Below are 72,089 nucleotides of genomic sequence, written 5' to 3' on the forward strand. Positions count from 1 at the left end.
TAGGAGAGAAGGCATGTTATGCTTGGCTTTGTGAATCTGGCTGATTTCACTTAACACCATGTTCTCCAGTCCCATCCATTTTCCTGCAAATGACATGACTTCATTCTTTTTCACGGCTGGGTAATACTCCATCACATTAGATGCAGGTGTGAAGATGTCACCATGCAGCCCATTACCTTGTACAATTAAAATGCACTGATACTTATAATTAAAAATGGGGCCAGGCACAGTGGTGCACACCTGCAATCCCAGTGGCTTGGGAGGCTAGGCAGGAGGATCTTGAGTTCAAAGCCAGCCTCAGCAATGGTGAGGTGCTGAGCAACTCAGGGAGACCCTGTCTCTAAATAAAATACAATTTAGGGCTGGGGATGGGGCTCAGTGGTAGAGTGCCCCTGAGTTCAATCCTCAGTACCAAAAATAAAGCGGGAGGGGGGGGGGGGGAGAATTGTGATGTTAGGAGACAGTTATCAACACTTCCCCGTCCCTCCCAAATACTGCTCATGTTTCACATGTCCTTGCCCCTCTGCCTGCTCCTCCATCCAGGAGTCAGGGGACACTCCCATCCACACATCTGTTTCTCTGTGGTGCTATATGGCACTTGGGGAGTGGGCGTGAGGCTAGAAGGACACTCCTCAACCCAGACTTAAGAATTTTAGCTGAGCCCAGAGGTGCACACATGTAGTCTCAGGGACTCAGGAGGCTGAGTGAGGAGGATTGCAAATTGGAGGTTGGCCTCAGTAACTCAGCAAGGCCCTAAACAACTCTCAGTAAGCCCCTGTCTCAAAAAATAAATAAAACAAAATAAAAGGGCTGGGGATGTAATTCAGTGGTAAAGCATGCCTGGCTTCAATCCCAAATACCAAAAATAAAATAGAAAAGAATTTCATCAGGGTAGATAGGGCAGGGCTTCCCCCACGTAGTACAGACTCCTCAAAGCCTTTCACCCCTGCATTCTGGACCCGAGACCACCATGGTGGCAATGTCCTCCAGCCTGAGTCCTGGCTTTTGAAGCATATCTGCCCTGACTGAGCAGGACCTTGGTGAGGTGAAGACTCAGCACAAGTCAGCATCGTCCAGGAGATTAGAGTGAAATGGACAGTTTGGGTACAGAAATGGGCTGCAGTGTCTCCCATGCAAGAGAATCCCCCCCCCCATCCTTATGCCTGGGAAACAGGAGCCAATCAGATGTGGGAGCAGCACTCAGGAAGCACCACCCCCAGGAAGGCATGTTAGTCATGGGCACTGCTCACTTAGTACCAGGCAGACAATAAAACACAACAGAAGAGCAGGTAAGAAAACAGGCTCAGAGGCCCAGGAAAGATGGGGGTGGGGGAGGAACTTGGAGCAAAATAGCATCCAGAAAAACGGAGCAGGAGGAAGCTGCCCTGGGGATGGGGACATGAAGAGGGAACAAAATCAGGAGCACTCCTGGCAGTGTGAGGCTGGTTTTCAGCCATTGTTATGTTTCACTTTCCAATTAGAAACAGATTTAGCGTTTCTCAGACTAGAAAAATATTTCATGCTCATTGATAAAAAACATTTTTGCATATTCCCTGTGGGGCTGTCGTGTAATTCACTCAGTCTCCTCTGTGGAACATTTAGATCATTTTGAAGTTTTCACTATTACAAATGACCTGTGAATGAATATTTATATTTGCACTCTCTCATTTTTTCCTCATGATAAATTCCTAGAGGGGGAATTGTTTGATCAGAATATGTACATGTCAAGATTTTCAATATATGCTACCATTTTTTTTCTACTTGGGCCTTGCTGAGTTGCTGAGGCCAGCCTCCAACTTGCAATCCTCGTAACTCAGCCTCCTGTGTTCCTGAGATTACAGGTGTGCACCAGTATCTCTGCAGCTGTGTCTTGCCCTCCCATCAATCACTCTGCTATGAACCCTGCCTTTACTCTGGGCGCACCCCCCACATCCCAGCCATTTATAAGCTTGCTTAATTGGAGGGTGACAGGAGGGTTGGGGATCTCTGGAATCTTGGAAGAGGCTTCAGGTGCTGTTTAGCAAATAGCATGTGGACAACATCTAGTTCCAAGGCTCCGAATGCCCTGGCGAAACTGGGCTCATTACGGAGGAAAAATGAAGCACAGAGAAGGAGAGACAATTGCCTGAAGTCACACAGCGGATCACCTGACCTCAAAGCCTTCCGACCCAGCACCCTTGTTGGACGTCTCTGACTTCCTCGAGACAGACCCCGGGTTCTAAATCTCAGCACAACGCACATCTCCTGCAGAGGAGATGCTGTTATGACATCGTATCCCCCAGCTTTTAGAAATCCAGATGGTTCCAATTGTAGGGGGGTCCAGAGGCCAAAAATCTGTCATCCTCCTAATTCCAGTCTCTCTTTGTGGTGGTGATGTAATCTGTTTGCAGAGAAAGGCCCCTGTCCAGCCTATCACCAGAGCAGTCACCCTGGATGGTGGTGCAGTGGGGGGAGGGGGGGGGCTCATGAGGAGTCCATTGTGAGCCGTGAGGAGAAACTTGCCTTTGTCTGTGTCTCTAGCTCAGAAAGGCCTGATGTGCACGAGGACAGAGGAACAGGCCTCTGTGCCCACCTCCCCCCTCGCCTTCCCAGCAGAGGACACACCCTGATGCCCCTCGGGTCTTGCTGACTCTGTTTACCCCTCCTCTGGGCTTCAAGATGAGCTCAGCATTGTGGGTGCAGATCTCAGCTCTGAGATTGTCCGACTCCACGACCCTGGAAAGACCCCTTCCCCCATCTGAAGGTTTATTTCCAGATCTCTCAAACCACATTCATCATAGGTCCAGCTGAAGCCAGATTTAAAGTTGGGTAGTCAGTGTAGTTAGGTAAATCGGGTCTAATATGGAGTAAGATCTAAAATGGAGGCCATGCTGAATGAGTTCCGGGAACCGCAGGACAACTCATGGAATGTTAATGAAGTCCCGAGAAAAGCCCTAGGCCCAAAGTGCATCCCAAAGAAATGTTAATGGAGCCCAGGAAACAGCCCCCAACAGATTTGGAGATAGCCCATCCCAGAGAAGTGATAATGAAGTCCTCCCTGCCCAGATTACTTGTTTGGCCCACCTGTGTCCCACCCCTCGGGCCTTCCCACCTACATTCCATCACTGAAAGAACTATAAAAAGGGGAGACAACTGCATTTCCACGGATTCCACCTCTTGGGTCCCCTTCTTCCTCCGGGAGAAGTCTTTTCTGCTGTCCTTTAATAAACTTCTAATTTTCCACTCTGCCCTTGCCTCGGCGTGCTCTCTGGTGTTATTCTTCAACATCGGGGAAGCAAGGACTCTTCACCGGTCAAAGCGGTAACACAGCCACATAAGGTTGTTGCAAGAATCAAACAAATAATCCTCACGGACTGCAGAGAAACCAAAGCCAAACGAAAGACCGTGGGGATTTACTTTAACAGAGCACCACCCCAGGTCTAGAATTGGATGCAGAATAAATCATATCATGTTTAAATTTGCAACTCACCGCTCAGGTCCCCACGTTCGGGTCTCAACACCTTCCTCCTAAGGGCCCCCTTGCAGCCTCACCCCACGCCGGCCGGCCCTCTCTGAGTGGTCCGTTGATGTCAGGAGGAGGGTTTCCACAGGGAGCTGTGTCCATTCCAGGCAGCGCAGGACGGAGTCTGTCTGCTCAGGGCTAAGCCCAGTAGCTGTGTCTCGGGTCCAGACTCTGCAGAGACCCCGCACCTGGTATCGGGAAAGGAGCCCCCCACTCTCAGCACAAAAGTGAGCCCCCAACCAATGCTTGCCCCTGCCTTCTGCATTCATAACCCACCTCCCAAGAACCTGAAATAAGTTCCCTGAGGTCAGAAAACAGGATTGTTTTGTTGATCACTGTGTGCCCGCCACGCAGAATAAGGGCCCAGAACATGGTACCATTGTATGTTGGATGGATGGATAGACGGATGTCTAGGTGGACAGGTAGATGGGTAAGTGGATCGATGGATGGATGGATGGATGGATAGATGGATGTCTAGGTGGTCAGGTAGATGGGTAGATTGATGGATAGATGGATGGATGGATGGATGTGTATATGGTTAAGTAGAGGGACAGATGGATGGATGGATATATGGGTAAGTGGATGGATAGATGGATGGATAGATGGATGGATAGGTGGTCAGGTAGATGGGTAGACTGATGGATAAATGGACAGATGGATAGATGGATGGATGGATGGATGTGTATATGGTTAAGTAGAGGGATATATGGATGGATGGATAGATGGATGGATGGACATCTAGATGGGTAAGTGGATGGATGGATGAATAGATAGATGGATGGATGGATGGATGTCTAGGTGGGTAAGTGGATGGATGGATGGATGAATAGGTAGAATGATGGATAGATGGATGGATGGATGGATGTCTATATAGGTAAGTAGAGGGATAGATGGATGGATGTCTAGATGGGTAAGTGGATGGATGGATGAATAGATGGATGGATGGATGGATGGATGTCTAGGTGGGTAAGTGGATGGATGGATGGATGAATAGGTAGAATGATGGATAGATGGATGGATGGATGGATGTCTATATAGGTAAGTAGAGGGATAGATGGATGGATGGATGTCTAGATGGGTAAGTGGATGGATGTAAGAAAACCCTTTGGGTGATTTAGCATTATAGAATAGGTAGATATATTATATTTTTAAAATAGAAAAAGTGAATTGACCTTTTAAATATCAAATGCTAAAAACTCTGTGTGTGGATTGGCTGTCTTCACTGGGCATTTTGCGATGGTCCCAGTTGTGCAGGTGACTGTGTTTATGACAGACAGTCCCTGACTCTGTGGATGGGGTTTCCCTCAGTATCCCCGGGAAGGACCTGACAACAAACACTCCCTGGGTATCCACTTAGCATCAGTTGCTTTATCCTATCCCATCCTCTGTCAACTCCGCATTCAGAGATTTCCAACTCCATTCTCCAGGTGAGGGGACAGAGGGTTCCTTGTCCTGTCGGAGGCCACACAGGAAGAGCTGGCTTTGAATTCAGAATAATCCACTTTTGCTTTGCCCCAAACCCACATGGCCCCAGGGGTAGAGAGCCTTGGGGAGGCGAGCAGCTGGGCAGCCATCATCTCAGGACAGGGCCTCTGTGCTGTGTCCTGAGTCTCACAGAAGGAATGACACCCACTACTGTTCACCCCATCTCCCAGGCGAGGGGACGCATTAGGAGCTGGCTGGCACTTCTGAGGTTGTGACTTCATTCTGAGAGAAGCCATCTGAGGCCAGCTGGTCCCATGACTGTGTGACTCCTGCAAAGCAGGACAAGGCACGGAGCCCTCCAGGACCTGCTCAGCACCCCAAATCCCATTACACTCTGCTCAGAGTCGTGGCAGTCTGGCTCTGGTTAAAATGCAAATTGTATCTGGAAAGGATGCCGCAGAAAGCCATTATCAGCCTGGAAGAAAGCCAGGCCACATCTGTATCCAAATTCCATTCCTAATTCCCTCCAGTTCCTTTTTAATAACTTTAAAAACAAATTTTTTTTTTGCCAGCAACTCATGTTCATAGTAGGAATTTAGAAAATGCAGAGATGCAAAAGGAAAGAAATGAATCGAGACCAGAAGAAAGTCACCTGAAATCTCCCGGAGTCACCCATTTCTTCCTGTTCTAGCTCGTGATGAAACTCAATATCCCCCACCCTCCAAACGAATCCCTAGGGCACAGCTCCTTCCATCCCCAGGACCATGCAGCTGGGGAGCACGTAATGCACAAGTGGCCGATCAGAGTGTCACAGCCTTGGCCACCATGACTGGTCCACGGAAGGGTGCACCACCCATCCCAGCCCCTAAGAGGCCAGTCCAGAATGTTCACTAGAATCACTGGGAAAGAGGTATTTTGTCTTTCCTTGTCCTAAGCTGCAAAGAGGTGGGGCACCGTGACCTTGAAAAACCAGCCTCTACCTCAGAGCAAAGCCTGTCCAAGGAAGGGACATGACCTTTGTCCTTGGAAAGACTCACAGAGCACCCCTAAGCACATTCCCACCCTGCTAAGTAGTTTATCTGCAAATAACAGGAGAGATCTGCTGCGCCAGGTGTCCCTGACTCAGTCAGGCTAGGTGGGGACCCATACCAATCCCCTAGCAGCCACCAATCAGCATGAGACAGGGAAATACCTGGGATGCCAGATGACCCTCCCAGTAGTTTATGGTGGTTGATAACGTGTTGGGAAACCTTGTAGTTCAGCACATACACCCCTCTTGGCTTAAACCAATCAGTTCAATTGAATACCCCTTTTGTACTGACCAATCACCCTTACCCAACTTGTTCCCGCCAGTGAATGTGCTAATCATGTTTTAGAGTTGTTATTTGATTTTCCCACGGTGTGTGATGATTTGCTAAGAGATGCTATGATGTATGTGAAGTCCCTGCCTTCCCCAGAGAGTGCATAAAACTGCTGCAAACCCTGGGCTCGGGGCCTCTCAGCGTCACCAGTTGCTGTGTGTGCGCACGCGGAGGACCTAGCTAGCTCGCAATAAACACCTCTTTGCTGCTTACATTGATCTTGGGTCTCTGGTGGTCTTTGGGGGTCCCGAATTCGAGCACAACAACCTCTCTGTCCCCATTTGTGGAGAGGAGGTGTCGGAGAGTGAAGCCTGATCCACAGAGGAAAGCCGGCTTTCAAAGAAACAATGGACTTCTGACATGGTCTGAGCGCCTGGATCCAACTTTATCTGAAGCTAGTGCCCTCAGACTTTTCAGTGATTAAGTGGAACCACATACAATGGAGAGTATTTGACAATTTTTTTTAACCTAAAATGATAATTTTATATGGTTTATCTTAATACATGAGACAACAAATTTCCTTGCTTAAGTAAGTTTAAATTGAACTTCAGACTTGCAATTGAAAGAGTTCTGTCCCCCCACCCCATATATATATAATATATATATATATATATATATATATATATATCCTCCAAAGAAAATCAACATTTGGTATGTCTCTTTCCATGGGATTTTTTTTATGCGTGTATTTAGAATAGACTGGAAATCATAGCTCTTCTTGTGATATGCTCTTTTATATTAAAAAATCACTTTAATAGAAGACCTAACACACTTTACATTAAACATTAAAGCTTTATGAAAAATTAATTCATTATTTGCGTTGTTGGTTCATCCATGTCTGTATTTTAGGGACTGAAGCTTCTAGGAAAACAAAATGGTGATGCAGGTAAACACAGGGACCATGGTAGGTGCTCCGTGAACATCTGTAGCAACACGTGTGTCTCCGGGAAACAGAATCCAGGGCGAGAGACTGATTGAGAGAAAAGTAACTGTGCCGCCAGGAGACAGCTACTCAGTAAAAAATGAGATACACTATCTCTTTAAACTGGGGTGAGACACAGAGCAAATAAGAAAAAGCAGGCATCTGCAGTAAATGTAAAGGCCCAGCTAGCCTAAGCCAGGCAGGTTCAATAGCAGCTGGGCCACTGCTCAGGAAAGGGGCGCTCAGCTCCTTGGCCTTCTAAAAATGTTGGGCACAGGGGTGGGGTGGGGGATGGGGGTGGGGGGGTTGCACAGAAAATAAATCCAGGGCTGTGGCTGTCAATCAGTGGTATGGAGCTTGTCTAATGTGTGTGAGGCCTTGGTTTGATCATCAGCGCCACAAAAGAACAGGAGGAGGAGGAGGAGGAAGGGGAAGGGTGGGGTGGGGGAGGGGTGGGGGAGGTCCGATGGCAGGGTCAAGGCTTGAAACCCAAAGGAAGAGGTGGCTGCTGGGACTTTTTAATTCTGTCTATTCCGTGTCCATTGCTCGGACCACAGGTCCCTGACACCTCAGAGCCTCTTCAAGGTGGACCAGCCAAATGCAGGGGCGTCCATGAAGGGCCATCAATACCTCCTGCTGCGGCGCTGATCCTCGGCTTGTTATTGCAGTTATAGGACGCAGACCCCAGTTTGGGGGTGGGTCCCAACAAACTAGGTTCTGCCACCATTGTAAAATGTCAATCAAAGAGATGAGCAGCGGCTGGGGGCGCGGCTTGGTGGTGGAGCACTTCCTACCCTGGGTGATCTGTCTGCCAGGCTGCGGGGGGGGGGGCTGAGGTGTCTGCTCAGGTTTCGGCTCACTGCCCTCGGGGATCTGGAACAGGATGTTGCAAAACCTGGCGCCTTGAAAATGCTTTGGTGACTCTTATCCTGGTGCCTTGTCTTGGGGACCAGAAAGGTCAGGTACATTGGGGGCTAATTAGCTTGGCGCTGCCGGCCTTTGGGCGGGACTCCTGGAGGGATTCTCCACGGTCATGCAGGACCCCGCAGGCGTCTGGCCCAGAGCTTAAGGGGACAAAGGAGACCCAGAAAAAATGGAGGCAGAGGTGCCAGGCTCTGTTCTGCTCTTAGCTACCCAAGGGGCATCTGCAGGTCCCAAGGAAGTGCCCGTGCTTTTAACAAAAGCGGCTTCCAAGTCCTGTGTCACCGTCTCCATTTTTATCGGAGCACAGAGAGCTTGCTAGTGTCGGCTGTCAGTGTGACTGTCAGCCATGCCCCCGTGAGGAAAGGGCCACCTGGCTGCCAGGCGAGGGCTGGGGGCGCCCACCCCATCTCAAGGAGATCCTCTGACATTGCCTGGGCTGGGCGCTGACACGGTCCTCTGAGGTCCCTGCGTAGATGGATGAGGATGCTCCAGAGCTGCAGACCAGCATGTCACCCTGCAGCCCTAGCCAGGCCAGAGGGATCCTGAAGTCACAGCGCCCCCCAAAATGACAGGGTGGAATCCACAGCACAGTGCCACTGACAAGGGACAACCACACCACGCCAAGCATCTTCCAGGGACAAGAAGGCATAAGAGACCCCAGTGGGTATGACTGGCCACCTGGGGTGTGGAGGAGGGAGGCCAGGGTGGGAGGAGGCCCGAGCGAGGGCCTTGGGAGTGAACCGGGAACGCATTCGCAGGGAAGGCACTTGCAGACGACAGGATCGTCCCGGAACTGGAGTCCCGCGGGCCTCGCACCCCAGACCCAACAGAGAAACACAGCCACGTGGCTGGAGAGTAAGATAGAGAAGTCCAGCATTTTCCCAGGTACCAGGGATTGAACCCAGGGTGCTTAACCACGGAGCCACATCCCTCCCCCTTTTTATTTATTTATTTATTTAAGACACAAGGTCTCACTAAATTGCTGAGGCTGGCCTCGAACTCACGATCCTCCTGCCTCAGCCTCCTGAGTCCCTCAGATTACAGGCGTGCGCCACTGCACCCGGCAAGTCCAGCATTTTAAAAATACCTACTGTGTGTCAGGCTCTGTGTGAGGGGCTTTCTGTGTCTTCTCTTCAGTGGAATATTGGGAGAGAAGCAGAATGTGTCTTCTATACAAAGAAGGTGGCTGAGGAGGCGAGGCACCTTGCTCTGGTTGGTTCCTGGGGGGGGACATGGTCTTCACCCAGATGGTCCCAATCCAAAGCCATTTGCTATTAGAAGGTCCAGGGGCGTCCATGCTCTACAAGACCTCTTTTGGGGAAGGGCCTAGAAAGGCAATATTTGGATAATAGTAACAAAATTATGGCAATCGACTAGGATGGCCCTGTTCTTTAAAAAAAAAATGTGTGTCGTACGACTTTATATGGAAAGCAGGAGGGAAGGACCCGCGTGCAGAGTGAGCAGGGAGGTCCGGGGCAGCGGGGCCGGGTGGCCAGGTCAGCTCTGCCTGCCGGGCACAGGGTCAGGCTGGCCTTGAGAGGGCTCGTGCTCGTCCCTAGGAACGGGCCTCGGGATGGCGGAGGGGACAGGCTTTCCTTTGCATCTCTGTTACGATTTGCACGTTGGACGAGCACAGATTGCTTTTAGAATCAAAAAAGGATTAAAAAAAAAAAAAAAAGACTTTACATTTTGGAAAAATGTTCATTGCAGAAGAATCAGCACAGGGCTCGGGAGGCTAGCGGCGGCTGAGCGTCTCATCTCCATGGCAACCACAGTGCGCGGGTCCTGGGGGAGCCCGCCAGCGGCTCACTAGGGCCCACCCGGCACGTGACGCAGGGCGGAGCGCTGTAGGGGCTCCGGGCCGCAGTTCCCAGCCGATCGCAGGGGCCTGGCTGCACGACCTCGACCTAGCTGAACTGCGGCTTGCGCACCTGTGAAATGGGCACAGGGCTCCGTCGCCTCAGAGGGGACGAGGGAATGCCCACGGGAGGTTGGCCCGTGCTGGCACAGAGCAGGGGTCCATGCGCAGTGCCACTGCCACCCGTACCCGTGCGCGCGGCGCTGCGCCCTAGCTGGTGGAAATTCCAACGGCAGAGACGCCTGGAGGGGACAGTTCTGGGTCCTTTGGCAGTTTTCTTCTTTTCAGGAACCAGAGCTAGGACAGCTGTCCTCCTGCCCTTCCCCAGAGTTCCCTGGAACTGGGCCACCAGGGCCCTAAAGAAGCCTGGGTAACAAAGGCCAGTCAAAGGGTCCTCCAGCCCAGTCCTCAGGGGCGTGTTCTGGGTGCTGGAGGAGGACGGAGCAGGACCGCCCAGCCTGGCCCAGCCCCGGGACCAGAGGAGCCGAAATGGGATTCCAGAGGCAGAGAGAGCAGCCGCAGCCTGAGGCCAGGGGCCAGCAGACAAAAGTCCTGGGGAGAAGTGGACCCCACACACCTCTGAGCCCCGGCAACCCTCCAGGCTCTGCAGACGGCACACAGACCAGCCAGCTCCATCCAGAGTGTTTTTCTGTTGCCTAAATGGAATCAGAAATGAGGCACCAGGTCTCCCAACTATACGTCACCTTCTCTTCTTCTTTTGCCTTGAAAATGATACAGTATCTCTAGCATACAGGGAGGTCACTGTGTGCGAGGCCCGGGGCAAGGTCTTCTCAGGAGGAAGCTCTTGATTTCTCCCAGCACAGGTTTCAGTTAGGATTGAGATGAAGAACAGGGAACAGAAAAGTTTATTTTCCTCCAACGTTAAGGCAAGTTCAGAGAGCAGGTCCATGGCACCCGTCAATGACTGCAGCTCCTTCTTTCCTGAGGCTCTGCCGTCTGTGGCATGTGACTCCCACCTTGGGGTCCAATGGAGCTGCTTGAGCTCCTGCATCACAAGCACATTTCAGTCAGGAGGAAGAAGGGACAAAGAAAGGCTCACTCCTTTCTTATAGGGTCTGTGTTAGGTTTTCATCACTACAACAAAATACCCCAGGCAAGTGACTTTATAAAGAAAAGGGGTTTATTTAGCTCACAGTTCAGATGCTCAAATCAGAAGAGGGAAGGAGGCCATAAGGAGACGGTGTCACATCGTGGTGGAAGCGCAAGTTGGGGGACATCACATCATGACACAGGAAGCCAGAGGGAGCCCTGGATCCCGCACTGGGGGACCAAGCCACCAATACACAAACCTTCTGGGGAACACATTCAAACCCGATCTAAACCATGGCAGGGTCCTCCCAGGCATTGGCAGGTGACATTTCCTACATCCTCTCGGTGAGAAAGGAGTCACTTGGCTACCCCAGCCGCAGGGAGTGTTGGGAATCACTTTATTCCACTTGACCCTGGGTCCCAGGAGAAGTGGGAGAAGGACGTGGGAGAGTGGCCATCAGAGGAATAGGGAAGTGACCTCGGCCACCGGCCATCACTGTTCCTAATGACCCTGCTGTTCAGATGAGGAGACTGAGGGTCTGCGAGGGAAGGTGACCCACTGACGTTCACCCTGGTGAGAGTCTAAATGAGGGCAGCCACTATGGGGGTTCCTCAAAAACACAGAAATAGAACCACCACACGATCCAGCTATGGCATGAAAAGCCAGGCCTCCATAAGAAACCTGCACCCCCGTATCTACCAGAGCGCCCTTCCCAAAGGCCAGGCCATGACCAGCCTGGGGCCCATCAACAGAAGCACGGGCGGGGAAAATGTGGTGCCTATGCACAATGGAGTATTATTCAGCCATAAAGAAGAATGAAATCCTGTCATTTGCAGGAAAATGGGCAGAAGATCCTGGTGGTCAGAAAGACCGTGGTTGCATGTTTTCTGTCACAAGTGGAACCTGAGGAGGGGGTGGTGACATTAAAAGGGAGAGTATTGGAGAAGAGGAAGGGATGGGGCAGTAGAGGTGGGGAACAGGATGAAAGTTCTCAGTTGCCACACACCGATGCCACCGGGTGGCCACTGTTCTCTATATGTGCACTAAAAAATATTTTTTAAGGTCATCTAGATAGTATGTGGCAGAGCCAGGAGTCCAACCAGCATCTGTCCTGTGAACAGCCAGGTCCTTTGAAATCTCTATCAAAAGATACAGACAAGTGTCACAAACTAGAGGATCCCGTGGAGGCACACCTTGGAGATCACAGGCTTCCCACCCCGCCTTCTGACAACTGAATCCCCATCCCCAGGAATCCACTGTCTCTGTGGAGTCGAGATTGCGGCAGAGAATTCCACTTGGGATGTCCCTTCCTGCAAGTCACACCAGGCAGGGAGGAGGATTTCTGCAGCCCAGGAGGACACTGGAACTCCCTCCCTGTCCTCTCAGCCTCTCAGGGTGTGCACATCACCAGGTACCTCAGGGCCCTGCAGAGCAAGGAGGGAATGAAATCCTGCCCAGGGTCAGCGGGGAAGGTCAAGTCCAGCAATGGGGGAGAGCTGGCCCCACACCCTGGCAGCCCGGGGGCAGGGGTGGGGGGTGTGAGGGTGTGGGGGGTGTGGGTGGGGGTGCAGGTTTCTTCCCCCCAAGTAACCAGCAGCACAAAGCAACCTCCTTGGAGAGAAAGATAGAATCCACTCTGTATCTGTGGATTCTGCGTCCTCGAATTCAACCACCTGCAGATCAAAAACATTCAGAAAAAAACCACAACAGTAAAAATAATGTAAATTAAAAGCAATACAGTAGAACACTCTTTACATATCTGTGGCATTGAATCAGGTATTCTAAGGAATCGAGAGATTATTTAAAATATATGTAGATTGTATGCAAATATCGTGGTACTTTATGTAAGGGACTTGATTCTGGGAATCTGTAGGGGGCCCTGGAAGCCAGTGGGGGGTGACCGTACAAATGACAACAGTCATAGTTAAGACATGCTACACATAAGCATCTGACTTGGAGTGGAATATCTCCTCACAATGCACAGGATGTCTCCACCTTATCCTCATTTCAAAAAACAAAACAAAACTCAGAGATTCAAATGCTAAAGTAAAATGATACACTACTCTGGAAATCTGTTTGCAAGTTTCCAAAAAAGTGATTCATAGTCTTACAATATAACCCAGCAAATCTACTCTGAAGTATTTATGCAAGAAAAATAATAAGATGTGTACAGAGAGTCTCAAAAAGAGAAACAAACCACATGTTCAGAAACAGGAAAATAGAGGAAAAGTAACTATGTACCCACTCAATGGAATACTATACAGCAAGGAAAAACATGGATCCAGGTGACAGCATGGCTGAATTGCAGGGAAATTATTGCAGCTGAGGGTAAGAATCTGGATGCACAGGAGCACATTCTTCAGGACTCCATGTGTCTGAATTTAATGAGAAAAGCGGACTCCATGGCGACAGGAGGTGCTGAAGAGGAAGGCACAGGAACCCTCTGGTGTGGTTTCATATAAGTTGGTCTGGTGACCCTGCCCAGGGTGTTGCATCCAGCAAAATTAAGTGGGCAGTAGCCTTGAGGTTGGTGTGTTTTCCTGTTTGTACATTTTGCCTCAGGGGAGTACTGGGGGGCAGGGGAAGAATCCATCAAGAGGGGAAGGGACCCCCTGTCACTCAGCTGGCAAGTGACAGGCAGCCTGAACCCAGCAGAGAAAGGTGGCCTCTGCCTCTCCTGCCGGGATGGGGAAGCCTCAGGTGTTGGGGACACGGGCATGTCCGAGCTTTCTCCAGGGGCAGGACCTGGGGCTGCCGTGAAGATGGACACAGCCTTGTCCTGGTGAGACACCTGGGACGGGGGAAAACAGGTGTCCCTGAGCTGTAGGACGCCCCGTGGAGGAGACGGAGCCCAGCTCACCTGCAGGCGGGGCAGCATGATGCAGAGACAAGGGACAGGTGGGGCGAGGACCCGCAAAGGAGGAGAGAAAATGGGGTCCACCTGGGGAAGGGAGTGTTAGGGGTACAGTCCTCCTGGGGCTTGGGCTGGGCATGGGAAGAGTGAATGCCTCTGGTAAAAAGAGAAAGCAGCTACCACTTCTTTTCTTTACCTGTTAACTCACGATATTTTTATACCACCCTGTGCAGTACATTGCCCCATTTTGCAGATAATGAAATGGAGGCTCAGAGAGGGGGAGTCAGCTGTCCGAGGTCACACAGCTTTGGAGGCGGCAGATGCAAGGTTTGAATGGGGTCAGCTGAGTGTAGACCCCCTGCCCCCATGTTGCTGCTGAACAGCCAACAAGGTGTTCGTTTCCAGGTTCCGTCCTACAGACAACGGGAGTCAGTCGCTCCGTGAGCTGCAGTTCCTCGTCTATAAAATATGGACGTTCACAGTTTCTACTCTGGAGTTTCCTGCAGCAGCCTGAATTTAGATGAGGAACGTCAGCGACCGTCACAAAGCCTGGCTCGAGTTATAGTCACAGAGGGATATTTTGGCTATCACCTCTCTCTCTCTCTCTCTCTCTCTCTCTCTCTCTCTCTCTCTCTCTCTCTCTCTCTCCCTCTCCCTCTCTCTCTCTCTCTCTGCTAAGGGGCTTTCCTGAGTGTCGTGGTGTGGATATAAGGTGTCCCTCGAAAGCTCATGTGTGAGACTATGTTCATCGGTGACATGATCAGATTACGAGAGGTCTACCCTCCTGAGTGAATTAATCCACTGAAGTGGATTAACTGAGCCACTTAGGCAGCAGGGTGTGGCTGGAGGAAGACAGGGCACTGGATGGGTCAAAATATATACAGGGCAGTATATATTTCGTCCCTGCGGTGGCCTGGGGTCAGGTGCCCCGACTGTTGCGTACCCCAGGAAGGCGGGGAGTGGGGAGACTCACCGTCGGCCTGGGATAATGGCGAAGCTTCCCGACTGCAGGGTCAGTCCTCTTGGCGGCTCCCCCAAGCCCTGCACCCTCGGACCTGGGACCGCTTGTCACGCGTAGCTACGGAGCACTCAGAACAGCCCAACTAGAGGGCACCTGTGTGGTCAAGTGCACGCACCCCACTTTGAAGACGCCCCTTGAGAGAGTCCAGTAGCCATTTTCACGTCGACGACACGTCCCCAGGTGCCGCTGGGCTCCCAGTGTGGGACCAACCTCGGTGTCATCCCCCAGCCTGTCCAGGCAGGTCCTTCTGAGGCTGCTGTATTTGAACTTGAGTCCACAGAGCCCAGGAGGGAACCCCTGTCCCGGGAGCTTTAGTCAAGTGCCTGCAGGGGACAGGGCAGGGGCACGGGCTCCCTCGCTCTTCCCATGCCGCAGGCCCAGGGCGGGAGAGGCAGAGGGGCCTCCTGGGGACACAGACCCGCAGCCTCCACCCCGTCTCCTGCTGGCCGCTCCGTCTGTCCCATGGCCCCTGAGCCCCGCGGCTCCAGGTTCTGGCCCCTGGCCAGGGTACCGAAGCTGAGAGGGTTGTCCTCCCTCCCAAAGCCGGGACGTCCCGATTCAGTTTGCAGCGTGAGGAGCAGGACTCTGGGCTGTCGCTGTGACCCAGCCTTTGGAGGGCGAGCGGGAATCTGATGAATGCAGGCCAGTTGGTGTGGCTTTCGAGGGGACAGAGGTGGAGGAACAGAGAGAGCCCTGCTCCTTCTAAAGCAGGCAGCTGGGGGGACGGCGTGGACGAGGTCCTGGAGTTTGGGGCCAGGCGCACCTGACCCCTGGAAACCTCAGGGTCCATGGTGGGGGGTGGACGGGGGCAAGGGGCCTCCTGGGTCCTTGTGAAGCCAGAATGGTGTAAAGCAGGGCAAGCGCTGGGCCCCGGGCCTGGCACAGAGTACATGCTCAGTTAAATGAGGGGCATTCTCTGATTTCTGCTCCCTCCCTCCTCCACTGTGACCTTGAACATCCCCAGTTTTCCTGTTCTCAGCAGATGCCTGGAATTGCAGCCAGATCCCAGGGGGATGTCCTTGGAAGGCCGTGAGGAGAGCTGAAGGGACAGGACAGGGGAGGTTACAGAAGTGCTGATCCCGGTCCCATGTGACAGCAATCTTTGTAAATAAGTGACTGAGACCTCATCAGGCTCCTGGTGGTCGCCAACCTTGGGACTGGGAGTAGACAAAGCTTCCAGAAAGGAGAGGAGAAGCCGGGAGACGGTTGGAGCTGCTCAAAGGAGGTTTGAATCACCCCTGAGTGTCGCCAGCCCCCGAGTAGCTACCAAGGCACATTTTCAAAGCCACCTTGCCCCGGGTCCCATTTCAAACATGTTTTGCATTAAAAGCAACGTCAGTCAATCCTTCTTCTCCACCCCCTGCCCCAAAACTGCAGAACCCCTGAGCCCTCCAGCGGGGTTCAGGGCATTGAGTGTCTTCCCACGGTTTTAAGTGGGGTCCCAACAGGAAGCTGAGCTGGGCCTCGGAGTGACCAGGGGCTCCCTGACATGGGGACCGTGTAACCGTGAACGGTCAGAGGCCGGGCAGGAGCTGGGGAGGGCGGGCTGCTGGGCTGGCGCTGTGTGAAGTCCCCGTCCCTCCCCAGGCCTGAGAGCTGGCCTCCCCCAAGGTGACATTCCCCAGCCTGGGGGCCTGGCTCTTGGTCTGCAGGCAGCTCCGCCGCCTGTTGGATTCTTTCAATGGGAAAAACAAGACAGGGAAACCACAGCCCGGGTCCAACGGAAACCCAGAGGAGGGTGACCCGGGATGGCCGAGAACTCACGGGAGCAGCAGGCCTCGGGCGGCCCAGGAGCGGGCAGCAGGAAGGACGGGCAGTCTGGAGGACAGAGGGACGAACTCGGGACGCTTCTGTGTGTACCCTCAAGGTCCCAGCTCTGCTTGGCCTCCCCTGGGTCACGAGGTGTCCCCAGCGGTGAGCCTGTTTGGGGCAGCCCTGGTGGCATGACATGGATGGGGGACAGGGACCGGAGGTCGTCAGGATGGGGATAGACAGGGGACGGGGCCCACGCATATGCACACAGACCACACCCCCTGCCCCTGGACTCCCAGCACCTGTCTCCCTCCTACACAAGCAGAATCATCCACCCCTCGATGAAAGGGCTCCACGCAGAACCTCTGACCTCTGCACCCTTCCCGGCCAGAAATCGGCAAGTGGACTCCAGGAAGTGCATCCCCCTTAGGGTTTGCCTCTCACAGTGGCTCCCCCAGAGAGAACGTGGTGTGTCACTCAATGGGGACTTTGTCCAGCTCTTGCAAGACGCTCTCTGCGGCCCTGGGAGCTCACTGTTCTATGAGCTTGCAAATAGCCACTCGCCCATCCATCCTGGTGGCTTGGGGTCCCCGATGAAGCAAACTGAATAAAGACAAATACAGAGTGAAAGACGCGGGCTTTGGAGGGAGGTTCGAATCCCGGCTGTTTGCTTCTTACCGGTCCCATGACTCGTGAAGAATGTTTCCATTCGGAACCTCGGTTTCCTGAATTGTGAAATGGGTCCCTGTCCACTCCCTGGGGTGGTCCCGAGGAGCGGACGAGCGGAGACACGGCGCCCAGAACGGAGGCTGGTGAGTGGCAACGGCTGATGGAGGTCAGTTAGGACGTGTGTCCTGGCAGGTGAGGAAACGGAGGCTCAGGGAGGGGAAAGGGAGGCATCCGGGTGAGCACCGCCATCCACCCAAATTCCTAAAGCGAAACCTGTAAGAAAAATAAGGACGAGACCAGCATCCTCAGGGGAAATCTGAGGAGAGTCGCTGTTCATTCTAGATTTTCTTATAGCCACGTTAAAAAAAAGGAAAAAAGAGAAGAAAAAGGTGAGATTAATTTTAATAATAGAGTTCACTTAACCCGCACACCCCAAGTGCTATTTCAGCATAAAAGTCGATTTGAAAAAAGGAGTAACAGGTGAGTCCCCGGGTCCTATGTGTCCTGGAAATCCCGTGTGGACGTTGATACTTCCTGCACATCTTCATTTGGACCTGCCACATCTCCTGTGCCCAAGGACCCCTGGGGACGGCTGGAGTGGACAGGGCGGTGTTGGCCAATTTAAGCTTATTTAAATCAATAGCCCAGCCTCCGCGTGAGATATGAAGAACCCCACGTGTAGGTGAGGAAATGGTCCCCGTGAGGTCGAGTGACCCGCCCAAGGTCACGCAGCTGAGTTGGGGGGGCGGACAGTCCAGCCTTTTCCAGAAGAGTCTCTCCGGGATCCAGATCCTTCCTCGGGTCTCAGGGCTGTCCACCTGCAGGCCATTGACCACCACCATGATTTATGGCCCTCCCCGGGCAGCCCTGGAGAGGTAATTAATTTGTCTCTGCCGGTGGCGGCCTGCCCGGGCCCCCTGGGCCTCCCCGCTCGGCTTCTACCACAGACGATCGATGCCCGGCACGTTGTCGGCCAGGAGTGACCTACAGCCACAGTTAGATTCGCTTAATCAGGCACTTGCTCTGAGCAGCCGGCCTGACAGTTTTATTGGGTGGGGAGGGTCGTATGTCAGCGTCTGTTTGTCCCCTGGATCCCGGCTCCTGGTTCAGCCGGAGAGGATGTCGGATCCATCGCCTGGTGCAGGACCGTGGGGTGGCTCCTCCCTCCTAAGAGCAAGTCTGGAGGGAGTGCCATCGATGATCTGACCTGGAAGGGATACCTGTCAACCACCCAGCATTTATTGAGCTCCGTCTGTGTGCTCAGCTCTCCGGATAGTATTACCGATGATAAGACCAGGGTCTTAGAGTCATGTGCTGCTTCCTGATGGGGACCGGTTCTGACAAGTGTCACGAGGTGATTTTGTCTTTGTGAACATCATGGAGTGTCTTAGGGGGCATAGGTCAGCCACGTGACGGGGCCTCTTAATGCAATCAAGAGACGGGAAATGGGAGGTGGACCAGGGGCTTCCCACACAGACTGGTTTACAACACACACATTTTTTTCTAATAAGTAGAAGGAATAACTCTAAAATAATGACAAAAAGTATAATAAGCAAAGATTATACCTGTAACAATAAAAAGCAGAGTACAGTAAATTCTCAAGCCAACAACATATTCATGGATGATCATCATCAAGGACAGTGTGCTGTGTGTCATCACACGGGCTACATGTTCATATGACAGGCAGGACAGACCTTGACTTCTCAGTGCCCAGAACTAGGGGGGTCTGACATCAGAACATGAGCCCAGTCCTTCTGAGACTTCTGTGCCTGTGTGGTGTGGAAGAAGAACAATCCAGGTGCCCCTGAGGGTCTTGGAAACAAAAGTCCCCTAATCCCAGAACAAGGTGTGCATTACTCAGCTTTTCGTCACTATAACAAAACAACTGACACACACGACTTATAAAGAATGAGAGGTTTATGTACCTCACAGTTTGGGAGGTTCAAGGTCATGGCTCTGTTCTTACCTACATCACATCATGGCAGACAGCTATGGTGGGATGACCCACAGGAGCAAGAAAGTGACTTCCTCTGGAACCAGCAGCACAGAAGGACAGGTGGAGCCAAACTGCTGGAGAACTACCAGCGAGTCTCACGAACACTCCTCCCAGGGACCTCCCTCTAGGCCCCACCTCGCAAAGGGCCCACCACCTCCCAATAGCGCCACCTTGTGGACCAGGCCTGTAAACGGCACCCAGACCACAGCAATGGGGTGCAGCAGAGGGGCTCCTCCTATGGGCGGCACCGGGAGAGCCTAAAAGGAACTTTTGGTCAGAAAAATGGACTCATTCCCCAAGGTCCTAGATGGGCCACTGCACAAAGGGTGGACAGGTCAAGGGTATTGATGTTGCTGCCTTGGCCAGAGTGAATACTGTAGAAGGAAAGAACCTGGTCTCCATCTCACTGCCTTCTGCAGTCCGGGGAAACCCAATTGGACCCAAACTAAATCTCTTCTCTGAGGAGCTCCTCAAGTGATCTCCCTGGGCTGGGAGATGTGACAGGAGTTGGCCTCCCCAGCAGCCCTCACAGCAGAATGAGTACAGGACAAGCTCAGAGAATAACTGACCCTGACTTCAAATTCCAGTTTTTGCACCTGTCTGCCTCTCTGAGCCTCAGTTTTCTCACTCAGAAAGTGGGGTTAATATTTCTTAAAGTTTCAGATCATTTCTCTAGTGACTTGGGGATCTGGATGTTGGTATCTGCCATCTTGAAAAGCTTCTGCCCAAATTACTTTTTTTTTTTTTTTTTTTGATACCGGGCATTGAACTCAGGGGCACTTGACCACTGAGCCACATCCCCAGCCCTTTTTGTATTTTTTTAAAAAATATATATATTTATTTATATATATTTATTTTAGTTGTAGTTGGACACATATCTTTATTTTATTTATTTATTTTTATGTGGTGCTGAGGATCGAACCCAGGGCCTTGCATGTACAAGGCAAGTTCTGTACCGCTGAGCCCCATCCCCAGCCCTATTTTGTATTTTATTTAGAGTCTGGGTCTCTCTGCGTTGCTTAGTGCCTATCTGTTGCTGAGGCTGGCTTTGAACTTGCAATCCTCCTGCCTCAGCCACTGGGGTGACAGGCGTGCACCACTGCACCCGGCCAAAATTACTTTGATACATATAAAAAGTGGAAATTGATATAACCATCAGAATGAAGCCCCCAAACAAGCAGGGGTCGTCACTCTCCTATCTGACATTTCAAACTGAAATTAATCAGAAGAGAAAAAGGAGGTCACTTAATACTGGTAAAGGGAACAATCCAACAAAAAGATATAACAATGATATATATTTTTGCCACAAATGGGGATGCAAATAATTATGTAAAAGAGGCACTACTCCAATGGAAGCCTTAGGCAGACCCCAGTACATTAACACCGGGTGATTTCAACGCCCTTCTCTCACCATTACACAGGTCATCCAGATGCAAGCTCAGTAAGGACTGTTTGGACATGAGATATATTATAAATCAAATGGATTTAACAGACATCTATAGAATATTTCACCCCAAAACAGCTGAATACACTTCTTTCTCAGCCACTCACGGAAACTTCTCCAATATAGACCATGTTTTAGGCCACAAGCAACTCTGATAAATACAAAAAAATAAGACATAATTTCTTGTATCTAATCAGAGACTAATGGAATGAAACTGGCAGCCAAAATTAATGAACTTGAGAATTTAAAAATAAATACAAAGGGCCAATGAAACCAAGACTTGATTCTTTGAAAAGATAAACAAGATTAAAAGCCCTTAGCCAAACTAACCAAAAGAAAAAGAGAGAAAAACGAAAATTAATAAAATTAGAGATGAAAAAGGAACAATCACTACAGACATCACAGAGACCTGGCAGATCGTTAGGGGTTATTTTTAAAACTTTTCCTTCAATGATTTGGAAAACCTAGAAGAAATGGATACATTTCGAGACAAATACAATCTGCCAAAACTGAATCAAGAGGGACTAGAAAGCCTAAACAGACCAATAACTTGTAACGAGACAGAGGCTGTAATGGAAAGCCTTCCAACAAAGAAAAGCCCAGGACCAGATGGATTCTTCGCTGCACAAGTCACGATAGCCAAACTGTGGAGCCAACTAGATGCCCTTCAACAGATGAATGGATAAAAAAAAATGTGGCATATATACACAATGGAATATTACTCAGCAATAAAAGAGAATAAAATCACGGCATTTGCAGGTAAATGGGTGGAGTTAGAGAAGATAATGCTAAGTGAAGTTAGCCAATCCCAAAAAATCAAATGCCAAATGTTTCCTCTGATATAAGGAGGCTGGCTCATAGTGGGGTAGGGAGGGGGAGCATGGGAGGAATAGATGAACTCTAGATAGGGCAGAGGGGTGGGGTAATTAATGATGGTGGAATCTGATGATCATTATTATCCAAAGAACATTCCTGAAGACACAAATTGGTGTGAATATACTTTGTATACAACCAGAGATATGAAAAATTGTGCTCTATATGTGTAATTCTTATTACACATTCCGCTGTTGTATATAAATAAAAAAACTAATTTAAAAAAAAAATGGATCAAAAACCTAAGAATTAGACCAGAAACTTTGCAACTCCTAGAATAAAATGGAGGTCAACACCCCAGCACGTCGGCACAGGCAATGAGTTTCTCAATAGGACCCGCAAAGCTCAGGAAATAATGCCAAGAGTTAATAAATGAGATGACATGAAACCACAAAGCTTCTGCACAGCAAATAAAACAATTAGGGATGTGAAGAGAGACCTGCAGAATGGGGGGGAAAAATCGTTGCACGCCACCCTTCTGACGGGATCAATATCTACAACACAAAGAACTTTACACACACACAAAAACAGCACAATTAATAAATGGGCCAATGAATTAAACACACTTCTGAAAAGAAGAAATACAGACGGCGAACCACCATGAGAAAACAAGAAATGTGCACACCGTTAACAATTAGGGAAATGCAAATCAATATGACGCTGAGATTTCCTGTTTCGCCAGCCAGAAGGGCAGTCACCCAGAGGACAAGTGATAATAAATGCTGCAGAAGGTGTGGGGAGAAGAGTGCGTTTTACACTGTATGTGAGGACAATCCCTGCGGAAATCAGTATGGAAATTTCTCCAAAGTCCCAGCATGGAGCCACCGTATGACCCAGCCATCCCACTCCTGGGTGTTTATCGTGAAGGAATTAAAGTCATCTCATTATGGGACACCTGCATACCCATGTTTATAGCAGCATGATTCACAAGAGCCAAACTATAGAACCAAACCAAATGTCTGAGTGAATTAATAAAGGGCACAGTGGCACACACCTGTCATCCCAGCGGCTCGGGAGGCTGAGGCAGGAGGATCGCGAAATCAAAGTCAGCCTCAGCAACTTAGTGAGACCTGAGCAACTCAGTGAGGCCCTGACTCTAAATAAAATACAAAATAGGGCTGGGGATGTGCTCAGTGGTGAGTGCCCCTGAGTTCAATCCCTGGTACCAAAAAGAAGAAAAAGAAAATGTGGTATACATCCCAAAGGAGTTTTACTCAGCCATAAATAAGAATGAAATTATGTTTTTTTTTTTGCAGGAAAAATGGATGGAACTAGAGACCATTATGTTAAGGGAAATAAGTGAGACTCACAAGGCCAAGGGTCGCATGTTTTCTCTCCTATGCAGAAGCTAGAGGGGGAAAAGAAAAAGAAAAGTGGGGGTGGACCTCATGTAACTCAAAGGGAGGTCAGTGAAGGAGAGAGACTAAGGGGTGGGAGGGGGAGTGCACATTGTGGTGATGTATGCATGTGTAACAACAAATCCCATCCATAGGCACAACTATCATGCACCAATAAAGAAAATGTGGGGGTAAAAATAGTAAAAAAAGAAAATTAAAAAAAAAAAGAAAATGTGGGGGAAAAATGTTATCAGAAGAAGGGGGGAAAGGGAGGAGGAGCAGGAGGGGCACTGTTCCACTGACCCATATGGGATAAAGCAAGAAAAATTTAAACGAGGTGTAGAATCCAGTGGTCGATCAAATTCTTCCCATTTGCTGTAGGACTGAGACTTCATGATGAAATGTTAAGGGGGAGCCGCCCCCAAATTGATTCTTTTCCAACAGAAATGGTCCCTGTCTGTTTCTTTGATAAGTCACTTTCATGCTAGGTGACTTTGATAAGTCACTCAGAAAGCGAGGTGGCCTTGAGGCGGGGGATGACATCAGGGGTCCTAAGTGCTTATGTCTCCGGGATTCCCTCTCCGGGGCACTTGGGATTGGAGAGTTGCCCGTCCAGAGATGTGTGATAGGGACCTGGGGGAGGGACAGAGACGGATGTCACGGGCTGTGAGATGTATCCCGCAGCCACCAGGTCTGACTTCTCTGTGGGCCACAGAGTTTCCCAGTGCTCTGGAAATCCTTCCCATTCACCACCTTTTATGCTTCTGATCCAGGTCGCAGGCAAGACAAGCCATTCTGCCCTGCAGCAGGAGAGTCCTTGGGTGGCCCCGGGAATCCGCGGCGGCTCATTCTGCCTCTCCAAAGGCTCCCGCCAGTCCTGCTGCACCTGCCCAGGTTCACCAGCAGACACGGGCCTGAAAGGCAGGCGAAGCTCATGGCTCCTTCCCTGGGCCCACGGAGGTGGCCTCGCCACAGTCAGGATAACAGGGGTCCCGGTTACCGAGGCGCGTTTCCGTTGGAGGTATCCAGGACATGAGGACCCTGGGCACCAGTCAAGGGCGGAGGAGTGGAGAGCCAGCGTGGCGCATTGGTTCCCCTGTGTGAGACCAAACGTCAACTTTGGGCCTTTACTTTGTCCATCACTCCCAGACTCAGACACTGTCTTTAAACTCAAGCCTGAGCCACAGTATATTGAATAAATTTTTAAATGAATGAATGAGTGAACAGACAGTATTAAAAATGTGCATTTGCCCCCAAGGATTAATGAGATGATATTGGAACTTGGCATGGTGGTGTGTGCCCGTAGATCAGGTTCCTGGGGGACTGAGGCAAGAGGACCACTGGAAAACAAACAAACAAATAAACAAAGACCCCATAATACTAGACATCATTTACACTTGTATACGAAGTTATGACATATTATTTGCAGAAAGGGCACTAATTGTTTTTCTCCCTGTGTCTAACCCCTTTGCAGTGTGACTTTGTACCCTCTTGCATTAAAAGGTGGGTGTGTTTTCCTGTTCCTGAATCTCGACTGGCTTTGTGGTTTGTTGTGGTCAATAGAATGTGACAGAAGTGATTAGGTGCCAGTTCTCTGTATTAGCCAGCTGTCTGTTACTATAACAAAATGCCTGAGACAAATCATCTTATTAGGAGGAAAAGTTTGCTTTGGATCACAGTTTGGAAGGTTTCAGCCCGTGGTCAGTTGGCCTGTTGCTCTGAGGCTGTGGTGAAGCTCTATATCTTGGGGGGAGTGTCGGGGGGGAAGAGGCTGATCACCTCATGGCTGTCAGGAAGCAAATCGAGGGCAGAAGGGGCTGGGGTCCCAACATCCCCCTAGAAGGAACTGACCCACGATGACCAAAATGCCTTCTTCTCCTAGGTGTCACCTCTCAAAGGTCCACCCCCTCCCAATACCACCGTTGGCAGGACTGTGGTGGTCAGCGTTTTCACTGCTGTCCCCCAGAGACTTGACAAGAACAATTAGAGGAGGAAAAGTCTATTGTAGGGCTCAGGGTCTCAGAGGTCTCAGTCCATCGACGGCCGAGTCAGTGGCTCGGTGCTTAGTGGAGGCAGACCTTCATATCAGGAAGGTGTGGACATGGCACCGGGAAGCAGAGAGAAAGAGCACTGTCCTCTCTCCTACGACAAAATATAAACCCCAAAGGCCTGTCCCCAGTGACCCGCTCCCCCAGCCGCACCCCGCCTACAGTTGCCAGCCAATTAATCCCTATCAGGGGGATTAGTGCACTGACTAGATAAACCCCTCATAACCCACGCACTCCACCTCTAAGCTCTCCTGCCCTGTCCCACGTGAAGACCAAGATTTTCAACATGAACCTTCGGTGGAGATTCGAGATCCAAGCCAAGGCACAGTCCCAATCTCCAAGGCCCCCTGTGTGTGCCTCACCATCTTGAAGCCCTAGGGCTGAACACCTGGAGGTGAGAAGTTAAGTAGAGAGAAGCAAGGTGACCCATCCAGGGCCATCCCAGGTCAGCAGCCCCCCACCCCTCGCTGACCCAGGGACGGATGGAGGTGAGCTGAGATGGAGCCACTCGAGGGAACCTAGACCTGACGTCCCCATCAGCGTTATTGTCCTAGGACACTGAATGTCAGGGTTGTTTCCTTCAGATGGGAAGCTGACTGACGCGCCATACAGTGGTATCACTGCGTGATATGGGGAGTCCTTACGTCGGCCCTCCTAGGTACGTGTGCTAGGTGGCGTTGCCTGGCCTCCAACACATGCTCTTTCTGAGTTCTGCAACGACACAGCTTTAGCTAGGACAGAGCGACCTCGCTAGGAAATTCATCTTCTCAGCAAACTTTGCGATTATGTGTGGGAATGTGAGTCCTCTCTGACGAAGGATTGGAAGAATAGGATTTCAATTTCTGCCTCAGTTGCTTAAGAGAACATCCCAAGCCTTGGAATTCTGCTCTCTCCTCCTCCTTGCCGACTAGACAGAAGAAATAACTGGAATGGCTATGTATTGGGGACAACAGAGCTCATGAGCCTGAATCTTTTGGAGGGGACATGCTCTAGACTGCTACCAGGCAAGAAATCAGTTTCTGGTTTACTGGAGCCACTGTGCCGTGGACCTGATTGTTATAGCAGCAAGCACAGTCTTAATGCAATACAGACTGTCGTCTCCACTCAGTGGGGGAGGAAGTGGAGGCTCCGAGAGGTGACCTTACTGACCCCTAAATTACACTCTTGAGCACAGTAGCCACTTGCCACATTAGCTATCTACATTTAAATTCATTAAAATGCAAACAAACAAACATCCAGTTCTTGCCACCCAAGGGACACTTCTGACCCGTGGGCACTAATCTCTGGTGCCCAGTGGAAGATGGACATGTGTCTGACAGGCTCTCAAGTGGGAGGGAGGAGAGGTGTGGCCAGGACACAGCGTCTGTGTCCAGAGGTGCCCAGAGCCAGTTCTCCACGTGCTGAATCAGGGGGTCACAGAGGAGGAGGAGCAGGTGCGGACACGGGCTGGACCGCGGGCTGCCCCTGGGGTTCAGAGACCTGGAGAGCTCTAGGCTGTGAGACCCCTGGAGGAGCCAATGGGACACAGCTGTCATCTAAAGCCACAAGAATGGCCACAGCAGCCTTGAAGGAAATGCACCCTGTGAGCGCCCTGGGCTCTGCTCTCAAGCGAGTCCCCATATTCTGTGACAGGGGCCCTGGCTGCGGGGCTCAGGCGGCCCAGACCATCCGTTAAACAAGCTGCAGATACACTCTCAGGCAGCCCTGGGGGAGTGACCACGAAGAAGCAGCAGCCGAATTAAGGGAATAATTCTCTGGCATTTTTAATTAAACCTTCAACCCAAGGAGCTTGTTAATTTTAGTGGCTGCAAGGGGTGTCCCCACCACCTGGCATCCCACTGTCTGCGAGGGCTTTGAAGTCCTTGCTTCTGATTTCCCTAATTTGCCACCCCCCACCCCTCGGGAAGCAGACCTCTGCTGGATTCTTGCAGCCAGCAGGTGGCTGGGATCCCGGGACCTTCCATCACCTCCCTCCTCCAGTGAGGCACGTTTGAAGGCCAAAGAGAAAACTCTCAGCAGCAGGTGGTCGGTAAGGAGCCCCTCAAGACGGGCTGTGTGGACAGCTCCCCAGAACCCGAATAAATAAATAACATTGATTCCTGATTAACTCCATGCATAGACAAATGAGAGTACCTCATATCTATCGTGGGCCTTGCCTGTGCCAGGCCCTGTGCTCTTTGCTTACTATCTCATTTAATCCTGACACTAAATCTGGGGAGTTCGATTGTATTATTATCCCCATTTTATAGCCGATGAAACAGAGGCTCAGAGAGGTGTCATGATTTGCCTAAGGCCACACAGCTCCCAAGGGGTAAAAACCCACAATCCAGATTCCAAACAGCAGACAAGAGCTTCTTTATTGAGCCAAAGCAGAAACATGGGACTTGGAGAAAGGAAAACTAGTTTGGAGTCCCTTGGCCTTGCTCAATAAATGTTAGGTCTTGACATTATGGGTGAAGGCTCCATACTATAAATGGGCCTGGTTGGGGGAGAGCATGGCAGGCAGGATGAAAGGCCATGCAAAGGCCCTGAGGTAGGAACTGTGGGGGGACTGGGGAGCTTTTACACACTGTGGCTATAGCAGAGGGGGCGTTAGGGGCAATAGGTCGAGGTGAGGTCCCAGAGATAGGTGGGGGCCCACAGGGAGACAAATGGTGAGTGACATGAGAAGGAATTTGGGGTATATATTTGGGCTGGGGAAAGTGTGGCTTCTCCTCGTCTTCATACCCGAGGTGCAGTTCGCCTGCCTGTGACCGGGTCCCGCTCCCTGCCCTGGTCCTGCCTGTGTGCGGGGTGACAGTCCTGCAAGGGAAGCCGGGCTGTGCCTGCCCCTTGTCATCTGGTCAGTAGCCACCTGAGGCCCAACGAGTCCTAGTGTCCACGTTCCTCCTGTCTCTAGGAGAAGTGGTAAAGGGCTCAACCGGCCTCTCTGGGCAGGACGTGGCCCACAGAGGGTCCCCACCGTCAGAGTCATCCTCGGCTCCTTGCCCTGCGAGTCCGGAGCCTGGCGCTGGGCTCAGCCTGTGGCTTCCTCTCGGGCTCCTCCTGCACCGATCAGGCAGCAGCTCAGTCGAATTGAATTTAAGTTGTAGATAGATTGGAGTTAAATAATTTTTTTCTCTTAATTGTTTGGAATTTGGGTCAGGAGGGAAGGAAACTGATGTATAGCCTCTATCTTGATCCACTCTCTAAGTGTTCAAATTGAACTGAAACGTGACAAGGGTTAAACATCAAATTTAAACTGCTGTCCGTCTTCCTGCGAGAATTAACTGAGATGGGTTCAGGGGGGAAAAGAAGAAGAAGAAGAAAGCATTTTGAACTCTAGGCACAGCCTGCTACTGTGACCAGGCTCAGATGTGTTTTGCAAAACAGAATCCAGAAGACACTGGCAGGTGTCAGGGGAGGGGACCAGGAGGCTGAGCATCCAGTGGCTTCCTTGCGGATGTGTGGAAGCCAGAGGACCTCCCTTGTGTCCTGCACACTCCAAGGGCGTCCTAGGTGGACGGTGCCCAGGCACAGCCCCCAACCTCATTGGGTCCCCCTCTCACACAAGGGGGAGGGGAGGCTCTGAGGGGTGAGTGGCTTCTCCTGCCGCTCAGCACAGCCAGGACTCGGGACCTGAGCCCGATCTCCAAGCAGAAGGCACACGCCTGTCATCCCAGCGGCTCAGGAGGCTGAGGCAGGAGGATCTCGAGTTCAAAGCCAGCCTCAGCAACTTAGTGAGACCCTGATCAACTCCGTGAGACTCTGTCTCTAAATAATATATAAAAAGGGCTGGGGATGTGGCTCAGGGGTTGAGGTGGTCCCTGGGTTCGATCCCCCCACCCCAAAACAGGACTGAAATGAACGATGGATCTAAGAGGAAGTGGGGAGTGGGGGGCCGTGGGTGGGCATCGGAGGATCATAGCTCAGGTTCCAAGTCACACAAACCTGATTGGAATGAAGACTCCACCCCTCACCAGCTGGACTCTCAGGCAGGGGACAGACTTCCGTGGAGCTGAGCTTTCCGGCTACAGGTGGTGAGGACCATACCACCTCGGGTGCTCCAAAGAGCTCAACTATTATTTTTTCATTCCTTAAATAAGCCAGTGTTTACCGACCACCTAGTAGACATCGGGCCATATTTCAGGCTCTGGGGCAAAGAAAGGAACAAAACAGTAAAAGACCCTCTGAGGAGGGGTCCCTGGGTTAGACCTGAATGAAAAGAAAGAGCCAATGAAGAGGAGGAGGTTGGGGGAGAGCATGGCAGGCAGGATGAAAGGATGTGCAAAGGCCCTGAGGTAGGAACTGTGGGGGGACTGGGGACCTTTTACACACTGTGGTTACAGCAGAGAGGGCATCAGGGGCAATAGGTCGAGGTGAGTTCCCTGAGATAGGAGGGACCCCACATTCTAAGCCAAAGTCAGGAGACTGAATTGTGTTCAGTCTTATTTAGGGGGCCTTTGTGGGATTCCCAGCACGGGGCGATGGAACCTCCTTGGCCTCATCACGTGTTGGGTAAGTGAGTTATTTATTGCTGGACTTGCACCAGCCTCCCTTGTGTCCTGCACACTCCAAGGGTGGAAACCAAACCTGATTCATCTTTATGACATCCCTCCTTCCAGGCCCTAAGAAATGGCCCCAAAAATATTTGTTGAGCGAATGAAGAAAGAAAGACAAGACAGATGGGCCTGTTTTGCCTGCGCTTGTCCTGAGTCCCCTCCTGTCCCCGCGGTGCCTCTCCAGGGGAAGCGGGGGGGCCGCCTGGCTCTCCTCCCCTCATCCTGCCACAGCCCTGCGGCTGGCGCGGGGAGATTGTCCCTGGTCGGCAGGAGATGGATGGGCTGGCTCCGCGACTCCCCTGGGTGAGACCCCCGTGGCTGGGGGCTGAGCGTGAGTGATCATGGGGCGGCCAGGCGGCGGCGAGATGGGGCCATTTGTCAGCAGTGCTGGAGACGCTGCGGCTGGGCCCCAGACAAACGAGGTTCCCGGAATTCTAAATGAACCTGCTTCCCTGTGACGGCACCCAGATGTGGAGCCCTGGCACGCCGTCCAGGGGACTCAGGTCCCCCAGCTCCCGCCAGTGCTGATGTCCCAGGGAACCCGCTGCAGGCTCAGTCACGGGGACCCCAATAGGAGAGAAAAAGCCCCCTGGGGAGCTCCCCTCGGATGGCCCCAGCCACCGGCTATTTGCTGTCATTCTTCAGAATGGCCCCCTGAGGTGGGACATCTGCCTTCTGTCATCGGATGCCAACACAGGGATGAGGGTTAGGGTCACCGGCTTGCCACGGAGGACGAGGGTCTAGTTTCACCCGTTTGTCATCCTTATTCGAAGGCCTAGAACCTACAGCATGTTGTCTCCAAAAGAGAAAAAGAGAAGCCAAGATCTCTCCCCTGTATGTGATTCTGGTGTTGATTCGACTCTAAGGAATGATAAAAACATCGGCCGTAATGAAGGGCCTAAATATATCAGACCCTGCGATAAGTGCTTTACCCACATTACCTTACTGAACTGCCTTCATCGATCCTGAACCCATAAAGATGTCGTTTTAACTATTTGACACATACGAAAATTCAGCTGTAGAAAAACTAAGGTCCTTAGACTTATGCAAGGACTCTCGACCCCTTAGTGGTGGGGTGAGGATTTATTCGTGCCCGGCTCAGCCTGAGTCCAGCGGAATGAAGATTCCAGAACTTTCTCTAGGCCCAGTATCTGTACAGAAAGAAGATACCACTTTGATTTTTTTAAAAGACAGCTTACAAACCCCTGGCCACCTCCTGAGGAGTCTGTCTAACCTGCATCTCCTTGCTGCCGTGAAAAGAGTCCTTTGCAAAACTCCACAGTCTGAATTCAAGGTCTGGAGCCCCGCAGCCAGACCACCCAATGCAGCGTTGGCCGGACGCGGCCCCTGAGCGTTTGAACTGAGTCGGGCCAGAATGGACTGGCTGCACCTGTCAGTCACACACCGGGTTTTGGAGATCCAGCAGGGAAGGGGGAAAGCCGGTTTTACGCGAGCTCTGCTGCACGTTCGTTATGTGTTGGGAGGAGGAAGCTTGGGGTCGACCGTGGTTACAGGAAAAAAATGTAAAAATAACCTCACTTGTTTCTTCCCTCCTTTTGTGCATGTGGCTACTAGAAAAATTTAAGATGACATGTGTAGCTCCTGTTGGTGGCTCCTGAACCGCTCCTACTGGGTGGTACTGCTCTTCAGATGGGCCAAGCAGCCCAAGCCCATCACCTTGAACGGGGAAGAGAGTCACCTGCCGGACAGGAGAAGTGGAAATTTCCGACCCCACATCAAAGATCACACCCTGCTTTCTTGTCCCTAAATCTTATGCCTTTTCTTCTTTTAGAGCATACTCTTTTTTTTTTTTTTTTTTGGCACTGGGGATTGAACTCAGGGGTGCTTAGCCACTGAACCACATCTCCAGCTTGCCTGAGCGAGCACACTCTGTCTCTCTCTATATATATACATATATATTTTTTATTTAGAGACTCTTTATATATTTTTTAATTTATTTTATTTTTAAAATAGATATTACATTTATTTATATATTTTAAAATTATATATATGTGTGTATTTTATATTCAGCACTGAGTTGCTTAGGGCCTCGCTTTTTCAGAGGCTGGCTTTGAACTCGCGATCCTCCTGCCTCGGCCTCCCCAGCTGCTGGGATGACAGGCTGCACCACCACACAAACTTGGGGGGGTGGGTGTGGGGAGAGGGAAGTTAGAGCAAATAGGAACACAGCCTTTTATCTTTTTTCCCCCTCACCCGGGGCTTAATGGGATGCTAGAGGACTGTGCTCAGCACTGAGCTGCCTTAGCTTGCAGGCTCTCAGGGAACGGGAGTGCTGACAACCTGCCTGACCTCTGCTACCTAGGCTTGTACAGGATGCTCCCGCAGCCCAAGGCTGACATTGCCTAACAGCAATGTCAGAATCCTGTGTCCCTGTTGTTACTGGACGCCCGGCTGTACACGGTTATCACCCAGCACCTCTGTCCCCTAGAGACATGGAGGATATTCAACCCAGAAAATCCAGCAGGCCCCGGAGGGGAAGTGGGAATTGATCAAACAGCTTAGGAGTCCTTGAGTGGGCTGAGCACTGGCTGGGCTAGAGGTCCCCCACCGATGACCTGCTTTGTTCCAATATGTCTCAGGTGGTTACTGTTACAATCCCCATGTTAGAGCTGTTGGGGGGAAATGAGGAGCACAAGGTTGAGTCCCCTAGGCCAGGGTCTCACAGCCAGCCAACCCCAGGCAGTCCGACCTCAGAGCCTGCCCTGTCCCCCCATATTCCACGTGGGGTCTCCTTTGGGAACGTGGAGACCTGAGAGATACTCTGAGGGAAGCAGCCCATTCTGCCTCTTGGAAAACCGCATTTCACAGTGTGTTTCTTGGCTGAGTCTCTGAGATGAGAGAATTTCTGCGGGAACTTAGAAAATGATCCTCGTTTCCTTCCTTCAGGGGAAGCCAATAGTTTTGATGCCATCAGAAAAGATCCTCTGAGCGCCTGGCTGTTCCATTTTGGCCACCTTCTATTTTGGGATCCTTACTAAAAAACCAACAACCTGCTCCCCCTCCTCCGCTATTTATTCCAGAGCCACACACCCCCTTCTGCCTCCTCCGTCCATGCTATAAATCCTGACAAAGGACCTGCCCCGGGTGGGGCCTCGGCGTCAAGCACAGGCCACCATCAGGGACACAGTCCTTCTTTCCAGAGTGGACATCTAGAAGGTGGGCGCTGTATCTTCAGTTCTATATATATATATATATATATATATATATATATATATATATATATATATATTTTTTTTTTTTTTTTTTTTTTTTTTTTTTTTTAATAATTTGGGTCCTGCCGAGGGACGAGAAGCAGGAAGTGTCCCCAGTAGAACCCTCAGAGGCGGGTGGCTCAAAGGCAGCTGGCATAGTGCGGCACTGGGGTCATTCCAGCCACAGATGCAGGAAACACAGCAAGTTCTGTACCCAGAGCTGATGGGCGGCCTCCCCGGGGCAGGCAGCACCATGGTCTGCAGCCATCTGCCGGCCGATCCTCCGCAGCCTGAACCCACGCAGGGTCGCAATTTGTCCGTGTCCTGGGCACTCTGCGAGCGCCTTTCCTCTGGGCAGCGAGATCCTCCCTGGCAGGTGCTCCCAGCCTGGGCTCCCCGCCTTGTGCATGTCAGGAATCCAGAGGGGAGGCGTTCCTGCTGCTCCGGACCTCGGGGGCGGACTGGGGTTCTAGATGCAGAACTGAATGGAACTGCTCCCTGAAGGTCCCCCAGGAAGCGGCATCTTCCCAAAGCCAAGAATAGCGCTTCCCTTCCTTTGAGCCTTAGGCAGACAGTTATTCCGCTCCTTTAGGTTTTAATGACAGGTGAACAGGGCTGCCGATGCCGTCCTCAAGGAGCTGCAGTGAGGACAAATCACGATCGGATCCATTACCTAAGGCTTGCAGCTGGAAACCTGGCAACTGGCAGCTACTTGCTCAGTGCGCAGCCTGAACCCAGGGCCGCGCTGCTCTATAAAACGTGACCATCCCTTCGCCACGCCCCCTGACACAGCGGATTGGACAGGTGTGGGCACATGATCGAAGCGATCCTGAAGCGGCTGGCAAACAACGGTGTGCGGCTGGTGCTTCCAGAAGCGCACCAGGGCACATCTGCTAGTACTAGGAGCCGCCATGGTTAGCACGCATATTAATCTTTTTTTAATTGTTAGGCTTATAATTTAATGTATATCAGGAAAATACCGGTTTCCCATTTATGATATTGTTAAAAAGAGTTTCCTTCCTGATATGTAATATTAAAATTTACAAGGATTTTCTCCTTTTATTGGTGCACAGTGGTGGAATTTGTTGTTATGTACATACAGGCACTAGTTATAACAGTCTCATTTGGTCAGTGTCATTCCCTGACATTGGATGTCCCCTCTCCCTCTCCTCCTCCCTCCCCCTGTTCTATTTCTTCTACTCTAACTGATCTCCCTTGGATTTTCCTGAGATCTCCCAAACACACACCTTTCTTTTCTTTTTTCCTCTTTAGCTCAAGGAATTTTTTCTTTAATGCAATCAGTAAACGTTTAGCCCAGCTAATAGAAGTCTCTGGCATGGGGAGCAGGCAGAGGAACCCGTCTGCAGGTCCACGTTCTTCCCTGAGGATAGGAAACCAGGGGAAAGAGAGGCGTGGGAGCTGGAGGTGAGGGGCTATCTTGGGGTCAATTAGAACCACAGCAAACCAAAGCCAAGGTCATGGGCATCTTTGAGGGAAAGAAAGCAGCAAAGAGTGGGAATCCTGGTTCTCAGTGAGATGGGAGAATTGGAAAAACATTTGCATAAAAGAGGAAAGAAAGAGAATGAGAATCCTCAGAGACCAAAGTAGAGATGAAGAGACCAAGAAAAAGGAAACAGAGATGTCGTGTGCACCCTACCGGCGGGGACTTCCTGGTTCCTCCTGGACACCACAGGCATCTTTATCTGGAATCCTGCTTTTGATTTATTTATTTTTTTCCTCCTGGGATGTCAGGAGTGGGTCTCTATGGCTTACATCAGAAACTCTGACAAAACAGGTAGCTATGATGGAGAAATTGTATTTTGGAGATTCTTGGGCAACAGCCCACCCATTGTAACCTAAAATGGTGGACATCGGGGTGGGGGTGGGGGTGGGGGGACGTTAAGGGTTCTTGACCCTCAATGGCACCCAGGGAGAGGCTTAAGGAGACACTAGCTCCCGAGCTCTGCCACCAAATCCCGGCTGATTAGCAGGTTTCTAGGTCTCTTCTTGAAACTTTAGGGATTGACCCATCAAGAAGAGAACTGTCAAGGACATGGGGCCCCCTACTGTCCAAACCATGGGTGCCCTTTTCTAGAACTTGGCTCCTTTGGAAGCCAATCGAAAGAACCAGTTGTTATATAATTTAAATTCTGCTAATGTGTATTTACTATCCACACCCAATTATCACCCATCAAAATATAACGGTTATTATTTAATGGGTGAAAATTGTAATGCCGGCACCCCAGATTGGCATGGGGCGTTATAGCTAATTGGGATAGAACTTAATGCAGAAGCTTAATGAGAATGTAAATTCCCACCCATTAATCAAACAATTATTTCTATAACCACAAGACAGCCGATCCTAAACCTAATTAGGAAATAAACAAAGTTAATCAGCGAGCCGATGACATTTGCTAATCATATATGTGTCGAAAGAAAAGAAATATTAGGCAATGACTCATTAAAACATCCCAAACCCCAGTGATGCTACAGTCTGTGAAAATACAGCTTCCCAGTGTCAAGAAAGCAATATACAAAATTTTATTAAAGCATTTTTTTTCTGCATTAGAATCTAGGAGGCACCAGAGAACAAAGAAACGTATGAGCATGTGTAATAAATAATGGTGCCGCTTTAAAATGACAAAACCGAGAACTGGAAATGTATTTATGTGACATGGAGGACATGGTCCAGCGCACACAGAGCTTAATTATCAGAGGTTAGTTCTTTTCCAGTGAGGGAGGGTACGAGGAAGTTCATTTCAGTGCAGACGTAAAAGTTGGGAGAAGATTTAAGCCAAAGTCAACTGCGTTTCGAGATCAGGGCACATTCTTGGCTCTTTGTGGAAACTTCTACCTGGAGCAATTTGAGGCCCCAATTCGGGTACCACGTCCCAGTGCACCTCAGCAGCTGATTGGTTCCTGGGGCTTTTACTGTCCTGGAAGGCTCGGACAATGGAGAAGCCTCCGTCCACCGTGGTCAGCTTCCCTGAGACTTGAGGGCCCATCTCATCGTGAATCCTAGTCTTCAGTTTTCCTTTGCTGCCTCTCTGTAAGTTCCGAAGCCCCTTTGTGTGACTTCTGTGAGTGTTCTGTCCCAACCAAGTCCCCAAGCAGTAGATGTGGCAGCCCAAGATGCAGTGAGCGGAGGTGGTACCCAGGGCACAATGAACCTGCTTCGCATCTGGCACTCAAGAAACAGTTATTGAAATAACAGATTAACAGCCAGGCACGGTGGCCCACGCCTATCATCCCCGTGGCTCAGGAGGCTGAGGCAGGAGGATCACGAGTTCAAAGCCAGCCTCAGGAAAAGCGAGGCCCTAAGCCACTCGATGAGACCCTGTCTTTAAATAAAATACAAAATAGGGCTGGGGATGGGGCTCGGTCGTCGAGTGCCCCTGAGTTCAATCCCTAGTAGCCCCCCATCCCCCCCAAAAAAAGAAAAACCAAGTCAGAGCAAGGGACATGGCTGTGGCTTATTCTACACTGGTGGTTCTTCAAGCCTCCACGGTTGTCAAGAGGGGTGTTTATGTCAGAAAGAAGGGGAATCCCAGAATCGGAAATAGATGCTGGGACCCAAGTCTGTACATATTCAGTTTCTGATCTTGAAAAGGATCAGGTCCGAGCCAGTGGACGCACACACACCCTTAACGCTAAGTGGAGAGGACTTGGCCAAATTCTGGAACCTTGACCGCTTGTCTGGTCCTTGCTGTCTTGGTCCAGCCCTACGGTATCTCTAGGAAATGACAGCCAAGGGGACTTTCAACTTGACTTGACACGCGAGGAGGAGGAGGGGGGTGCCAGGAGAGAGAATCTACTTTGCAGAAGGTTCTGAGAGAAGACAGAGGTCGAGGGAATGGCTTTTTATAAGGAAAGAGCAAACAGGGACTCTAATGTTGGCTGCCCAGGGGAAAACAGAGCATGGGGTGGTTCTGATTGGTGCACAAGAGAGGCCAGCTAGAGTGAAGTGTCGGTAAGTAACTGCCAACCAGCGCGGCCAAGTCAGGGTGGGACTGAGGACAGTCCCCTCTGTCATGCAAGAGCATGTCAGCTGTCTGTTCATCTCAGTCTTAAGAGCCCCGACATCCAGACATCTCCTTGAGAGCTCGGCCTTGCCAACATGTATTATTTCCAATAAATGAACTGCTTAAAATATCAGCCACAGCCTTCATGTAAGCCACATGCCACCTCCCATACCAAGGGCCAGCATAGAGGATCTTGTTTCACTCTGTGCTGGAAGTTTCATGGTGGCCCCATCAGGCTGGGGAGACCCAGGCCCAGAAGTTAATCACTCCACTCAAGTACATCGAGCTGGTGTAGAGGCAGGATTCGAACTCAAGCACCTGAACTCAAGTCAGTTCTTGTAGTTGGGGCCATAATTTAGGAGAGCAGGGTCCACCGCACTCAGCGTGCGCAGCCTGAATCAGGACACAGACGTCTTGGCTCCCAGGGATGCCGTTGGCCGGAGGATCAGATGCAGAGCTTGGCTCCCGGCCCCTCTTGTTCCTGAACACACCTCCCTAAGCTGCGATTTCTGTTTATTTCCTGGCATTTTGGCCAGACAGGCAGACCCCAGAGAAGTGCCCTTGGGAACAGCAGGAAGGGGGGGTCAAGTCCCAAGCGCGAAGACGCAGAGCTGCTCGTGACGGGCACAGCTCTCCAAATAACATTTGTCTTTTCTTGTTTCAATCCGTCATTTCTATTCATGGTGGCAACTTCAGAGAACACCCGTCAACAACCAGAGGAAAGGCAGAGCCTTGCAGGCCCCTAGACGGAGATGACAGCCCTGCAGATTGTAGTAAATAACCTCATGATCTTTTTGATTTCCCGTTCTCATGGTCATTTTTCATGACAAAAACAAATAGCATCAGATGGTACAAACTTTGGTGGCCCTTTTATTCTACTTGATGTATTAGGAGCATCATCTCTTGTCTGGCAAATAGATTTCCATTATGTTAAATGATTGCATGATAGTGGTTTTTTGGGGGAGAGGGAGGGCGGGGGATGCTCTAATGTATTTGGTTTAACCCTCTCTTCTTGTGGCCTATTTAGTAATCCTCCCCACCCATAGTATACATTGTACAACCAGGAAAAAATATTGTAGTCTCTTCAAGAGCTTTCTATGTCTCCCAATATCTCTGAGATTCCTTGGGGGTGACCTACTGTATTTGATGTCTGCCATGAAAGAGGCAATTTGAGCCTGGTGCGGAGGTGCATGCCTGTCATCCTAGCAGCTCAGGAGGCTGAGGCAGGAGGATTGTGAGTTCAAAGCCAGCCTCAGCAAAAGCGAGGTCCTAAACAGCTCAGGGAGACCCTGTCTCTAAATAAAATACAAAGTAGGGCTGGGATTGGGCTCAGTGGTCGAGTGCCCCTGGGTTTATTCCCTGGTAACACCCTACCCTTGAAAAAAAGAGGGAATTTGGCCTCTTGCATGGAGGCTGACATCTCTTTGCTGGGAGACCCCAGGTTCTTCGACACTGGTGAGTGCATACTCCAGTGTTTCCTTGCATTTTACTTTCCTGCCATTCCCATCCTGACCTCTGTATTGTTCTTTATTGATCTGTGCTTTTCCGGGAGCAAACCCTTGTTTTAACTCCCCCTGGCCCAGAACATTCCAGAAACCTGGTCCAGAAGTTACTGAATGCCCAGGAGGGATTGATGGCCGAGGGGTGCCTTATTTCTGCTGCGGGAGGGGGTGGTGTTCAGGGGAGAGGCCTGCGGAAGCTGAGACAGCACCAGGGCCTCCCTCTTCGCCCCAGTTCTTACCATCATGCCAGAAAGATTTCAGACACGTCGCTCAGAGTAACAGGCATGGGTTTATTGGAAGGGAAAGGAAAAGAAGAAGGGGGACACTCTCAAGGGAAAGAATGGTTTCCCTCAGAGAGGAGAGGGACCGTGTGCCCTTCGCACCCTCTAGCTTCCCAGGGAAGCTCCCAGAGTCTCCCCCAGGTCCACCTTTTGACTTCTGACTGGGAGCAAAGGAACTGCGTGGACCCCCTCCAAGGGGGGGCGTGGCACCCAGAGGGTAGGGTAAGGAAGTCGAGCCCCCCAGGTTTTGACTCAGTTTCCTGACCCTTTAGTCAGTGCATCACCCTCTGAATAGCTCCCTTTGCTTGTGAGGGTCTTGGTGTTTTATTTTCCAGGGTGATTGGGGGTGGGACCTATTTGGGGGGATAAGGGAGGGTCCAGGCCACCTGGTAAGGTGCGACACGATTTTGAAACCATCGGTTTTTCCAAGGAGATGTAACTGTGGCTGGGGGGAGGTTTAGACGTACCAGGCTGCCGGCTTCCAGGTGCTGGTCGGTCCGACAAGGCACCCTGGGGGTCTCCCCAAGCCTCTCCCTTGCCTGGCTGCTGTCCTGCCCCTGAGACACCAGGAGCCGCTGACCCCCCACACCTGCACTCCACCTCCCCTATCCTCCCAGCCCCTGATTTGACAGTTAAACTTGGAAATCAATGAAGACCACCCCCCCAGAGGAGAGCGAGGAAGGCTGCTCACTCGGAACTTGCCGGAGCCAGCCGTCTGCCCACCAGCACTTGGCAGGAGGCCATCTGGTGGGTGCAAGGGCTGCCCGGGGCCCGGATCCCAGTGGTGGGCTACCTGCTTGTGAGCGTTGGTGGGGGCTTATTTTTCTTTCTCAGTCGGTCCTAGGTTTGAAGTGAGGGCAGAAGTTAGGGAAGTCAGCAGTTATGAACTGAGTCCTGCTGGTTTGGGGTTGAGTGCTACAGAGGTCCTGCTTTGGCTCCCTGGACACGTTGCTGGATTCTGTTTTTATATATGGTCTATTTTCCATTTGTATATTCAGTCCTGTAGGCTCCCCAATCCCCCCTCCAAAAAAAACAGAGACAGAATGATCTCTGTGATACGCAGATGCTCACTCACAACAGGGGATTCACCGGATTGGACAAGGGGGAGTAGGGGGCAGGCGGGGATGGGAATGGGAAAGGTGGTAGAATCAATGAATGGATCGGACATAACTTTCCTGTGTTCCTGTATGAACCCACGAGCAGTGTGACTCCACACCGTGTCCATCCCCAAGAATGGGAAGTCACACCCCACGTATGTACGACCTGTCAGAATACCTCCTGCTGTCACCTATAACTAAAGAGGACAAATACAGAATAATAATAATAATAATAATAAAGAATCACAGGCTCCCTTCATGAGATGTCCCACCAATACCACAGGCTATGAGGGGCTGGTCCCTTGGTCTTTGTGCAAAGCAGTGTCATAAGAATGATATCACTGAGGGTCAGTGCCTTTCCTGAAGTCGTCGGTAGCCCTGTAAAAAGGAGCATTTCAGCTGACATGGGTGTCTGTCTGGAGAGAGCCAAGCTGATCCCTGTGTACCGTCACCAATGGTCGTAACCACTGGGGCTGATCAAAGACCAGCTCTTGCGGAGCCTGCAGGCCAGCTCCCCTGCCCCCACCTGGGACACAAAACTCTTCTCTAACCAGTGGATCTGCATACAGACCAGGCCTTTCCTCCTGTCCAGGGGCCTAGCTGCCAATCCTTAATTAACACAGCACCCTGAGAATCCCTTTCTGGCCTTTAAAACTTCCCAACTTGATCCCTTCTGCATGTGACCCACTCCATGAAATTCCCACTGGCATTCTTTGGCTTGACACATCATCAGTAGACTCTGTTCTATGCATTTACTTCTTTATTTTTAGCTGTGGTTTGTGTGAATTTTTTTTTTTTTTTGGCACTGGGGGTTGAACTCAGGGGCACTCGACCCCTGAGCCCCATCCCCAGCCCTATTTTGTATTTTATTTAGAGACAGGGTCTCACTGAGTTGCTTAGGGCCTTGCTAAGTTGCTGAGGCTGGCTTTGAACTCGCGATCCTCCTGCCTCAGCCTCCTGAGCCGCTGGGATGACAGGTGTGCGCATCCTGCGCTGGGCTGTGTGTGCACTTTTGACTAAACCCTCTGTGTGACCTCAACTGCAGGGTGCTCACTGGGCCCCCCCCCCAAGCTGGACAGGCTCTTTGTAAATTGGATCTTCTCATCCTTCTTGCCATTACCAGCTCCCCATCAGCAATGCTCAGTCCCCAGGGCACGAGGATCCCTGGAGAGAAGCTCGGGAATCCTGGGCCTCCTGCACAGAGTGTCTAAATCCATAACCAGAAAGAAAGAAAGACATGATCCCGCCCCACCAAACAAAACAGTCTCTAGAGAATCAGGAGGACCTTGACCCCGCCATCTGCATTCAGGATGACAGATAATTCACAGCCGCCCCTGGACCCGTCGGTCGGCATCCTCTTGCTTTTCACTGGAGTAGCTAATGGACCTGTTCAGGTGGTTTTTTTCCAGAACAAAAGAACAGCTTGCCCCAAAGGACGTTTAAATCCTCACCACTTGCCGGGCAGAAATCTGCTTTTGGTTGTGAGAGGAGAGGTTTTTCCCAGCCTCTGCGAGTCCCAGTGAGGTCTTTATTCTTTTATGAGTATCAGGCAGGGGGCCCTGTTACGTCCAGGAGTGCAGAATGGTGAGATCTATCATTTTTTTCTCCCATAGGGTTTTCCAAATGTATTTAAAATGGGGTTTTCGTTGGCCCATGAAAAGAAGTTTCATTTAATATGCAATTCTAACATGAGGTTATCCCCAGTAGCTGCAGGGGTTATTCTAGGACACCCTGGGCACAATAAAATCTATGGATGTTCAAGTCCCTTGTACAAATTGACCTGGTATTTGCAGAGAACCCAAGAGCTCCTCCTGTGTTTAAATCATCTCCTGATACACGTTGAACACCGAGTACAATGTAAATGATGTGAAGAGTGGTTTGGGTCGTTTAGGAAAGAACCATAAGGGCAGAAATCTGGGTGCCTTCATAGAAATGCAGTGTTTTTTTCTGAATATTTTTAATGGGTGGACAGGGAGGGCCAACTACCTTCATCCGTCTCCCATTTACACGGAGAATCATTTCCCCAGCGCTCTGATAATAGCTGACCGCCAATAAATGTGTTTTGATGGAGAAAAGGAAGTTGATTTCTCGGGTACGTTAGAGGTGAGGAGGAACTCTGGGGGTCAGTCCTCAGGAATCCGACAGCCCTCTAGGCTGAAGGGAGGAAGGGGAAGGGAAGGAGGGGGTAGAGATACGGAGAGAGGTGGCAGATGATAAATAGATTACAGACAGGTGATCGACAGACACGTGATCGATCGTGGGTAGGTCCATCAACCTTCAAGGTAAGCCCTGATCTAACTGGTGAACAAACTGAATTTGAAGAGAGTAGTAGGATAGCTGGGGCACGAGACCCAGGAGAAAGGCACCTAGAATATAGATGGTTTTGTGCTCTTTCAATTTCCTATTTGTCAATTTTAAACTGCCCACAATGAACCTGCTTAATTTTTCTGGTCATAGAAACAAGACATAACAGAGTGCTCTATATACTTTGGAAAGATGTAAGTTGTGGTCAGACCCCACCACCTCCAGGCCCAGGGGCAGGTCACCTATTGGAGATACATCTTGGCTGTGCCTCAGTTTCTAAAGCGAGAGTCTCCCTCCCAGCACCCAGAAATCTGTGGTCCTCAGATCTCCCAGCTACCTCCTCAGGACTAGTGCACACCTCACCTCATTACTGGAAGGAATCCTCTTGTTCCTTAGCTACAGTGCTGCGTTTCTCATCTTTGGTCTCTAAGTCACCTTTTAGGGACAGGCCTGGGTTTCATGCACGCCCTCCACCACACGGAGCATGTGTGTGTCACCAGATGCTGAAGGAGCTCCTTCAGTGTGCGCAGGATGGCTGTCACAGGCCCTACCTACAGGGAGCAGGGCGCAGTGGCGCACGCCTGTCATCCCAGGAGCTCGGGAGGCTGAGGCAGGAGGATCGCAAGTTCAAATCCAGCCTCAGCAACTTAGCGAGGCCCTGAGCAACTCAGTGAGACCCTGTCTCTAAATCAAATACCAAAAAGGGCTGGGGATGGGGCTCAGCAGTCGAGTGCCCCTGGGTTCAATCCACAATATCAACAAATAAAAAGATCACAGGGGACAGGAGCAGAGAAGTCATTATCGGGTGTGACCTGTGTTACATTAAGGAGTGGATAGGAGAATGCAGGGGCCCAGACTGGGCAGGGGGTGGGAAATACAGTCTGTGAGTCCACCCTGCCCTGGACAGACTGACACAGTGGTAGCACTTTCTCTATGTTCAAAATGTGCCACTGAATGGCTTGGATCATATTCCCTTCCCGTGTTTCTTGATTCTCTGGCCTCTGGTGGTCCCCATCCCCCAGCCTTCACCCCTCCAAATGGAGGCATCTTGACCGATTCTTGCAGGGAAGGGAGGGACTTCGCTTGCCCCTTGCCAGTCAGTCTGACTCAGCTCCTTGGTGCTGTCTAATGCCGTCGAACGTTCTTGTACGACGTGGGAGCTGAGGTCAGCGCTGCACACCTCGTACGTTCCCGGGGTCAGGAGTCGCCAGCGGGGTTTTGCATCCTGTGTGCCAGACGTGCCACATGGGGTCTAGAAGCACACCCCAGGAGGGCATTGGACCGGGTTGGTGTGTGTTGGATGGGGACCGTTTTCATTCATTGGCAGGGGGACTGCTTGTGCCCGTGGTTAGGAGCCACTCGCTAGCCTGGCCCCACTGAGTCAGGGACGCTGAGGGACAGGGTCTGCCTCTCTGAAGACTCCCTGCCTGGCTTGGCTCCCAGGTGCCCCTCTCCACGCCTGGGGGCAAGCCATTCACCTTTCCTGGGTTTCTGGAAGATGAGGACTGTGCTGGTCTCTGCTCCCCTCTCTCCGGGGAGACCACCCATGCCAAACCCAGCCATGGGATTCAGCATTGAGAGAATCAAGCCATTTAAAAAGAAAAATCCCTATTTCCCCAATTCTGATGTCGTTGGCTGGGAGATGCCGTCACAGCAAGAACCACTGAAATGCAGGTCATCGGCGCCCATGATATGACGTGATCCTTTCATGTTAGTTGATGGAAAGAAACATCCTGATTTCAGAGATGTTGAAATATGGCGGGGAACAGGCCTCTTAGCATGCAGGCTGTCTTGGCTTTGGGTACTCATCCTACAGGGTCCCAGCTTTCCAAGACCCTTAGGACCTGACACCCATCTCTGGAACCTTAAGGTCATGATTCAGGCCACCTGCAGCATTGCACCATCAACCCCAGGGACAGGGGACTGTCACAGTTTGAATGTGTCCCTCCAAAGTTCATGCACTGGAAACTTAATCCCCCAATTCATAGGATCGATGGCATTTGGAAATGGGGCCCTGGGAAGGTAATCAGGACTGCATGAGATCCTGAGTACCATGTCCCCATGATGGTGTTGGGGCATTAGAAGAGGAAGAGAGACCCAAGTTAGCATGCATGCTTGGTCTCACCATATCATCTCCTCCACGGAAATAAGGGCCAGCCCCATGCTTTGGACTCCCTAGTCCCCCGTACTGTAAACTAAGGAAACCTCAATTCTTTATAAATTACCTAGCCTGTGGCATTCAGTTATAGTCTCAAAAACCAAATGAAGACAGGAGTAATGAGAGATGAAGCCCCCCAGCCACCTCCCATAGTCTGGGGCTGGAGTGTGTGTGTGTGTGGGGGGGTCTGTGTCAGACACTTTCAGTGCTTTGAAGCAGGTGTGGGTTTTGAAAGGGATTCAGCACTTGCTCTCGGAAGCTGCAAAGTTCTCCTTTGGCCAACCTGAACAGTCATTTCTTACCCACTGGCTAAGAAATATTTCAAGTCCACTGGGGCTTGGCTGACCTGGGCTGGGGTTTGCTCCTCCTTGGAGCAACCTTGTGTTGATATGGCTTTTTATAAGGCTGAAGCCCCTGCCCTGATAGACTAGATCAGGGCATCCAATTATTGGTACAATCTCTCTCTCTCTCTCTCTCTCTCTCTCTCTCTCTCTCTCTCTCTCTCAGAACCCATGGTCTTTCACTTCCAGCCCTAGGCTACCTTTCCTCCCATACCTATCCACCAATGACCCCCTTGAGCTGGTCTCCTTCTCTCTGGCTTGTGGTCTGGGTCAGCCTCCAGGAGGGACACTGAGGTTCACTGAGCCTCTGCCTCTGGCTTACAAATCCCCCTTAATTGGCTACTCCCTGCAGCTACGCTTGTCCCCGGCCTCTCTCACGCCCTTTGAGGTGCCTCTCTCTGGCTACCCCTGCAGGCTGGTGACTTTGAGCAAAGCCACTCCATTTCCTGATTTGCAAACACAGAAGCTTTCTTCAAAGAGCATCTTCTCTTTCTTGTCCCTCACCTCTTGAGCTTAGTTCAAATATCCAGGTCACTGGATGTCACCTAGCTCCTCTGGCCAATCCAGGGCTACTGTGCAAATATCAGGTCCCTGTGTCCCCAGAGTTTCTCGCCAGGCATGACGATTATCCTAGATTGCTCCAAAAGCCACAACAGAATCCAGATACCATGCCCGGTCTTCCCTGGGGACTCTGGTCTCTCCCACTGGCCCACAGGAACCCAATGCAGTATTCTGAATGTCCCAGTAGAGGAGGGGCTCCCCATTCAGATGTAGGGACCACAGAAGGAGGATGTCCCTTGTGCTAAATTGATCTAGGCTGAAAGAGGCAGACATGGATGGATTGTCCCTGCTTGTTCATCATGGGGACCTCAGTGCTGCTGCTTGGGCATCAAGGTACAGCACAGATTCAAGAAGATGATCCTTAGGGTTGGCTTGGGGTGGGGATGCATCCCGGCCACCGTCACCACGCCACGCTCAGAGTCCCGTCTGCCCCACCACCGCTCAACTGGGATCTGCTCTTGGAATAATGTCATCAAGCCAAGCCAGGCTCTCCCCGCAGTTCCCCTTGGAGACTCCTGAGTGACAGCAGGGGTCCCAGTCCGGCTCAAATTGAGTTCTGTGCTTGTCAATCAAATTAAAGTCCACATGGACATGAAATCATTTTGCTTATGGAAAACCAAAATCCAAACCAGAACCAAAGTGTGGGGATGTCAGAGCATTTGACCTGGAAGGAGAAATATTTTTATCCCGGCCAGATCCCTAGCACATCCCCGGTGACGTGGAAGAAGCAACCTCCCCACGCCTCCTGATTAAATTTCCATTCAGAGTGAACATCTTCCCAACTGCGGAGATCTAGAAAGGTCTCTGGCCCACGCCGCAGGAGATAGGAGAACAATCAGCACTTTATTAAGATCATATATGTAATGGCAAGATGAACTTGTCAGGAATCAGGGGAGGAGGGAAGGAGGGGACCACACGAACCATGTCCTTTGCAAGTGGCTGGAGTGAGTTGAATTCTGCCCTTGGTTTGAGGATGCCAGGGCGCAGGCCTCCTGTGCAACCCGTTACCTTCCCACCTGCTGGGGCCGGCGGGTGCCCACAGGATGTGATAAACACAGAATTGAAATATCCTTTCCACGACAGAACCAGCGTGGCCATTCAGATGCCGTCCACCGTCACCAGCCTGAGCGCCCTTGGCTGTCCACTCTCCACCACGTCATCCAAGACACAGGTCACCCGGGGCCATCTGCTTGCCGAGCCACAGACTCTATTTTCAGCCACCTGACCAGAAGTCCTGGGGAGAGGCGTGGAATTCCAGATGGACAGCTCAGACGCTGGGCACACCGTGTCCTTCTCAGGGCCCGAGAGTCGGGGACAGTGAAGGGAGCCATTCCGGAAAGGACGCGCCGCTCCGTGATTGGACAGAACTTCCAAGAAACCCTGGTTCACCTGAGCAGCATCTCTCAGCGCTCAGTGGCCACCCCTCTGTGGCTCAGAGGCAGGGCGCTCAATGACATTGAGAGAAAGCCATTCCCTTTGGGTCTTGAGTGGTAGTGAGAAAATCACTCCCTTTCAGTCGCCTTTAATGCTTGTGATTACGTTGAACACCTACCCATTGCCAACCTGTCTTGGTTTCACCAGGGGTGACCAGGACCCAGGGAGGACTCAGGATTCCGGAAGCCCTTTAGCTCCCACTCATTGGTTATTATTGTAACCTTTCATTCTTCCATTCTTGACAATTGGTGCAGATTTTCTCTCTTTTTCTTTTCTTTTCTTTTTTTTTTTTTTTTGTGTGTGTGGGCAGTTTCAGGGATTGGACTCAGGGTCACTCGACCCCTGAGCCCCATCCCCATCCCTATTTTGTATTTTATTTAGAGACAGGGTCTCACTGAGTTGCTTAGGGTCTCACTTTTGCTGAGGCTGGCTTTGAACTCACGATCCTCCTGCCTCAGCCTCCTGCACCGAGCCACTGGGATAACAGGTGTGTGCCACTGGGTCCGAGCAGATTTTCTCTTTAAGGTATTAGCAATGTAATTTTATTTTTAAATAAATGTATTTAAATGCAACAAGGTATCCAAATGCATAGGTTCCAAATAGATGGGTTCAGTAACCATGGCTTGAAAACATGAAAAATAACAGTTCAAGCTGGATACAGTGGCACATGCCTGTAATCCCAGTAGCTGGGGTGGGGGGGCAGGTGGATTGTGAGTTCAAAGCCAGCCTCATCAACTTAGCAAGGCCCTAAGGAAATCAGTGAGACCCTGTCTCTAAATAAAAAACAAAATAAGGCTGGGGGTGTGGCTCAGTGGGTGGGCACCTGTGAGTTCTATCCCCAGTACCAAAAAAAAAAAAAAAAAAAAACCCAAAACAAAAAAACAAATTAGCCTGAAATATATAGGAGGCTGTGCACAAGTTCTATGTAAATGGAGGGTGGTAGCAATGTAGTTTTCTTTTAAATAGATAAGACCACAGGGCTGTGGAGTCCAAGGGCTGATTTAAGGGACCTGAATTTTGGTATCCACAGGGGGCCTGGAACCCATCCTCTGTGGATACCCAGGAATGGCTACCAATGCATTTAAGTATCCAAAAGGTGAATTGCTACAGAAACAACCCTGACTAGTGATAAGTCAAGTGGTGCATGGATTTGGCATAGATTATGAAATAGTATTAGAAGACGCAGTTCTAGCCAATCCCTCCAGGCGGAGACCCAGACCCTTAGTTCTGTCTTTCTGCAAAGATGATGGGGCCTCCCGCGTTCCAGGCTCAGTGTGGGGCACGGGGTGTATCAGGAGCACCTGGTCTCTGTATTGCGGGAGTTTTAGGTTAACCAGAGTCTGCAAGGGTCCCAGGGGGCTGGAGAGAGAGATGCCCCAGGCTACATGGAGCAAAGGAATCGGTGGGTGTCAGTTCAGGACTTTCACTAGAGGGACAGACAAGGTCAACAGCAGGTCAAAGAAATGCTTCCGTCTTCCAGTGAGGTGTCACGCCCACCCTTGTCCCCTCCAGTGCCACTGTCCGAGGCTCCTGGCTCTCCTGGTGGCTGCCTCCCATGTCTAAACAGCAGATCACGCACCAGAGTCTGCAGTGATGGGTTCTAGAACTATCTGCTGACTGACCTCTGTCTTTCCTTATTGCCTCCTTCCCTTCCCCAGGGCTACCCGATTCTCAGACCCCATTTGCCTGACCTTGGCTAGTCCTTGTGGGATCCAAGCATATCACACATGGAGGCTCTTAATACGAGTCAGTGAACGACTGAGTGTCTTTGTGTGTGAGCGAGAGAGTGAACGAACATCGCACCTTCTAGGTGCCACCTACCTGTTAGAGACCAAGAGGCTGCAGAGTCCAGGGGCTGCGACCTTGAACTCCAGAGTCAGGCTGACGGAGCCGTGGACCCAGCTTTACTCATTTCCATGTGACCCATTGGGTCTCAGTTTCCTCATCTGTGAAACGGGAACAGCGGAGCCATCTGCCCACCTGCAGGAAGCATCTGCTGCCACGAGGGATCCGGAGGCCGCGTCCTGCCTCCCAGGGCCGTGGAGAGACGTCCCTGCTCTCCTGCTGGCCTGCAGAGGCAGAGGATGCCAACTCCCCTGGCAACCACCGATGCTGGCCGGGCTCCCAGGGTAACTGGACTGCGCAGAGAGAATCTGCCAACGAGGCCTCGGGTAGATCCCGGCTGACCACACTCGCCGTTGGCCTGTGTTGCTTTCATTTCCAATAAAACCAGGCCCTGTCACCAGACCCGTGGCGCTGGCCCCTTGCCACCATCAGTGACCCTGGAAGGGAGATGGCTCCAGGGCTGATGTGTGGAGCCCCGGTCCCCGCCGTCGCCGTGTGCAGCGCTCGGGTCTCCACGCCGCCCTGATTCCCCTCGGCCCCCCCTGTCTGCCCACTTAGCCGTGTGATTCATCTCGCCAATTTAATAAAAAGAGCTTTCTGGCCGCCGCCCAGCAAGGCCCGCGACCGGCAGGAGCCCTCCGAGGTTTAAACCAGGCCAGGCCTTAATGAGGGCACCATCAAGATGGCTTTTTCTCCGCGATTAGCATTTCAAAGTGAATCCACGACTGTCAGCACCGGGGCCTGGCGCAGGGCTGGGAGCCCAGTGGGGGCATCAGGAGGGAGACGGCAGCACAGGGCTCAAGCTCAGCGACTCCTGGGCGCCCTCCTCTCAGACGCCCTCTTCCTGCCAAGCCTGTGGCAGGGGGTCAGCTTGAGAGCATCCTGCACTGTCTGTCTGTCTGTCCGACTCTAACTGAGGCCCTCCCAAGGGCTTGGACCTCCGTCTGCTCTCACCTCGGCCGGCCCACCCCTCAGCCCACGGCTCTGCAGTCAATGCTTACTGACTGAATGTGTTCTAGCACCTTCCACGAGCCAGGAGAGACACAAGGACCCTGGGCTGTGGTGCGGATGGCGGTGTCGGGAAAGTTCTGCAGCTGACCTCTGCGTCCACTCTTGCCTGAAGGCTGGAGGTAAGGACCATTTACTGAGCACTTGTTATGTGCCGGACCCTTGACCTGTGATTTCTTCCACTGACTTTTCAAACAAACCTACACAGACTCTGTTATCACACCCCCCCATTTCACAGGTGAGGAAAGTAAGGCTCAGATACATGACGTCTCTTGAATGAAAAGTCACCCAGCTATCAAACAGGAGAAGATGGATCCATCCAGGCCCAAAGCCCTGGATCTTGAATACAAACCACACTGGGCCCCATCGCAGTGGAAAGTAAAGACATAGAGATTCTGAACTGGGAGAATCCGACTGGCTCGCTGTTCCCACCGGGTGTGATGGTGCATGCCTGTAATCCCAGCAGCTCAGGAGGCTGAGGCAGGAGGATTGCAAGTTTGAGGCCAGCCTCAGCAACTTAGCAAGGCCCTAAACAACTTTGTGAGACCCTGGCTCAATATAAAAATAAAATAAAATGGCTGGGGATGTGGCTCAGTGTAAGTGCCCTGGGTTCAATCCTCAGTACCAGAGAAAAAAAATTGAGTGTGTGTGTGTGTGTGTGTGTGTGTGTGTCTACATCACATGCACACACTGGAGATATGGCAGTGAATGTGCAAATAACGTTTTCAAGCAGATAGTGATAAAGATGCTAATAACACAGTGTTTTGGCAGAGGCTGAGAAACTGCTTCATTTATCTTCTCCTTCTTCTTCTTTTGTTTTCTGGTACTGAGGATCTAACTCAGGGGCATTCAACCCCTGAGCCAGTGTCCTCATGCCCAAGTAAATGGGCAGCTGGGACCACCGGGGGGACTCCCACACTCTACCCCGTGGGTCCTCCAGGTCTCGGGAATCTGTCAGACCCCGGATGTCCACCTCCACCTCCACTTTGGGGATCTATGCGCCTCTCCACCCCAGAGTGGCACCCCTGGGTGGGTCAGTGGTACAAACGATTTTGAAGTCAAGCAAGATGCCCACGGGTCTGCTCCTGAGGTCTGGAATTTACTTTGGAATGCCTCATTGATGGAGAGACGTGGCACAGCAAGTGCAGTGGCCCCCTGAGACCGGGGGCGGGGGGGTATCAAGTTCCTCCTGTCAAATGGCACAGAATTTGCACAGGAGCCGTGCACGTCTCCTGCCTTGAATCACCTCCAGATCACGTCTCACGCCTTCCATCACAAGTGCCTGCGAATAATTGTCAAACTGTATTGTTTACAGAATCTCAACGAGAACAATATCTGTACGTGTCCAGGACACATGCACTTTGCTTAAAATTTATTTATTTATTTTTCAATCCATGATTGGATCCATGGGTGGTTAACTCAGGAATATGGAGGCCAACTGTATGGGAAAGTGCTGGCGGGAGAGTCTAGTTGGTGGGTTCATGGTCAGTCATTCAGTGTCACGTTCTCTTAACTTTCAAAAAAGTTCGTCATAAAAAGTCCTGCCAGGCACGGTGGCATACGTCTGTCATCCCTGCTGCTTGGGAGGCTGAGGCAGGAGGATCGTGAGTTCAAAGCCAGCCTCAGCAAAAGCAAGGTGCTAAGCAACTCAGTGAGACCCTGTCTCTAAATAAAATGCAAAATAGGGCTGGGGATGGGGTTCAGTGGTCCAGGGCCCTTGAGTTCAATACCTGGGACTCTCCAAAAAAAATCAGGGGACAGGGGAGTGGCATTGTCCTCTGGAGCCTCTACGCCATTGCTCTCTGTGTTCCCTCCCCCAAGATTGTGACTAGACAAGGGACAACAATGAGAAGAGGAGGGACACATCACACCACTTACTGTGTGATTTGGGCAACTTAGTTAACCGGGCAACCTCGGTTTCCTCATCTGTAAACTGCTGATCCCTGTCTGGGTTTTTCTATGCATGCAAAGCGCTTGGCCCCAAACCTAGCTCACCGAGGTGGAGAGTGACTGTTCAGAGAGGTTAAGTGGTTTGTCCCTGGTCACACAGCCAGCATGTGGGCTCAGATTTTCCTGACCCTGAGACAATGCTCTCAGCCTGTAAGCTGCTTAAAAATCATAGCTCTCTGCAGCCGAAAACACCGAGGGGGAGAAGCTTGTCTTCCCTTAATTACATTAAAAGATCTATCATGTGCGTGTAACCCAGCAAGCCATAAGCCACGGGGCCTGATGCATCTTAGACAGAATTTCAGAGTCAGTTGCTCAGATGTGGTGGAGACGCTGGTGCTCGCCCGGGAGGGCACCCTGTCAATCATCTGTCCCTCCCTGGAGAGCGAGGGCCCGGGGGTGTTTGCAGGAGGGTGGCCTGGGACAGGCCACAACAGATTTTGTTAGGCGCCCCTGGGAGAGGGGAGCGCCTTGGGGAAGACCACCTCTCTTCACGGTGACTTTGAAAGTGGGGAAGTAAAGAGGACCCTCAAATTGAGCTTCCTGCACCTGCCGGATGCTATGTCACCTGCGGGTCTTGACAAAGACGCACATTCTCCGGCCCCACCACAGAGGTGGTCCTCAGAGGCTTCCACGTGGGGCCTGAGCCTGCCCTTCAAAGGTGTCCCAGAATGTTCTGGAGCCACAGAGAGCCACCATGTTCAATCCCCAGGGTGCTGCGGAAGGGCCAGGATTTCTACCATCTACTTTGTGGGTGAGATGAACTGAGGTTCTGAGAGGCTAAGAAAATTCATCCAGGGGTCACGTAACTTATGTAGTGAGGTTGATTCTGCTTTAAGGAGAAAAATCCCAAAACTTAAAGAGAGATTAAATAAGTAGTTTATTTCTGTCTGAATCAAAAACCAGAGGTAAGCAGTTTGGGGACCCAGGCTCCCTCTGGCCTGGCGTCCTGTCACCTGGACACCAGGCCTTCTCCTCATGGCTCAGAAGTGATGCCAAGCCAGTCACCATACCTGCCTTTGAGACTTTAGGAGGAAGGAAGAGGGGGATCCGGGCTGGAATCTTAGAAACCATTCACGCCTCCAATTTCCTTGAGCAGAACTTAATCCTGCAGCTCTGTCTAGCCCCAAGGGAGCCTGGGAAACACAGTCCTTAGCCCCAATTTCAAGACCAGATAGTCCCTTCTTATAGAAGAGAAGGAGAAGGGATGAGGAGAAGGTGCTGCAAACAGAAGCTGGACCGTGCTTTTGGACCTTCAGAGCTGTGAGCTGAATAAACCTTTTTACAAACTACCTATCCTCAGGTATTTTGTTATAGTAATGGAAGTGGAATAAGACATATAGCTAATGCAGTCACAATTCAAATACAGGCCAATTTCTTAGTTCTAGAATTTTCCCTTCCCCACATGATGTTGTAAACATAAGTATAGAGTCAGGAGAGAGAACTCTTCCTTCCTTCCTTCCTTCCTGAATGCTCTTTAAATAAGCTCCATTGTGGCAAAGATATTTCCCACCCAGTTTTGAATTCATGCACTTGGGGAAAACATCACAGCTTCCCTATCACCCTGGGCTGATTGCACAGTGTCAACCAACCCTGGACAATACTTGGGGAAATGACAGGATGCCACATGTGTCCCACACACCCACAGGACACAGGCCCAGCTGCTGCTGATGGAGACAGACGTGGTCCTGCCTTCTCACCCCAGGGGCTGCTGCTCATCTGTAGGGTTTCAATGTCCGTCCCTGTGCTGTCAGAGGTAATCCCGGGGCCTAGGCACCCAAGGCTGCCCCTTGCACACCAGTCCCTCCTGCCCACGTGGAAGGCTCCCTTCACAAGCTCTGTTTCTCACTATGACGGATCCTTTGCTCTCTCTCTTTCTCCTTGGATCTGCACGATGGACCGGATGATGCATCTGATCAGGGACCGTACGATTGTCCCCTGTCCCCATGAAAGACCAGCGAGGTAAGGGAGCATCATTGTCCAGTGCAGACGTGGGCAAACCTTAGCTCTTAGGGGTCGGACAGAAAATGTCTCAGGCTCTCCAGCCTCGATAAGACCACTCGGCTCACAGAGCACGAAGCAGCCACAGATCATAGGTACCCACAAGGCTGTGTTCTGATAAATCTGCGTTGACAAAAGCAGGTGAAGGCTGCTGAGGCCCTCTGGCTACATAGTTGGCTGACCTTGTCTTAGCGATCAAGGGCACAGACTGGGTCCGGGAACACTTCCTGCCAATCCCAGCATTCCCGTCTCCTAGGGTGAGATGGGGATGATCTACCCAATCTCATTGGCCCTCAGTTTTCCCGCCCCTCACATAGGGGTGAACATATTCACTTCCTCCACTTGGGATAATAAGGTCTCTTCTCTGACCGAGCTTGCTCAGACCCCAGGACCTTTGAACTTGCTCTGCTCTCCCTTCTGCTCCTAAATACCCTTCCCTCCAGCCTAGCATGCTGCTCCGTTTTGTCATTTAGGGTGTTTAGTCACCTTCCTAGAGATTTCCCTGGTATCACTGTCCAAAGTAATAAAACTGCTAGCCCAGGACATGGCAGGTGCCTATGTAAAGTTGGTTAAAACTTTAAGGTTAATCTTCTGGCACAGAGGGAAAGATGTGATTTCTGTGACCCAGAAATTCCTGGTACTGGGGCTACCACTTTCTACCCTTCTCCAGCATGCACACAGCAGGTCACATGTGGGATCTAAGATTCAAGACCAGGAGAATCAACCCATCTTTTCCCATCCTAGTCAGTAGGTCCTCCTCATCTGCCCACCCTACACCTGCAGATCCAGCCAACCAACAGATAAAACATATTTATATACATTTTAAAGTTGCATCTGTAATGATAGATACAGACATTTTAGGGGGTCATCATTCCCAAAAAATGCAGTGTAAAAACTAATTGCATAACACTTAATATAGAGTATTAAGTATTAAGAACAATCTAGAACTGGACATGTTGGCACACGTCTGTCATCCCAGCCGCTTGGGAGGCTGAGGCAGGAGGATAAGGTTCAAGGCTAACCTCAGCAACTTAGTGAGACCCTGTTGCAAAATTAATAATTATACACACACACACACACCCACACAAACACCCACGGCTGGGGATGTGGCTCCATGGTTTGAGTGCCCCTTGGGTTCAATCCTGGTACCAAAAAATCATCTAGAGATGGCTTAACTTATACAGGAGGATGTATGTAGGTCTATGTAAATATGACCCTATAAGGGACTTAAGTATTTGTGGAGTGTGGTATCCACAGAGGATTCTAGAACCAATTTCATGGTTCCAGAGGGATGACTCATTTTTTCCTCACTTCCTGCTTCAACGACTGTCTGGACTGGCAGATTAAAAAAAAAAAAAAAAAAAAGAATGATGATAAGAAGGAGGTGCCTGTTCCAAGTCCTCCCACCAAGCCTGGAGCAGGGCGTCTCGGGGCCTGGTGAGACCCCCCTGCTGACAGGCCTCGTGGGCACCCAGGATTTTCTGCCTAGATTTATGAAATCCACTTTCCCTGAGACACACTAAGCAGTTTATGGAGAGCCAATATCATTAGGTTAATGACTCCCCATAAATCACTCCCCACGCAGCCCAGCTAATCCCACTAATGCAGCAGTCCTGGTGGAGGGTCCACGGCTGGCCAGCACCCCCCCTCGGGGACAACGTGGCTTGGGCAGGTGGTGCTCCCCACAAAGCCTTGCTCCTGGGGTTGGGTCCTGATCATCCTCCCTGGTCGCTCAGGGCTTGCTCTGGGGCCCGGGTGCGACTTGTCCGTCAGAGATGCCCCCCGCCCCCCCCCCCGTGAGCACACCCCGGCTGGGCACGATTCCTGAGTCACTCCATTCCCGGCCACGACTTCTCATCTCCCACTGACGTCTGATTTATTCATCTGTTTATGAAGCAGCCCTTTAGCTTACAGCGATGGCAGTTGGCATTTGATCAAGTAGAGCCCAAGACCTCATCTCCCATCCTGCTGAACTCGTATCCATCGTTACTTAACCAAATAGACTCTTGGATTTTGCATTGGCCGGATCTCATGGGTCCTTTTGCTCTCTCTGGAGGAAGCGGCTTTTCTGTTCCCCCCGGTTGCCACAGGAAGGCTGCTCCGTCTCTCTAATATCCGAGGAATGTGATTCTCCACTCTGTTTTGCTTGGGTTCAGAAAGTGGAGAGAGACGGGCAAGGGACACGGATTTGAGGAGCGTCCAATTACCTGGAGCTAAGTGGTTCCCACCCAGCAACCCTGCCTGGTCTCCCCAGACTAGCCTTGCCCCCCCCCCCCCCGAGTCTACCCTCCTTACAACCAAGGCTGGCTCTCAGGTTTTCCCCACCAGCCTTCCTGTTCTCAGCCAAGCAGGTGTGCAACAGCATGAAGTAGGTAATACCAGTACCGGCCCTAATACCAAATGACCAAAAGCTAATTATGGTCAAAACTCTTGCCAGGTACCAGGCATTTGCATAAATGTTTTTGCATGATTTATTTCCGTCCTATAGAGGAGAAGATCGAGGAAGGGACGGAACTGGGATGCAGTTGTCATCTCTCCAATGCTGTGGGTGGGTTCTTGATCATGCCACTCTGCCTTCCCGAGAAGGGAAGGAAAATTAATTCCTATCTACCAGGCACCTGTGTTACCTCACTGAATTCTTAAAGCCCCCCCATGACGTATGCAGCAGCCCATCTTCTAGATGGGATACGTGGGGCTTAAAATGATCAAGACCATCTGACTCGAAATGCATGGTAAGTATCAGGACAGCAGAGACTACAGCAAAGGGACTTGGGTGCAAGGTCCTGAGAGAGCCGTCAGGACATTCATGAATTCTCAGCATGCAAACCGTGGCGTGCTTGTGTGCATAGGAACCTAGCTTGCTTGCTTTCTTTTCAGTACCAGGGATTGAACTCAGGGGCCCTCGATCACTGAGCCCCACCCCCAGCCCTATTCTGTATTTATTTAGAGACAGGGTCTCCCTGAGTTGCTTAGGGCCTCGCTTTTGCTGAGGCTGGCTTTGAACTCCTGATCCTCCTGCCTCAGCCTCCCGAGCAGCTGGGATGACAGTCGTGCACCACTGCGCCCAGCCTATAGGAATATTTTCTAAGGAAAGTTCCATGTCTCTGGCTAGACACTTGAGGAGGTGATAAACCCCACATAGGTTAGGAGACACGGGACTTGAGGATGGGAAGATATATCTATCTCCATGGTTCATAAGTCTTTGTTGACTTCACGCAGTTAGGAATCAGCACACATTTTTCAGGACCTACTGTGCATAGACTGATGTAAAAAAAATGTTGGAACTGATACCCAGCCGTGTCCTCGAGGAGACGAATCACAATAGGGACAAGATCGGCCGTTATCATCCCGCCTGTTCCCTCCACTGGTTTCCGTCCACTGAGGATGAAAGGCAGAGATGTACTGTGGCTTATAAAGGAGGCTTAGCAGAAGCTGCCCCTCCCCCACATCTTCTTGGAGGTGGTTTCTTCTCATCCTTCAGGACCTAGAATGAGGGGCACCTCGGGAACCTTCCTGGAACTCATGCAAGAATCACATATTTTGGGTTCCCTCTCAATGCCCTCACATAAGGGAAGGCTGGATAAAATACAGCATCACTGTAGGTGATCATTCCATCCATGTGTGCACCCACTCACTGTCTCCCCAGCTAGAAATAAAGCATGTCAGCTGGGCCCCGTGGCACACACCTGTAATCCCAGCCACTTGGGAGGCTGGGGCAGGAGGATTGTGAGTTTGAGGCCAGCCTCAGCAACTTGGCAAGGCCCTAAGCAACTCAGTGAGACCCTGCCTCTAAATAAAATATAAAAAGGGCTAGAGTTGTGGCTTAGTAGTTAAGCACCCCTGAGTTCAATCCCTGGTACCCCAAAAGAAAAAAAAAGCTTGTCCATCCCCTTCACCATCCTCAGAACAAAACCTGGTACCTGGCTCAGATTTGGTGATCAACAATATTGAATGGATGTGTGAGGATGTCACTTACCCCCTCTCAGGCTCAATTTCCTCAAGACTTGGACCATGAGTGTGTTCCAAATTATGCTCCCCAGGAGCCAAAAGGGAAAGAGTTACAAAAAGGAATCCTAGTCTCTTAGTCTCCTAGAATAAGGTTTCCTTTGTGAGGGGGAAAAAGAGAATTTTTTAACTTAAAGTTTCAGATTGCTGGACCCTGAGCTTCCCACTGGCTCTCAAGATGTGACCTGTGACTAACAACCACAACGAATGGTACAGAAGAAAAGGAGACCCCGGATCTCACAGATGAAGGAGGCAAAAGATGTCATCCAGGTTGGCTGGTCCCCGAGAACCTGCAGAAGGCAGAGCTGAGTCGTGAGCCTGACCTTGACCAGGGAGCCGTGGCTCTTTGAACGGGGCCAACACCGGGCAGGGAAAGACCAAGAAGACCAGTTCAAAGACAGTGATCTCAAAGGGTGGTCCCCAGACGGGGCGCACCAGGCTCACCCAGACCTTGTCACCAAGGCAGATTCTCGGGCTCCAGTCCGGACTGACTGAAGCAGGACCTCCGGAGGCGGAGCCCAGAGACCCGGGTTTTCACGAGCCCTCCCCGTGACGCTCGCGTGCTCCAGTCCAAGGTGGTGGGGCACAGAGGGCAGACGTCTGCGCCGACCCAACTCCAAGGCTAACCTGACTATCCTAGGGAGATGTTTCCCAGGACCTCGCTCAACCCCGTGTGAGCTGAAGTCACTTGGAGAAGTTGTCAAACTCCTCATGCCCAGGCCACATGCCAGACCCATTAGACCAGAATCTCTGGGGACGAGACCCAGGTAGTCCTTATTTATTTATTTTACCTTATGTGATTGCACTGTACCAACGTGCTTAAGAAGTAGGGCACCCGTGATTTTCGTAGAATGGATGACAAAGGAGAGCCAGGACCCAGGATACCTGGAAATTCTGCCTGGAAACTTACCTTGTGGGAATCCCCAATTGCTGCAGAGAGGGGGATGGTGGTACTGCTCAGGAGGGAGTCAGAATTAACATATGGAAAGGCGGGGTGCACTGGTTCATTCAAGATGGTACCTGTCACAGTGGTCCCTACTCGGATCTGGAGTTGAAACTCAAGCGTTCAAACCCCCTCTCTGCCATTTCATAGGAGACCTCAGGTACCTCACTCAACACCCATGAATCAATCAGTCTCTTCGTTTGTAAAATGAGAATAACAACAACATCTAGACCACAGATTTTTGTGATGATCAAATGGGTTAATCTATGCAATGTGCTCATAGCTGTGCCCGGTGCTCAGCAGTGGACAGCTATTTGATTGTTTTTGTTTACAGAGCTATGGTTTAAAATGAATGCTGATTTTGTTGCTCTCCTGATAGTGTGGCTGTGATTCCTGCAAATAGACTATGTGTAACGAGAATCCGTGTAGTCCAGAGTGTTCTACCCATGTTGGCTTGCTAGCAACTGTAGTGATTGTTGCTTTAACTACTCTTCTACCTCTGGTCACCATCAAAGAGTGTCAGATCACCCCTAAGGGTACAGGAAGAGCTCAGAGACTTCCAGCCAACACAGGAGCTGAGCCGACATCTAAGCCCTCTCACACCCTGAACACAGGGGAATGCTGGATAAAATACACCATCAAAAGCTTCAAATACATGGCTTGGATCCAAAATAAAAATAAAGGAAACGGACTATCAGGTTACAGAAGGGAAGAGAAAAATTAAGTGAACCAAATGGTTCATGAGATATCAAAACTTCACACACCCAGAGAGCCATCATGCCTGGTGCTGGGGGCAGAATTGCATCCACATGAATTGATCTATAAAGCCCCAAGCAGGGAACCGTAAAAGACTTTCCACCCATGAAAGATCTAGAAAGCTTCACCCTGTGGCTTCCGCTTACAGCACTGCAAGCAAGTTGACCCGTCCAGACCGCAGGTGGTAAGGGGTTCACTGGGAGAAACTTAAATGTCAAACATGTTCCATGAATTTCCCCAATCTTAGCCCCAAAAGAATCTCAAGGGAAAAATTCCCACCAAAGATGAGCTCACAATTAAAAATTATCAAGCACACACAGAAAAACAAATCTCCGTGAGAGTCAGGAGATGAAAATAAGGAAAAAATTAAAACTGCAGAAACTATCTAGAGGTGATCTACTTAAAAATCTCTTTGAGATTATCTGAAGGCGATTTATAGATGGAGTATTGCATCGTCACCTGTGCAGTTTCTTCCTGTTGGTCTTAAAAACGGGAATCAGAGGTGCGAGAAGAACTCCCTGCACACCTGTAGGCTGGTACAGTCTTCTAGAAAGGGCAAGTCACCAACGTGGTTCAGAAGCCTGCACTGTTTTGCACACACTTTGGAGAAATCCACTCTTTAGAATTTACTCTAAAGAAATAATAATGTGTTTGGAAAAAAACGAACTACAAGGACATTTCTTTCATGGCTGAAAAATTGGAAGTATCCTAAACAGCCAGTAGCAGGGGATTTGTCAAATAAATGAAATGCATCCTGAAGTTGGGATTCTGGGCAGGCGTTAAAAATGGAGGCTGCAGACGAATGTTTAATAGTGTGGAAAGACGTTAGTAAAAAAAAAATAAATAGCAGGCTACAGAAATGTATGAGCAATAACATTTCATTTCTGTAAATATAGGATAAATACTATGGCTTAGTACTTAATTGAGGAAATTCAATTATGAGAGTCGTTACCACACTGGAAAGCAAATGTCACAAACAGGACTGTCTTCGGGTGGCAAGGCGTTAGGTCATTGATGGAGAAACACCTCTGGCCCAGTTGAAAAAAAAATGAACATCATCTTTAATGGGAAAGATTACAGAGACTTTTGGAGACAGTTCCATGAAGCAGAAAATAACGGCCCTTTGCAGACAGGCACAGATTTCTAGGGACGGCCGCTGTCAATGACATCGTTGTATGAAGCCAGGGCTCCCCTTGCATGTGTCTGTTTGGAGACTCTGGCTACCTGTCTGCTTGATGTCAGGTGAAGATGGCTATGCCTAAAAGCCCACCCAGCACATTTCTAAGAGTTCAGGTCAAGATGGGGTACAGGGGTGTATCCACGGAGATGATCTCATGGAGCGTCTGGAGGTCTGAGGTCCAATAATACAGATGGGAGAGGTTTCTGTCTCATTCTTTATTCTTGCTTCTCTTTCCCAAATACAGGTCAAGCGTCCATAATCTGAAAACCAAACACCCCAGATGCTCTAGAATCTGAAGCTTTTTGAGGGCTGACGTGATGCCCACAAGTGGAAAATTCCATACCACGAAAACGGGTTCCGTGCACAACATGATTGACAGATTGTATAAAATCACCTTCAGCCTGTGTGAATACGGTGTCTGGGGGGCACAGATGGATTCCACGCTTCAGCCGGAGCCCCATCCTCAAGATACCACATGATGAATAAGCAAAATCTTAAAAAAAAAAATCCAAAATATAAAGCACTCCGGTCCCAAGCATTTTTGATAAGGGAGGCTCCACGTATGCATGAGGCTGAGTATTAGCTATGTGAGAAAGAAATAGCCCCTAAATCAGTGGAATGACACAAGAGCTTCTCAAACCTGCTTTTGCAAATGGAAAGTCTGGTGCAGGTTGGTCCCCACCGCCCTGGGACAACGCCACCTCGAACACGCAGCCTGGAGGATCAGCACAATTTCATTTCTTATCGGAGGCAGCCGGGGAAGCGCCTGCGTGGAGGTGGCCACACCAGCCCTTAAAGTCTTAGAGGGAGCAGGAACCGTTTCTGCTTATACTTCACTGGGCGAGAATCAGTCCCGTGGCCAGCTACCGGGAATATAGCTGTCCCCCTTCTTTGCGGTTTCCCTTTCTGAGATCTCCATTTACATAGCCAACTGTGGTGTGGAGAGACTGGATGGAAAATTCTGGAAGCTCTTGACAATCCCTTCCCAAGCTTCCTTCCACAGATGCAGAGGAATGAGGAAGTAGCCCCACTCCAGTGAGAGAGGAATTTGGGAAGAAAGGGGAAGAATATTGAGTCTCAAAGGACTTTCCTATAAACCACTGAACTGCAGGAGTTGCCCACAAGACCCTGAGAGATCTGCAGAAAGCACCCGGGAGCATCCCAACTCCTGAGCCATGTGCCCACCACCTGCGCCCGTGACGGATGCCCTTCTAACCCGAGGGCCATGGGCACGTGGAGGGAAAACTGTCATGAAATGCTGCAGGTCCACCTCCAGTCCAGCCCTGGCCCTGGCCCTCTGTAAGTATTAACAGCCCACAGCAACAAGATGCGGGATCTCTCCCCGGGAGTAGCCTTCGGCCCCCCCTGGAAAGCATGGTCCTTGATACACCCCAACGCGGCTCTCTGTAAAGATGACCCCAGTTCTCCCTGGAGGAGGTTTTTACCTGAATAACCCTCCGTCCGTGCTTTTGACTGGCACATGCCGAAAGTCTTTTCTGTCCCATGTGCCAAGGACCCTGCTGGTCCTAAGGCTGTTATGATTTGGGTGTGAAGTGTCCCCCAAAGTCCTTGCATTCATGCAAGAATGTTCAGAGGTGAAATGACTCGAGTATGAGAGCTGAAACCAAGTTGGTGGATTAATCCGGTTGATGGGTCCTGGTTGGAAGGACTCCTTTGCCAGATGGTGACTAAGCAGCTGGGTGTGGTGGAAGAAGGGGTCCCTGGGAGGCACACCCCTGGGGATTGCGTCTTGTCCCTGGCTCCTCTTTCCCTCTCTCTGCTTCCTGACTGCCTTGAGCTGAGCTGCTCCCCTCTGCCACACCAACCGCCTGCCCTTCCGCCATGATGTTCTGCCTCCCCTGGGCCCAGGGCAGGAGAGGCGTCCAACCCTGGAGTGAACCTCCTCTAAAACCAAGAGTTCAAAATGAAATGTTCCTCAAGCACCGTCAGTCAGAGTGTCAAAAAGCAAAATGGGTGGAACTGGAGCTCATCACACTTATGAAGTAAGTCAGACTCGGGAGGACGAGGACTGGCATTTACAATGGTGGTTACAAGAGACTGAGAAGGGCGGGGAGGAGAGGGAACATGGGGAGGTTGGGTAGCAAGTATCAGAACATTGATTGATAGAAATAAGAAGTCCTGTTGTTCTGGGGCCCAGTGCTGTGGCCAGAGTTCACAATGACCTATTATATGTTTATGGATAACTGGTAGAGGGCGGCTGGAAGGTCCACACACAGAGCAATAAGGAGATACAACATTAAATCACCCTGATTGCTTTTTGTGGGGGGGTAGCAGGGATTGAACTCATGGGCACTCAACCACTGAGCCCCATCCCCAGCCCTAGTTTGTATTTTATTCAGAGACAGGGTCTCACTGAGTTGCTCAGGGCCTCACTTTTACTGAGGCTGGCTTTGAACTCACGATCCTCCTGCCTCAGCCTCTAAGCTGCTGGGTTACAGGTGTGAGCCACTGCGTCTGGCAAATTACCCTGATTTGTTCATTACTCATCATATACATGTATTGAAATATTACACTGTACCCCATAGATATGTACAATTAGGACATGTTCATCAAAAATTTTAAAGTTTAAAAAGAGTGAAATGTCAACTACCTTGATTTGATCATTACACACTATACATATGTATCAAATTATGACACTCTATCCCAATTTTCAAAAATTGAAATTTTTTAAGAAACTTCTGAGCCAGGTGCAGTGGCACATGCCTGTGATCCCAGCGGCACAGGAGTTTGAGGCAGGAGAATGGCAAGTTCAAGGCCAGCCTCAGCAACGTAGTGAGGCCCTAAGCAACTCAGCAAGACCCTGCCCCTAAATAAAATATTAAAAAGGGCTGGGATGTGGCTCAGCGGTTAGGTGCCCCTGGGTTCAATCCTCAGTCCAAAAACAATTTTCTGATCTCTAATCAGAGACTATAGATTTACAAATGAGCCCAGAGGGGGAAGCCACTTGCCCAAATCTTCCCAGACAAGACTCAAAGCCTCAAGGAGGAAGAGCTGCCCAGGGTCTCGGGGTGTGCCCGGGGAGGTTGGGGGGGAGTGGTTTCTGCTGTGAGCCTGGAGACGTATTTTCTGTTTATTCTCCTTTTGACTGTGCTCCTGAGTGTTTTCTGGGTCAGAGGTGATCAGAGATCAGTTCTGCTCCACGGGATTAGTTAACCACCGTTGGCGGGGCTGCATTCTCCGTAGAAGTCGGAACCCCTAGAAAACACTGAATTATTCATACCCAGCGGATCCCATTTGCTGATGGAGTAAGTAGAATCGTGTGTGTTGTAAAAAAGGACTCATTAAACTGAGTGCTTCCATGCAGCCTGCACCAGGGGGTCTAACAGATGGGGCTGCCTGACATCTGTCCTCCAAAACTGATGAGCAGCCTCCGCCCGTGTGTGTGGAGAGGCTGAGCCTCCTCCTGGCTGTGGACAGGAGACGGACCTTGTGAGGGCCTGCCCTGACCTCTCTTCTCCGCCCAAAGCCCTACGGGGGGCAGAAAGACAAGACTGGTCACTTTCCGGATGAAGGCTACTAGATCCATTATGCTCTTGCTTAAATATACCTTTATTTGTTTGTTTTTATGTGGTGCTGAGGATCAAACCCAGTGCCTCACACATGCTGGGCAACTGCTCTACCACTGAGCCCCAGCCCCAGCCCCTCCATGATGCTCTTCATCAGGCCTGATTGGGTGACAAGGGTCGGAAACCTCTTTAGAGGTTGGAGGGATGGAAGGGAGTCTCTTGGATCTCAGGGGGTGGAGTCAACTACTGCACTGGGTGAGAATCAGAAGTCATTGGAGAATTATGTTCTCCTCCTTCTCTCTCCTTCTCTCCGGGAATCACGTGACAGAATGAATAAATGAATGGAGTGAGTGGGTATGTAGGAACCCGAGTGCATCGACTTTGACAGGCGGCCACAACTTTTCTGCTTAAACGTGGCTCCTGACAACCCGGGTGCAACCTAACCTGCGTTGCTGGGGGAAGGAGGGAAGCAGGCTGCTGTCCGTGGTCCCAAACAATCATTGAGCTGTGTTTTGTGCTTTTGATTCTTTTCCCCTCCTAGCAATAGAACTCTGGTGATATCACCCAATTGGACCAGGCCAACTCAATCAGATGGAGAAAGAGATGTGGAGGTAAAGAAGAAAAGAAGGAAGGGTGAAAGAAAAAGATAGGCCGTGGGAGGGGACATGGAGGACCACAGTCTGCGGAAAGGAGCACGAGGGAGCCAGCCCGTTGGGCAGGTTACACGGGTGTGTAGGGTTGTTTTGTTGTTATAGTGGTTTCACGTTCTATAATGGTGAGCTATTGGGTATTTGTGTGGATGTTGAGCCAAAAGAGTCACCAATCCTGTGTCATTCTGATGCCCTCCTAACCCGAGTCAGGGAGCTCGTCCCTTGGGGTGTTGCCTGGCCCCTTGGTAGGAGGACTTCAGTTGTGGAACCGTCTCTCCTCCTGCAGACTCAGCCTTCACGCCTCTGTTCCTGGTTCGGCTGCCTCTTCCGCACGACAGACTCTCAGTCCATTCAAGTCCACTCTCCGGGGCCCCCAGGTCCTCCCCCTCCACCGGCTCACTCCGCCTCCTCAGATGACCCCAGGTGCGTCCCGTCCTGCATCAGCACCTCGTGATGAGCACCAGGCGGCCCAGAGAGCCAGGTGAACTGCTGAGCCGGGCGTCTGGGCTGACCACAGCATCTGGAGGCCCTGTTCAGGCAGTCCCAGGTCCTGCCCAGCCACGGGCCGCAGGAAGATGTCCAAATAGGCCGAGGCGGGGAGGAGGGCAGGGGAGGGGGCAGGTAACCCAATCATCCCGTGTTCATTCCAGTGTAAGTTCCCATTTTTGATGCATGTGCATGTCCTGGGCACCTGGCTGTCCAGAGGGTCACCAGCTTCTCAGGCCTGCTTGCTGCAGGCAGAACGCCCCTACTTTCTCTGATTCCCCAATCCCAGCCACAAGGAGATAGCACAGAAGATCTGCAGCCAGCATGCGTCTGTCCCTTTATAAACCTGGTCACTCCTGCCGTCACCCATGATCCTATCTATCCACCCCTTAGGTGACTCTCGGGGGAAGGGGGTGTTCAGATGCACCATTGCTGTTCTGGATACAGAATTAGGACGCTGAAGTGTCCAGGCCGAGGCCTTGCTGTCCCCCTGATCAGCTGGCACCGTAGGAAGTGCTTTGGGAACTCCGCCCCCTCCCGTCCCACAAGCCCTGCAGTGCTACGCTGGGTTATTCCAGGAGGCCTCAGGGAATTTCCACACTGTGGTGCTTTCCTGGAAACTTTCCAAGTTCCCTCTTCAGAGCCTAGAACTTCCTGGGTCTCAAAGGCACCGTCCATGCAGGCCCCATAGGGATCTCAGCCGCGGCTGCTCCTTGCGAGGTCCTCTCTGACGGCTTACTCCACCAGTCAGGTCGACCAGATGTCCGAAAGGTCAGGGTTCTCCTGGGTCTTGGGGGTTCATGGGTGGGTACCCCACTAGCCACCTGGCACTTCCCTAGCTATACGGTGTGCAGCTGGTCCACAGAGCCGTGCTATCCTGCTGCTTGAGGCCAACTCACGTGCTCCCACAGACAGGAGATCCAGGGTGACCTTTGCCCTGGGATCCCCACACCCGAGGGACAGGGCCGGCCAGCATTTCCTGCCAGCCTGGCATTCCCTACTTCCGGTTCTCCCAGAGGCTCTCTGAAGTGTGGGCACCTCCTGTGAATCCCTGCCGCTTGCTTCAGGCGGGCTGAGGAGACTGGGCGCTGTGGTCCTGCAGGTCCGGTGTTCTCTTAAGTGACAACAGTGTCAGTAGGCCCCCCCCCACCCTAGCCTGCACTGGCTCAGGTAAGAAAGGGGGCCATCCCCTGGAATCTCCCCCACTGTGCTGTTTGGGGGTTCAAGAGCACGTCCACTCGTGCATTTATTCAGTCAGTCAGTACTGAGTGCCGGCCTCTGTCTTAGGCACTGGGGAGAGACCAATGGACAGACGCAGTCCAAGCTGCAGCCGTCACAAATCTTGTACCTAGAAGGAGAAGATGAGCAGAACATATTTAAAAATACATACAGCTGGTGATAAGTGTATTGGGGAAAAATCAAGCAGAATAAGATGTTAGCAATTCCCGGGCTGAGGTAGACATATTCTACCTAGGATGCTGGAAAGCCTTTTATGATAAGATGATGTTTGAGCAAAGGTCTGAACAAATAAGGAAACCACAGGTGCAAAGGCCCTGAGGCAGAAGCACGTTTAGCATAATCAAGAAGAGCATAAAGGTCCTCATGACTGGAACAAGGGAGGGGATGGTTGGGGTGAGTTGGGAGGTAGACAGCCATCATAAAAACTTTGATTTTTTTTTTCCTCTGAGATGGAAAACATGGAATGGTTTTGAGCCAGAAGAGGGGTCTGATGTTTCACGAGATCACTCTGGTTGCTGGGTTTAGACTAGATTGGGGGGTGAAGTGGGAGCCTGGGCAGAAGACACAGAGATCAGCCATGGGACAGGGACAGTCACCCCAGCAAGACACGGTGGTGGCTTGGACCAGGGCAGCCTCAGCAGAGGTGGTAAGAACTGTTGGGATTCTGGAAATATCTTGAAGGGAGGGTCTCAGGGGTTGCTACTGCGCACTGTTGGAACTTTTCACAGGGTGCCAGGCTAAAGGTGGGGGTCTGGAGTGTCTCCTTCCAGGGTCCCCCACGGCCTCTGCATCTGCTCCTGGACGTGGGCTGTGGCATGGGGCGGGGGGCCAGGCACAGGGACAGACACAACTCCAGAGAACCCCACGGTATGGTGAAGGAGACGGAAACATATCAAAGATAACTGATCCTGATAGCGCAGTCCTCCTATGTGGACCCCAGAAGGGGTTTGAAGAGAGGGATCAGTCCAACTCCGTACACCTGGGAAGGTTGGCAGGACATCTTTTGCAGGGCATTTGGTCTGGGTCTTGAAGGGAGCCTACAAGTTCTCCAGGTGCTCAAGGGGGTAAGGATGAGACTCCAGACAGAAGAAGAGCATCTTCCAAGTCCAACCGTTGTGAAGATGCACGGGGCTGCTGGCCGAAGGGCTGGTGCCCCACGGAATGGGCGTATAAGGAAGATCCATTCTGGTCCATCAGCCGGCCAACAGAACTGACCCTCACCAAGTGCCTGGCTCTGGGGACATCGTAGTAAGCGTGATAGACCTGGCTCCAAACTTCCTAGGGCTTCTGTTGCACCGTGAAGGAGCTCATGCACCGTGAAGGAGCTCAGGGGGTGCTCTCAGACCCACATGGACAGGCTCCCATAACACCTTGCACCTCCCCTGGCTGGAGAGCCCCCGGCCCTGGCCCGCAGAAGTCTGCCCTCCTCCTGAGCCCCTCACGGACTCCTCCTCATCAGGGATGTCAAGGTCACTGGCATTCAGGAAGCACACTCTGTTAGCTCTTTTCTTTCCAAACACTGCAAAAAAGAAGCCATCTGACCTTTTATTAGGAAAATGGACCCGAGCCTCCCGACTGTGCTGAGATTTCTTATCTCCACCATCCGAAGACCTTCTCTCCGGCCCTGCGGAGTGGGGCTGGGGGTGGATGAGCCGATCTGATGCTGGTCCCCGGGGGGAGAGTGCTGAGCGGAAGGTCTATTAATAGTGCAGATCAGCTCTGCCACAGGCCACCGGGAGGAGGAGGAGGAGGGAGAGCGCGGGAGGCCACCAGCCTCCAGGGTCACCGTGCACTCCGCTGACATTTCGTTTCTTGGACATGTGGGCAGAGGATCCCGTGCTGTTGTCCTGGGGGTTGAAAGAGAGCGGCCGCCACGGTCAGAAAGCTAAGATGGAAAACGTGGCCCCGCCCGGCCGCCCAGAGAGGTGCCGAGAGTCCCCGCGTGGGGAAGGGCAGGTCTCCGTGCGGCTCCCACCTGGTTTGAAGAGGTGAGAAACAGGTTTCCTGCCACCCTCCGCTCCTGCCATCTCTTTCGTGATTCGTTTTACATCTGGTAAGAACGAGGAGCAGGTGGGTCCTTGGGATCTACTGCCAGGATCACCTGGGTCCTTCTTGTCCCTGTACCCATTCCTCACGCAGTGACACTCTAGGGCCAAGCCCATCCTCACCATCTGAATCTGGACTTGGCCTTGTGGCCCATGGGGACCCTAGAACTTGGTTTCATGTATTTTCAGGCCTCGACCCCAAGAAACCAAGCAGACTCCACTGTCCCTGGGAAACTTCCTACAGGGACACGGGCCAACGTGAGAGATGTGGCCAGGGTCAGCTCGGACGGCTTTCCTTCCTGAGGTCCTCGAACAGGAGAGAAGCTGGCCAGGGTCAGGTGGGCTGCCTACCCACAGAGCAAGAAGGTGCCCCGCGCAGATCAGAAGAACCGCAGCCGAGCTCAGCCTCCATCGCCAAAGGCAGAATTTTAACACAACGCTATTCAAAGTCGCTAGGTTTGGGGGACAGGTGATGCAGCTGGTGGGCAAAGCAAAGGTCGTTTTGCTGGAGTCCAGGGCATATAGTCCCTAGCGGAGCCCTTCTGTAATGGGTAGGACGCGGCATCATCAGAGCCATTACACCACTGGGACATTTTATTTACTGGTGGATGCAGATCAAGGTAAAGCACCACATCTGAACGGTCAGCCCAGTCAACCCAAGAGCAACCTATTAGATTCGGCATATCCCTTGGGGATATCCAAAGAACAGATGTCCCCGACCCGGTGCCTAAAGATCCCAATTTAATTGGCCGTGGGTGGGTCCTAAGCATCGATGTCATTTAAAAAATACCGGATCTAATAGGTTGTCAAGACCGTGGACAGCAGTGGCAGGGACATGGCCCAGAGAAGATCGCGTGCAGCTGGGACAGTGTGGTATCGATGACGTCACGGAAGAGACGGCATGCTGGCCTTGACCTGGGCGCGGTTTGCGTTTACATCAGCGGCCCCCTGTCTTCTCTGCCCTTCATCAGGGGCACCTGCGGCTGGCCTGGGCCTCCTGATTCTGACTGGGGGGCATTCATCTTTTATTTTTTAATTTTGGGGCATTTATTCTTTTTATCATGAGCAGAAGCTCCCTTTGGTGTGGCTATGCCGCGGGACATGAACCACGTGTGGCTTCCACCAACTCATCCTCACTCCCTTGCAGGGAGGAGGCCATGTGACCCAGCTCTGCTGGGGAGACAGAGAGAAGACTGCCAGGTGACCCTCCATAGGAGTCCCCTCCCCAGTCAGGGGAGCAACGGTCTCAGGAGACCTCTTACCCCCACGGCTCCTACCTCCCGGTCCAGCCCCTGACTTCTGTGGGGTGCGGCCATGAGATTTGGCGCTACTGATGCCCGCTAGCCACCATGGGACAGGCAGGTGTCTCTTCCAGACATCCCCCCAGGCATTGCTACATGGTGGTTGACGTCGTTTGGAGCTGTCGGGGAATTGGGAGAAATGGGGTGGCCAGGGACTGTCTCCAAGACATCTCAAGGACCCTGAGGGACAAGGAGATTCACTCTGATGGGTGGCACCCCAGAGGTTTCTCCTGAAGACCCAAACTTTGAATGATCTGGTTAAAAATATATATTTATTCTGCCCTGAGAGTTAAGAGCCACGCCTCTCAGTACTCCAGAGACCCTTCAGCCGAAGTCTGCAGCGGCCCTGAACTCTAAAACCCCCCTGGGAACTTGCTCGGAGTCAGACTCCTGGGTTTTCTCTCCTAAAGCGCTTGGACTTGGTGGGCAGCGATTTTGTTAAGAACTGTTCCAGGCGGAGCCGTCCAGGGGCCTCAACCTCGGAGGCCACTCTGCGTCCTGCAGACTCCGCCTTTGGAAGGGAGCAGTCTGCTGGGTAGAGGGCGCGAGGACTCACCTCCAGCACCCCCCGGGCAGGTTGGGTTTAACTGGGCCACAGCTGGTGTTGATGGCCTCGTTTCAACGTGGCTTCCCCACACGCGCCCCCTGGAACAGCTTTTCCATCTGAAAATCGGCAGCGAGTCCAATCTTGGCTCTCGGTTTTTAAGGTTTATTTAAAGGCACACGACAGCCGGAGCTGCACGTTCTGAAGCTAAATGAGTCTGCACACGGACGTGGGAACTCGGGCGCAGCATGTTGAAAACAGAACTTCCGTGACTGGGTAGCTGTCGGCTGGGTTTTAAACTGTGAGCTGCCTGTTCTCAGGATCAGCTCGGGCAAATTAGGACATAGCCCCAGTTCAGCAGAAGGCTCGCTTCTGAAAACCGTCATCGAGGGTGCTGCTGGCCCGAACGGGCCTGTGGGTGTGAACTGGGGAAAGGCGACCCTTTCTCCAGGTAAAAACAGCCCTCCCTGGCTCCGGGAGCATTCCAAAGTCTGGAAAATGAGGAAGGAGGCTCCTAAGGGAAAACAAAACTAAACAGAGGGATTGTTGCGCAAAGAAGGGAAAGTCATGCTGGCTGGAAGCCAGGGCTCGGTATGCTGGCTTTCTGTATGATCCACTCACTCTCTCAGCACACATCACTTATTCAGTACACAACCTGAACCACCACACGTGACAGCCATATAGGAGTTAGCACAGGTCTTGTTCAGAATTGAAGAGTGGGAAGAGTTCTAAACATCAAATGGGTGGCCATGAGTGTTGGTATAAAAAATAAAACAGAGCAGCCAGAACTCTGTTAAATAATCCAGACTTTCTTAGTGAAAGAGTGACCTCAAGAGAGACCCCACAGAGGCCACATGAGTGTTTTTTCCAAAGGCCACAGGGGATCAGAGTCCCTTGGGCTCCTTCAAGGAAGGCCACCCCTGAAACATGCAGGCCTGTGACCAGTAGGAGTGGACACGCCAGGATCACTTCCCCACCTGGGGTGATGACACCGTAGTTGTCCCTTGAAGAGCCACCTCACCTTCTTTCCTTGTTTAAATGACTTGGTGCTGAGGACCCTCAGCGGCCCTGAGGATGAACACCCAGGCTCGGTCAGCAAGGTCACAGCCCCAGCACAAGCTTGGCTGTGGACACTGCAGGCCGGGAACCAACTGAGAGGTCAGCAGAGCCTAAGCCCTGTCCTGCCGACCCGTCCCACCCAGCTCCACGGCCAACCCGCCAGCCGAGTGACCTCGAGCCCCTTCACCTCGCGGGGCAGGCAGCTCCGGGGTGGCCCTGGGACCTCCACGCCCTGTACTCAAGCCTTGTGGGAGCCCCCCCTCTGCTGTGAGTGGGCAGGGGATCTGACTCTCTTCTTACCAATACTTGTGACAGGGACCATGGAATACTGTCACCTCTGTGATGATGTCACAGTAGGCTGCACCTTCTACCCTGCTCAAAGAGTCTCTCTGTCCCAGAGTTGGAAGAAGAAAGTGGCTACGTGGGGCGGCCCCTGCATCACGGAATGGGGGGGTCTCTGGCCGAGAGAGATGGGCGTGGGATTCCTCAGTTCGGCACCATCGCCAACGACCCCCGGGCTCGGAAGCAGGTCTTTCCCCTCTCGAGCCTCAGATGAGACCGCTGCACCCTGGGAGGACCCTGAGCAGAAGGTCTGGTTCAGCTCCGTCTGGACCCTTGACCCTCAGAAACGGCAAGATAATGAGCTTGCTGTCCGCTGCCAAGGTCATGGTCATCTGCAGTGTTCACACGCCCTCTCAGAAGGCGGAGGGGGAAGAGACAGGTTCCTACTCCCTGTTCTGCAGAAGAGGGAGGGAGGTTCGGAGATTCATTTCCCTATTGGTGAATAAATGGCCATGTTACCCCCAGGTATTTCCAGCTGCAAATCTCGACTCTTTCAAGACCCCCAGGGTGGGGGTGGGGTTGCGTTGTCACTGACTCTCACAAGTCACCACGTGGGCTCTGCAGCTCGGGGTTGGCTTTAGTTGAAGAACTGACCCCGGAGTAAGTAGCAGAACAGGCGTCGGCCGCAGAGCGTCACGAGGGCCTGGGCGCCCGGACCCAGCCTCCCGCGTCTCCATCACCATGTCGGCACCCAGGGGTGAGGCTGGTGGCTGTGAATCAC

This window comes from Marmota flaviventris, chromosome 1 (genome assembly GCF_047511675.1).
Source record: "Marmota flaviventris isolate mMarFla1 chromosome 1, mMarFla1.hap1, whole genome shotgun sequence".
NCBI lineage: Eukaryota > Metazoa > Chordata > Mammalia > Rodentia > Sciuridae > Marmota > Marmota flaviventris.